Consider the following 69,168-nt stretch of genomic DNA (forward strand, 5'->3'; position numbering starts at 1 on the left):
TTGATGTGATCTATTTCCTCCTACATAGCGTGAAGGTGACAGTGTGCATGCTGTGTTAGTACTTGGTTTAGTCGTGTTGATCTTTCTTGCACTCTAAGGTTATTTAAATATGAATATTGAATTGTGGAGCTTGTTAACTCCGGCATTGAGGGTTCGTGTAATCCTACGCAATGTGTTCATCATCCAACAAGAGTGTAGAGTATGCATTTATCTATTCCGTTATGTGATCAATGTTGAGAGTGTCCACTAGTGAAAGTCTAATCCCTAGGCCTTGTTCCTAAATATCGCTATCGCTGCTTGTTTACTTGTTTTACTCGCATTACTACTGCTCGTGTTACTACTGCTACCATATTACCACCATCAACTACACGCCGTTACTACTCGCTCATATTCATTCATACCACCTGTATTTCACTATCTCTTCGCCGAACTAGTGCACCTATTAGGTGTGTTGGGGACACAAGAGACTTCTTGCTTTGTGGTTGCAGGGTTGCATGAGAGGGATATCTTTGACCTCTTCCTCCCCGAGTTCGATAAACCTTGGGTGATCCACTTAAGGGAAACTTGCTGCTGTTCTACAAACCTCTGCTCTTGGAGGCCCAACACTGTCTACAAGAATAGAAGCTCCCGTAGACATCAAGCACTTTTCTGGCGCCGTTGCCGGGGAGGAAAGGTAAAAAGGCACTCATACTCCGGTCCCGTGTAACGGTACTTTTCTGGCGCCATTGTGTTTGTGCTCGAAGCTATTTCCTTTAGATCCTGCAATTGCATCTTTTTGTTTCTTGTTTACACTAGTTTGGCATAATGGACAACAATGAGCTTCTTATTCTATTTCCTGATTTAAAACATGGATTGTTTGATGCAAAAATTAAAAAACCTATGGAATCTTATTTGCATGCTGGTAGTAATATTAGTATGAACGCTTTGAACACCATTGTTGATAATAATGTAGAAAGTTCTAAGCTTGGGGAAGCTGGTTTTCATGATCTTTTTAATCCCCCAAGCATTGAGGAGAAAATTTTCTTCGATGATACTTTGCCTCCTATTTATGATGATTATAATAGTGGTCTTTTGGAACAACCTACTATGGAGAGTAAATTTTGTTGTGATTATACTATGCCTCCTACACTTGATGAGAATAATAATGATAGCTACTTTGTTGAATTTGCTCCCACTACAACTAATAAAATTGATTATGCTTATGTGGAGAGTAATAATTTTATGCATGAGACTCATGATAAGAATGCTTTATGTGATAGTTATATTGTTGAGTTTGCTCATGATGCTACTGAAAGTTATTATGAGAGAGGAAAATATGGTTGTAGAAATTTTCATGTTACTAAAATGCCTCTCTATGTGCTGAAATTTTTGAAGCTACACTTGTTTTATCTTCCTATGCTTGTTACTTTGCTCTTCATGAACTTGTTTATTTACAAGACTCCTATGCATAGGAAGCATGTTAGACTTAAATTTGTTTTGAGTTTGCCTCTTGATGCTCTCTTTTGCTTCAACTACTATTTCTTGCGAGTGCATCATTAAAACTGCTGAGCCCATCTTAGTGGCTATAAAGAAAGAACTTCTTGGGAGATAACCCATGAGTTATTTTGCTACAGTACTTTGTTTTATATTTGTGTCTTGGAAGTTATTTACTACTGTAGCAACCTCTCCTTATCTTAGTTTTGTGTTTTGTTGTGCCAAGTAAAGTCTTTGATAGTAAAGTGAATACTAGATTTGGATTACTGCGCAGAAACAGATTTCTTTGCTATCACGAATCTGGGTCTAATTCTCTGTAGGTAACTCAGAAAATTATGCCAATTTACGTGAGTGATCCTCAGATATGTGCGCAACTTTCATTCAATTTGGGCATTTTCATCTGAGCAAGTCTGGTGCCCTTTTAAAATTCGTCTTTAAGGACTGTTCTGTTTTGACAGATTCTGCCTTTTATTTCGCATTGCCTCTTTTGCTATGTTGGATGAATTTCTTTGATCCATTAATGTCCAGTAGCTTTATGCAATGTCCAGAAGTGTTAAGAATGATTGTGTCACCTCTGAACATGTGAATTTTTATTGTGCACTAACCCTCTAATGAGTTGTTTCGAGTTTGGTGTGGAGGAAGTTTTCAAGGGTCAAGAGAGGAGGATGATATACTATGATCAAGAAGAGTGAAAGCTCTAAGCTTGGGGTTGCCCCGGTGGTTCACCCCTGCATATTTCAAGAAGACTCAAGCGTCTAAGCTTGGGGATGCCCAAGGCATCCCCTTCTTCATCAACAAATTATCGAGTTCCTTCTCTTGAAACTATATTTTTATTCGGTCACATCTTATGTACTTTACTTGGAGCGTCTGTGTGCTTTTGTTTTTGTTTTTGTTTGAATAAATGCTTGTGTGGGAGAGAGACACGCTCCGCTGGTTCGTATGAACACATGTGTTCTTAGCTTTTAATTTTCATGGCGAAGGATGAAACTGCTTCGTTAAATTGTTATATGGTTGGAATTGGAAAATACTACATGTAGTAATTCTAAAATGTCTTGAATAATTTGATACTTGGCAATTGTTGTGCTCATGTTTAAGCTCTTGCATCATATACTTTGCACCCATTAATGAAGAAACACTTAGAGCTTGCTAATTTGGTTTGCATATTTGGTTTCTCTAGAGTCTAGATAATATCTAGTATCGAGTTTTGAACAACAAGGAAGACGGTGTGGAGTCTTATAATGTTTACAATATGTCTTTTATGTGAGTTTTGCTGCACCGTTCATCCTTGTGTTTGTTTCAAATAACCTTGCTAGCCTAAACCTTGTATCGAGAGGGAATACTTCTCATGCATCCAAAATCCTTGAGCCAACCACTATGCCATTTGTGTCCACCATACCTACCTACTACATGGTATTTTTCCGCCATTTCAAAGTAAATTGCTTGAGTGCTACCTTTAAAATTCCATCATTCACCTTTGCAATATATAGCTCATGGGACAAATAGCTTAAAAACTATTGTGGTATTGAATATGTACTTATGCACTTTATCTCTTATTAAGTTGCCTCGTTGTGCGATAACCATGCTTACGGGGACGCCATCAACTATTCTTTGTTGAATATCATGTGAGTTGCTATGCATGTCCGTCTTGTCTCGAAGTAAGAGAGATCTACCACCTTAATGGTTGGAGCATGCATATTGTTAGAGAAGAACATTGGGCCGCTAACTAAAGCCATGATTCATGGTGGAATTTTCAGTTTTGGACATATATCCTCAATCTCATATGAGAATAATAATTGTTGCCACATGCTTATGCATTAAAGAGGAGTCCATTATCTCGTTGTCCATGTTGTCCCGGTATGGATGTCTAAGTTGAGAATAATCAAAAGCGAGAAATCCAAATGCGAGCTTTCTCCTTAGACCTTTGTACAGGCGGCATGGAGGTACCCCATTGTTACACTTGGTTAAAACATGTGCATTGCAAAGATCCGGTAGTCCAAGCTAATTAGGACAAGGTGCGGGCACTATTAGTATACTATGCATGAGGCTTGCAACTTGTAAGATATAACTTTCATAACTCATATGCTTTATTACTACCGTTGACAAAATTGTTTCATGTTTTCAAAATAAAAGCTCTAGCACAAATATAGCAATCGATGCTTTCCTCTTTGAAGGACCATTCTTTTACTTTTATGTTGAGTCAGTTCACCTATCTCTCTCCACCTCAAGAAGCAAACACTTGTGTGAACTGTGCATTGATTCCTACATACTTGCATATTGCACTTGTTATATTACTCTATGTTGACAATTATCCATGAGATATACATGTTATAAGTTGAAAGCAACCGCTGAAACTTAATCTTCCTTTGGGTTGTTTCAATACCTTTACTTTGATTTATTGCTTTATGAGTTAACTCTTATGCAAGACTTATTGATGCTTGTCTTGAAGTACTATTCATGAAAAGTCTTTGCTTTATGATTCACTTGTTTACTCATGTCATTACCATTGTTTTGATCGCTGCATTCATTACATATGTTTACAAATAGTATGATCAAGGTTATGATGGCATGTCACTTCAGAAATTATCTTTGTTATCGTTTTACTCGCTCGGGACGAGCGAAACTAAGCTTGGGGATGCCGATACGTCTCCGACGTATCGATAATTTCTTATGTTCCATGCCACATTATTGATGATTTCTACATGTTATATGCACACTTTATGTCATATTCGTGCATTTTCCGGAACTAACCTATTAACAAGATGCCGAAGTGCCGGTTCTCGTTTTCTCGCTGTTTTTGGTTTCGAAATCCTAGTAACGAAATATTCTCGGAATCGGACGAAATCAAGACCCAGGTTCCTATTTTTCCACGAAGCTTCCAGAACACCCGGGAAGGACCAGAGGGGGGCCACAGGGCCCCAGATGATAGGCCGGCGCGGCCCAGGCCCTGGCCGCGCCGCCTTATGGTGCCACCGCCTCGTCGCCCCTCCGACTCCGCCTCTTCGAGTATTTAAAGCCTCCGTCGCGAAAACCCTATTACGAAGAACCACGATACGGAAAACCTTCCAGAGCCGCCGCCATCGCGAAGCCAAGATCTGGGGGACAGGAGTCTCTGTTCCGGCACCCTGCCAGAGCGGGGAAGTGCCCCGGAAGGCTTCTCCATCGACGGCGCTGCCATCTCCACCGCCATCTTCATCACCGCCGCTGCTCCCATGAGGAGGGAGTAGTTCTCCATCGAGGCTCGGGGCTGTACCGGTAGCTATGTGGTTCATCTCTCTCCTATGTACTTCAATACAATAATCTCATGAGCTGCCTTACATGATTGAGATTCATATGATGATGCTTGTAATCTAGATGTCACTATGCTAGTCAAGTGAGTTTTACTTATGTGATCTCCGGAGACTCCTTGTCCCACGTGTGTAAAGGTGACAGTGTGTGCACCGTGTGGGTCTCTTAGGCTATATTTCACTGAATACTTACTCACTGTTATGAATGGCGTAGTGAAGTTCTTATTTATATCTCTTTATGATTGCAATGTGTTTTGTATCACAATTTATCTATGTGCTACTCTAGCAATGTTATTAAAGTAGTTTTATTCCTCCTACACGGTGTAATGGTGACAGTGTGTGCATCCGTGTTAGTACTTGGCGTATGCTATGATCATGATCTCTTGTAGATTGTGAAGTTAACTATTGCTATGATTGTATTGATGTGATCTATTTCCTCCTACATAGCGTGAAGGTGACGAAGTGTGCATGCTGTGTTAGTACTTGGTTTAGTCGTGTTGATCTTTCTTGCACTCTAAGGTTATTTAAATATGAACATTGAATTGCGGAGCTTGTTAACTCCGGCATTGAGGGTTCGTGTAATCCTACGCAATGTGTTCATCATCCAACAAGAGTGTAGAGTACGCATTTATCTATTCTCGTTATGTGATCAATGTTGAGAGTGTCCACTAGTGAAAGTCTAATCCCTAGGCCTTGTTCCTAAACATCGCTATCGCTGCTTGTTTACTGTTTTACTGCGTTACTACTGCTGCGTTACTACTGCTACCATATTACCACCATCAACTACACGTCGTTACTACTGCTCATATTCATTCATACCACCTGTATTTCACTATCTCTTCGCCGAACTAGTGCACCTATTAGGTGTGTTGGGGACACAAGAGACTTCTTGCTTTGTGGTTGCAGGGTTGCATGAGAGGGATATCTTTGACCTCTTCCTCCCTGAGTTCGATAAACCTTGGGTGATCCACTTAAGGGAAACTTGCTGCTGTTCTACAAACCTCTGCTCTTGGAGGCCCAACACTGTCTACAAGAATAGAAGCTCCCGTAGACATCACCCAACTGTAATTTGTTCACCCAACACTTGTCACTTGTTATTGGAGAGTTGCCACTAGTCTAGATAGCTGGGAACCCCGGTCCATCTTTCATCATCAAATACTCGCTCGGTCCTATATGCCATTAGAAGTAGTATCAACTATTTTCTGGTGCCATTGCCTCTGTGTTATTGCTACTGCTACTGTGTTACTGTTACTATTGCTCTCATATTACTGCTACTTTCACATCACCCCTGTTACTAGTGCTTTTCCAGGTGCAGCTGAATTGACAACTCAGTTGTTAAGGCTGATAAGTATTCTTTGTCTCCCCTTGTGTCAAATTAATAAATTTGGGTTTTACTTCCCTCGAAGACTGTTGCGATCCCCTATACTTGTGGGTTATCAACATCCCTACCACACTACCACCTCCGTCATTACCAAATGAAGATGAACCTGCTGTGAAGCTCAAGTCCAATGAAGTCAGGATTGGACCTATTACAAGAGCTCATGTGAAGCTACTTAAACAACATGTGAACTTGTTCCTAAACGATACTTTGATTGATCAGAACTTTATACTACCTAAGTCCTATTACTTATGTATCATCAGGTATGAAGAGGAGACAAGCATCACACGAGGAGGAGAGGAGCAGCTGGACGTGAAGATGGACGTGGAGCTGGACAAGGAGCTGGACATGAAGATATCTCATGGACGCGCGAGGGAGAAGCGGGAGGCATGCGCGAGAGGAGAAGACGAAGTCCAGGCCGGCCCAGCACCCGGTCAGACCGGCCGCCATGCCGACGCGCCCGGTCCCTGGCCCGGTCGAACCGGGCGGCAGACCGGATCCACCCCGGCGCCAACCGGGCGCCCAGCTGATGCCAACCGGAGAGGCTACTGCGCGACAATTTCGGTCTCCGGTTGCAACCCGGTCCCTGGCCCGGTTTGAACCGGCCATCCCGGTCCCAGGCCCGGCCGATCGGCCCCCAGACCGGCCGTGTCCGAGTCTGTCTCGACCAGATCTATTCTAGGTCCGTTATTTTTGTATCTTTTCGACCAGAACTCGTCCCGGACACCTATATAAGTGCCCTGGACGCCCCCCTAGCTGCTTTAGACCACGTTTAAGATAAACCCTAGTTCTTAGTTGTTTGCTCTGCAAAACTATTGAATTCCCTACACCATATTGCTTGATATTGTGTAGATCTGAAAGTCTTGTGTGATCTGCTGTTCCATTGGGAATTAGACAGTTGCAACTTACCGCTTCGTGGTCGGCGGCTACGTGCGCAAGTGTGTGGAGATGCGAATATCTTGCAGGGTTGAGAGGTGTTGCATTGGCGACAGGGACCAATCGAGAGATCTCGTTGTGTCATACAAGTTATCATCCACTTCATCACGTTACCTTCGCTGCAATCACCCAGTGATCATCATCACCATCGTTGCTTACTGAGAAGATCGGGCCACCCCTTATCATCTTGGTATCAAATTCTTGGGTTTCCTCGGTAAGCCATCCACAATCCACCCCATAGTTGAGTTGTGAGTGTTTACTACCCAGAAAAAGCCAAAAAAAAATAGGGTTAGGGTTTGCCATAGCTTTAGATTGCACTAATTTCAAGTTTTAGTTGCTTTTCGTAGTTGTTTTTGCGTATGTTTTTCTTCCTTCTAGTATTGTTAGGGTTTGTGTCTCCGCTATCATCTAGTTTTCAGTTTTTGTTACTCCGAGTCCACATAGAGTATAGTGTATTGGTCCAAACCATAGCTACAGCCTTTCGATATAAGTGACTAGGAACTTCCCCAGAAGAGACTAGTTTTACCGCTCGACAGGCTGCTCATTAGGGTTTTGGTGCTTTGCATATCTTGTTGGCCGTGTTATCAAGGAGTTGTGTCATAAAATAAAAAAAAATAGAAAAAATCAAAAAGAGCTACATAGCTGCGTTACAAAAGAAAAATCCAAAAAGAAAAGTGAAGTGCTAGTAGAATCAAGTGAAGGCCTAAGTTTACTTTTCTGCACCTGTAGTTGAGCAATCTTGTGCCTGTTTCGTTGAGCTTTGCTAGTGTCTCTCGAGTGCAATGCAACCTTTCATCCATATAGTTGCATTGCCATATTTATCGCCTTGTGTGAGTATCATGGGTTGTCTACGGTCAGCGCTAGAGCTTGTTATTGGTGCAAATAGGTAGCCTACCTACATCCCCACATATATCCTGCTTGTCGTGTGATTGTTCTTATACCCTTGATATTCGCTTCGCTACATCCGTGCACTAGTTGTTACTACAAGTGGTAAGCAACACTAATTTACTTTGGAACGGTAAGATCTCCTTTTCTTATCAGTTTTTGAGTGATTTGTGAGAGTACCACCATATATTTTTGATTTAGTGCACTAACCTATTAATCATGTCTGCTAGTGATCATAAGCTTGTTAACCAGAAAAACAAGGATTCCGCAGATATCATCACATGGAGGGAGTTTGAAGCTCTTCGTAATGAGATGCGACGTGAATTCCGCACTCAGGATGATGAGCTTACGGGCAAGGTCGAAGAGATCTTCCAGAAGCTGAATACTTCTAATGAGACCGTCACTGCCATGCAAGATCAAATGACGGATATCCAACGCACTCTTCGAACTTTAACAATGTATGTTGAGAATCTTACAAATCAACTGCGACAACAAGCTGAAGACGCTAATGACGCACCTGGTCGTGGTGACCGTCCTCGTGGTTGGGCTCCACTTGGCCGCAATGGTCGTGGACAAGATGAGGAAGATGGATTGGGTAAGCCTAAGTTCTATATACCCAAGTTTGAAGGAGGAGCTGATGTTGAAGAATACCTCACTTGGGAGCTTAAGATTGAGAAGTTATGGAGCTTACATCCGAACTACACTGAAGATAGGAAGATCAAGCTTGCTTCTTCCGAATTTGATGGCTATGCATTGCGTTGGTGGGATGCACTTGTTCGTAATCGACAGGAGGATGGTGAGCTTCCAATTATCACATGGCGTGCTAGGAAGGAGGCGATGAATTCTCGTTTTGTGCCCACTAATTATTTGCGTACAATATATGATAAGTTGACCCTGTTGAGGCAAGGTGTGAAGACTGTGGATGAATACTACATGGAGATGGAGTTGCTTATGCAGCGTGGCCGTGTCCGTGAGTCTCTAGAGATGACAATGCAGCGTTTTCTCAACGGATTGAAGTATGATATCAAAGGCATTGTTCGTCACTATAGTTACACCAATATGAATCAATTGTTACATCATGCAAGAGAAGCTGAATCACAGATGGCTGAAGAAGCAAAGGTTAAAGGTCGTGCTAAGGGAGCTGGGCATTTTACACCCCGCGCGCCCCCATCCACGGCGCCGGCGCCTTCGACGCGCTCCGCCCCTTACTCTACTCCGTGTCGGGGGAAGACCCCGGGTAGGGCAATGGACACGGAGCGGCCGGCTAGAGGTTGGCCGGCTCGCGGCAAAGGCCGGCTGAGGAGAAGCCGGCTGGAGCCGCGGCCGGCTGCTTTTGGAAGCCGGCTGGCTCTAAGTCCTAGTCGGCCTGGCTACGGCCGTCTGCGCTGTAGCTGGGCCGGCTTCTACAAACCATATCCGACTGGGGTCCGAACCTCAGACCGACTCGAGGCTGGCGAGTCTTGCATGAGAAGGAACTGGGTAGGTGGTCCGGGTTCGCAGGTCCACGCTTACCTCATCTTCCGCAAAGCGCGGGGCACTGTAGAGCAACAGTGCCACGCGGCTGACAGGCCATCATGGCGTACGGCGATCCGTACCGGCTACAGGGCATGATGGCGACAGGGACATCTCCTCGCCATGCCGCTGACTCCCTCTGGCGAACAAGACAGGCCACTACGCCTCAACGGCTCCATGACGTCAACGCTTCGGGAAGGAGCGGAAGCCGGAGCCGGCCAAGCCGGCCACTAGACTATAGGGACTTCCTTGTAAAGTGCCAGCGCCTATATAAGCTGCACTACCCCCCTCGTGCGGGGGACGATCGATCAGTCTCACTTCATTCTAGTCTTAGCGCTACCCTGGGAGAGAGACCTTCGTCTACCTTAGCCTCCCCGAGGAGCCGGATACAGCTCAAGGAGCACAATTGTACTGTGTGATTACCATATACACTCATAGCAGGAGTAGGGGTGTTACCTCCATCGGAGGGCCTCGAACCTGGGTACGTCGCCGTGTCGCTCGTGCCCATACCCGCTTCCGGATACCACCGTGAGACCATCTAGGAACCACCTTTGATTAGCCACCCTATGGCATATGCCGTGACGATACCACGACATTTGGCGCCCACCGTGGGGCCTTCAGCGTCCGCGGCCGGTGTCTTCATCCGGACGGGCCTCACCATCATCACCGGCGAGCGGGTCGCTTCAGGCTTGATCTGGAGATTCGGCTCCCTCGACTGCATCAGCGACAACGCTGGTTGCATCGCCGACCGGCCATTCCCGGCCGGCGGCAACATCATTAGCTTCGGCGGCTTCGACGTCTACGTCGCCACTGTCGCACCACCGCGCTATCCGCGCTAGATCATGCGTTGCGCAAGCCCTCCTGGAGCCGGCGCCAGCCTCTCCACCGCCAGCCCCTGCATCATGCACGAGGTCATGGTAACCGGCGACGAGCAGCCCACCAAGTCCGCGCGCATCCGTGGCCCGGAGCTGGAGCGTACCGCCGCGGCCGGCGCGTCCGGCTCGGGCCCAAAGGTACCACCACCACCGTCCCGGCTGGACGAAGTCCGGGCGAAGCTGAGCACCCCGCTCACGCCTGGCGGTGACCCCACCACCATCGAGGCGGATTTGGAGGCACACCGCCAGCTCCTCCTCAAGCAAACCGAAGAACTGGCCGCTGCTAAGCGCCAGATGGAGATCACACAGCGCGAGTACAACCGTGCCCACGGCCTCACTCCAGGCGGCGACGGTCCCAGCAGAGCCGGCCAGATCCGCCGCAGGGGCCGTGATCTTGGCGCCGAGATCGCCCGCGACGGCGCTCCCTCGCCGGCTCCGTCCGCGGAGCAACCCGTCTACAACACCCCCGACAAGAACATGCGCGCGGCACAAGCCGCCGCAGAAGAGCTTAACCGCCTCGAAGGCGAAGAGTTACGCCGCCAGACCAAGCGGGTGAGTGAGCTGCTCAACGTAGCCACCAAGCAGGCGGCCGACCCCAGGTATGTCAATGCCCCCAGAGCTTCTCACGCTCGTGGCGCTGCAGGGAACGAAAGGGAAGGCGCCAGGGACACGGCTGAGTCCTCCTCCCCAGCACCAAGCCGACACCGTGACTCCCGGGCCACGCACACAAGTTCGAGCCGGCCGAGCCACCAGCCGAGCGGCAGCAGCCGCAGCCGGCCTCCACCAAGCCGGAACCAGGAGCAAGACTCCGAGCCTCGACGCCAACACCGGCCGGCTCCAGAAGCCAGCGGCGCTCGCCAGCCGGCACGCTCCCGGCTGGGCCCGCGCATCGAGCCGGCGGACGCCCGAGACCGCCTCGACCGGCTGGTCGAATCCCGCATCGCGGAAGAAGAAGGGCCAGCCGGCCCAAAGTGCTTCGGGCCCCGCATCGCCAACGATCCCATGATTGACGGCTTCCAACTCCCGCGCGACACCCCCAAGTACGACGACACTGCCAAGCCGGAGGACTGGCTGCTGGACTACTCCACCGCAGTCGGCATCGCCCGGGGCAACAAGCGCTGGGCAGTACGCTACTCCCCCTGATGCTGGTCGGCTCCGCCCACACGTGGCTCAACAACCTGCCAGCCGGCAGCATCAACGGCTAGCTGGACTTCGAAGAGGCTTCCATCAGCAACTTCACCGGCACCTACCGCCGGCCGGGTCGCCCTCAGCAGCTTGAGATGTGCAAGCAGGGCCCAGACGAGACGGACCGCGCATACCTGACGCGCTGGTGCGAGATGCGCAACTCCTGCGAGGGTGTGCACAAGATCCAAGCCATCAGCTTCTTCATGGGAGGCTGTCGGCCCAACACCATGCTGTGGCACAAGCTGCGCCACAGCGAACCCAAGACCATGGCGGCCCTGATGGCCATCGCGGACAAGTACGCGCTGGCTGAGGAAGCCGGCAAAGCGCCGGCTGACACATCTCCGGCTCCGCCAAGGCGGGACAACAACAAGCCGGCCGAGCATAAGCCGGCCGAGGGCGCCTCTCATGGCAGCCGGCGGGACAACTACCGCGGCAAGCGGCACAACGACCAGCCGGACCGCCGATACGGTTCAGCCCACGTGGCAGCCGTGTTGGACCATGCGGCTGGCGGCAGCCGGCGCCAGAAGCAAGACCGGCCCTGAAAGCCGAAGTACACCTTCGAGCAAATGCTCGACTCGCCGTGCAAGTACCACAGCGGCAAGAACCCCTCCAACCACACCACCCGTGACTGCCACTTCATGAAGCGGCTGACAAGCGGTGAACCTCTCCCGCCTCCACCAGCCGGCGGGCCGGGTGGCCAAGCCGGCGCAGAGAACGCCAACCTCGAGCACCACGAGGCTAACCAAGTGCACCATGGCCGTTACTTGGCCGAAGATGCTACCTACATCATCTTCACCTCCGAGCCCGAGGACAAGACGAGCCAGCAGCGCCGTTCCCTCGAGGTCAACGCGGTCATACCACCGGTCCCCCAATACCTAAACTGTTCAGAGCAGGCCATCACTTTCGATCGCCGCGACAGACCGGCTATCCTGCCGAAGCCGGGCAGCTACGCCATGGTCCTCGACCCCACCATCGGCACAACCCGGCGTAGTGTGCGCTTCTCGCGCATCCTCATCGACGGGAGCAGCAGCATCAACATCCTCTACCGCGACACCGCCCGCAAGCTAGGCATCCAGGAGGACGAGTTGCGCCCCACCCCCACCGTCTTCCATGGCATCGTGCCGGGCCACTACTGCCAGCCGATTGGCCGGATCACGCTGGAGGTGATGTTCGGGAAGCCGGATCACTTCCGCACCGAAAGGATCGAGTTCGAGGTGGTGGACCTCGTGAGTCCCTACCACGCGCTCCTGGGCAGACCAGCCCTGACCAAATTCATGGCGGTGCCCCACTACGGGTACCTGAAGATGAAGCTGCCTGGCCCTAAAGGGGTCATCACCGTAGCCGGCGACTATCGCCGCTCCATGGACTGCGCCACGCAGAGCTCCAAGATGGCCCAGACGCTGGTCATCGCCACCGAGAAGCAACTCATCCACGACGCCGTCGCCCTGGCTAAGGCCGCGCAGGAGGACATGCCGGCTGTGGGCAACCCGGCTGGGACGACTCAATTCCAGCCGGCCGACAACACCAAGAAGATCCTGCTCGACCCGGCGCAGCCGGACAAGTACGTCACCATCGGTGCCGGCTTGAGCAGCAAATAGGAAAGTGAGCTCACCGGCCTTCCTCCGTGAGAATCGGGACATCTTTGCATGGTCTCCAAGGGACATGCCGGGTGTGCCGAGGGAGTTGGCCGAGCACCACCTCCACGTCGAGCCTCGAAGCCAAGCCGGTGAAGCAGCCCCTCAGGCGCTTCGCCGAAGAGAGAAGGAAGGCCATCGGTGAAGAAATCGCCCGGCTCCTCGCAGCCGGCTTCATCATGGAAGTGCTGCATCCGGACTGGTTGGCGAACCCGGTCCTGGTTTTGAAGAAGAACGGCTCCTGGCGCATGTGTATCGACTACACTAGCCTGAACAAAGCGTGCCCGAAGGACCCCTTCCCCTGTCGCGCATAGATCAAGTCATAGATTCGACTGCCGGCTGTGAACTGTTGTCTTTCCTAGATGCCTATTCGGGCTACCACCGCATTCCTTTGAATCCGGCTGATCAACTAAAGACTTCGTTCATTACCCCGTATGGGGCTTATCGCTACACGACTATGCCATTCGGCTTAAAAAATGCGGCGCCACCTATCAAAGGTGCATGCAAAAGTGTTTGCAGGATCAAATCGGCAGAAATGTTCACGCATATGTGGATGATGTCGTCTGTAAAAACCAAGGAGATGCCTACCCTCCTTGATGACCCGAGAGAAACCTTCACCAATCTGCGAAGATTCCGGATGAAGCTCAACCCGGCCAAGTGCACGTTCGGCGTGCCGGCTGGCCAACTCCTCGGGCTACCTCGTCTCTCGGCGAGGAATCGAAGCCAACCCGGAGAAGATCGGTGCCATTGAGAAAATGGAGCTGCCGCGGTGCCTCAAGGACGTCCGGAAGTTCACCGGATGCTCGGCCTCCTTGAGCCGCTTCGTCGGCCGGCCGGGGAGAAGGCACCGCCCTGTACTCGCTTGCTGAAGAAATTGGACAAATTCGTCTGGTCACCTCAGGCAGATGAAGCCTTCCGTGACTTAAAGCGCGTGCTCTCGACCGCGCCCATCCTCGCATCGCCGGCTTCAATGGAGCCGATGCTGTTATACATCGCTGCCACCAATCGTGTGGTTAGCGTCGTCCTGGTGGTGGAGCGCAAGGAGGCCGGCAAGGAAGCTGGCAAGGAGCAGTCGGTCCAGCGCCCAGTCTACTACCTTAGCGAAGTGTTGTCCCAGTCGAAGCAAAACTACCCCCACTATCAGAAGGTCACCTACGGCGTGTACATGGCGGCCAAGAAGCTCAAGCACTACTTCCAGGAGCACCCCATCAAGGTGGTGGCCACGGCACCCTTGGCGGAAATCATCGGCAGCAAAGACGCCAATGGTCGGGTCGCCAAGTGGGCCCTGGAGCTAGCCGCCTGATACGTCTCCGACGTATCGATAATTTCTTATGTTCCATGCCACATTATTGATGATATCTACATGTTTTATACACATTATATGTCATATTTATGCATTTTCCGGAACTAACCTATTGACGAGATGCCGAAGTGCCAGTTCCTGTTTTCGTTGTTTTTGGTTTCGGAAATCCTAGTAAGGAAATATTCTCGGAATTGGACGAAATCAACGCCCGGGGTCCTATTTTTCCACGAAGCTTCCGGAAGTCCGAAGGGGAAACGAAGTGGGGCCACGAGGTGGGGACACGAGTAGGGCGGCGCGGCCCAAGCCCCGGTCGCGCCGGCCTAGTGTGTGGCCCCACCAGGACTCCACCGACCTTGCCCTTCCGCCTACTTAAAGTCTCCGTCGCGAAAACCCTACCACGTTCGACGAAACCAGAGAAAACCTTCCCGAGCCGCCGCCATCGCGAAGCCAAGATCCGGGGGACAGAGTCTCTCGTTCCGCACGCCGCCGGGACGAGGAAGTGCCCCGGAAGCCTCCTCCATCGACACCACCGCCATCTTCATCAACGCTGCTGTCTCCCATCGGGAGGGAGTAGTTCTCCATCGAGGCTCGGGGCTGTACCGGTAGCTATGTGGTTAATCTCTCTCCTATGTGCTTCAATACAATAATCTCATGAGCTGCCTTATATAATTGAGATTCATATGATGATGCTTGTAATCTAGATGTCATTGTGCTAGTCAAGTGGATTTTACTTATGTGATCTCCGGAGACTCCTTGTCCCACGTGTGTAAAGGTGATAGTGTGTGCACAGTGTGGGTCTCTTAGGCTATATTTCACAGAATACTTATTCACTGTTATGAATGGCATAGTGAAGTGCTTATTTATATCTCTTTATGATTGCAATGTGTTTTGTATCACAATTTATCTCGTGTGCTACTCTAGTGATGTTATTAAAGTAGTTTATTCCTCCCGCACGGTGTAATGGTGACGAGTGTGTGCATCGTGTAGTACTTGGCGTATGCTATGATTGTGATCTCTTGTAGATTATGAAGTTAACTATTGCTATGATAGTATTGATGTGATCTATTCCTCCTTTCGTATCGTGAAGGTGACGAGTGTGCATGCTATGTTAGTACTTGGTTTGGTTATGTTGATCTGTCATGCACTCTAAGGTTATTTAAACATGAACATTGAATATTGTGGAGCTTGTTAACTCCGGCATTGAGGGTTCGTGTAATCCTACACAGTTAGTGGTGTTTATCATCCAACAAGAGGGTGTAGAGTCTAGCATCTATCTATTTATTATGTTATGTGATCAATGTTGAGAGTGTCCACTAGTGTAAGTATGATCCCTAGGCCTTGTTCCTAAATACTGCTATCGCTGCTTGTTTACTGTTTTACTGCATCTTTACTTCCTGCAATATTAATACCATCAACTTCACGCCATCAAGCACTTTTCTGGCGCCGTTACTACTGCTCATATTCACTCATACCACTTGTATTTCACTATCTCTTCGCCGAACTAGTGCACCTATTAGGTGTGTTGGGGACACAAGAGACTTCTTGCTTTGTGGTTGCAGGGTTGCATGAGAGGGATATCTTTGACCTCTTCCTCCCTGAGTTCGATAAACCTTGGGTGATCCACTTAAGGGAAACTTGCTGCTGTTCTAGAAACCTCTGCTCTTGGAGGCCCAACACTATCTACAAGAATAGAAGCACCCGTAGACATCAAGCACTTTTGTGGCGCCGTTGCCGGGGAGGAAAGGTAAAAGGCTCTCATACTCCGGTCCCGGGTAAAGTACTTTTCTGTTGCCGTTGTGTGTGTGCTCGAAGCTATTTTCTTTAGATCCTGCAATTGCATCTTTTTGTTTCTTGTTTACACTAGTTAGGCATAATGGACAACAATGAGCTTCTTATTCTATTTCCTGATTTAAGACATGCATGGTTTGATGCGAAAATTAAAAAACCTATGGAACATATTAGTATGAACGCTTTGAACACCATTGTTGCTAATGATATGGAAATTCTAAGCTTGGGGAGGTCGGTTTTGATGAAAATGATCTCTTTAGCCCTCCGGGTATTGAGGAGAAAGTTTATGTTGATTATGATATGCCTCCCATATATGATGATTATAATGATAGTGGTCTTTTGGTGCCGCGTACTATGGAGGATAAAGTTTATTATGATTATACTATGCCTCCTATATTTGATGATGAGAATAATAATGATAGCTACTTTGTTGAATTTGCTCCCACTACAACTAATAAAATTGATTATGCTTATGTGGAGAGTAATGATACTTTTATGCATGTGAATAAGAATGCTTTATGTGATAGTTATATTGTTGAGTTTGCTCATGTTGCTACTGAAAGTTATTATGAGAGAGGAAAATATGGTTGTAGAAATTTTCATGTTACTAAAATGCCTCTCTACATGCTGAAATTTTTGAAGCTACACTTGTTCTATCTTCCTATGCTTGTTACTTTTTTCTTCATGAACTTGTTTATTTACAAAACTCCTATGCATAGGAAGCATGATAGGCTTAAATTTGTTTTGAATTTGCCATTTGATGCTCTCTTTTGCTTCAACTACTATTTCTTGCGAGTGCATCATTAAAACTGCTGAGCCCATCTTAATGGCTATAAAGAAAGCACTTCTTGAGAGATAACCCATGTGTTTATTTTGTTACAGTCCTTTTATTTTGTATTTGTGTCTTGGAAGTTGTTACTACCACTAGTGGAAAACTGCTCTTTTGCACCGGTTCAAAAGGCCCATATGCACCGGATGGCCAACCGATGCAAACCATCCGGTGCAAAAGGCCCCCCCCCTTTTGCATCGGTTCGGTTACAAACCGGTGCTAAAGGGGGCACCACGTGGCCGTCTGTGGAGAGTCCGGCGGGGGACTTTTTGCACCGGTTCGTAATACGAACCGGAGCAAAAGGGTTGTGCCGCGGCAGGGTTTTGGTGCCATTCCCTGCCGCGGTAGACTCTGCCGCGGCAGAGAATTGCACTAAAACGCTGCCGCGGCAGGAATTTTCACTAAAACGCTGCCGCGGCAGACTCTGCCTCCATTCGAAACACGATATAATATTAATGCAAACAATTAAAATATATATATAGGAAACCATTGTATTACATATATCGATCAAAGTGACACACGTTCATGCATATATATATACATCAACTTTGATATTGGCGGTTGTCCACATAGTGTTCTCCATCTGGAGCTATGACTTGCTCAAGTAAGAACCCCGCCAGTTCTTCTTCAATTGCTCGTACACGCTCTGTTGCTAGAAGACCGTTCCGCAACCGTTGGATCTAATAATTTGAAGAAGCTATGGTGGTCAATATATATATATATGTGTGTGTATGTGAATGAAACACAAGGTGATAAAATAAAACCATGAATGTTGTTTAATTACTTACATCAAGTTGTTCCAAAATGTCCCTCACATGATGGGTATTATGGCGGATGAACTCGCAAACGTAGAACCCGCATAAATTATTCCCGTCATCTTGCCTCAAGCACTTTACGAGAACAAAGTTCAATCAAAATAATATATACATAATCAAGGATGATAATAATTGTATTGAAACTAGAATCAAAGAGATGCGCGGCCTAGCCATTAGTACTTACCGGTACATGTTTTATTCGAAGTTCTTTATTCTTTAAACCCGGAGCTCTTGTTTGCGTCTCGGTGATTTGTTACGACTCAGCTGTGTCGTAGCGGTCCGCCTAATTTTCCTCTTATAGTTGGGCGGCGGAGAAGGCTCACGCGGGGGCGGAGATGGCTCATGTGACAACCCATATTTTTAAGTTAATAAATAATTTGAGTTGAAAAATAATTAGCTTCTAGTAAGTTTGGTTTGCCCAATTTCTAGCATTTAATTTGGGTGATAATCTTTACATGCAATAAAAAAGTAGAGTAGAATCAGATTTGTTTGTGCATTGTTCGATGGTACTAAGAATCCTGGTTTAATTAGAAATAGCTAACTAGCTGTACTAGTATACGTGAGACAAGAATAGAAGTGTAGTTTCTTTCTTTGTCTTTTGGACACGTTGCTTGTCGGTCTGGTTGATGTATGTGAGAGTAGCCTTAGACGTGAGCTGTTTGGCCAGTAAGTGCAAACGTGGCTTTGTATTAGAGGGTTTTGAGAAGCGGTGGTAGGCTTAGTCGACAAGATGACAGCGTGCGCTCTTGCATGTTGGCCAGATCGATTGAATAGTTAGTTTTGCTCACGCTTGGATGTCGGCCTAATTCTTTATCCAGTGTCAGCGTTCCGAAGCGTCTAAGCGGCCAGATATTTTAGCTGGTTAACCGACTTTGTCCCCTATAAATACCTGCTGCTGCTGCTAATTCTGGACCCAACGCATGCACAGAGCAAGCGAGAGAAGTCCAGAGAGAGATTAGGCTAGCGAGAGACTTGCCGATGAATATTCCAGCAAGAAGTATAGAGTGGAGAGATTCTGCCGAGACGAAGATGAGAGCCGAGTTGAGATTACAGTTGCTACTGTTGTTGGTTTATATGGTTGCTGGTTTTTCTATTCGAAGCTATATATAATCCTGGAATCCTATGCATCGTTTATTTGAGGCAAGCTGCTTTATACCCTCTCATATGTTTTGATAGAATAGATTTTGCTGATACATTGTTTGATATGAGATATGTGAGAATTATATGGAGATATCCGTGGGCTAATTCGCCGGTGCCGTTACATGGTGATGGATCCGCTGGAGCCACCGGTACGAATCGGGCATTAGCGCGAATATCGATAGAAATTGATTAACATGAGAGATACATGTTTTTATAAGAGCAAACTTGGTGCTACGAAGGTAAACATATTGTACCGGTCACAGTTCAGGTATGGGACTGTCTGTGTTCTCCGCTGGGAACGGCCTCTGTTCGGGAACGTGTCGGTGATGGATCCGTAGGAGCGACCGGCATCAGTAGGTCAGAGTGTCCGGGTCTTAGTGGGTATAAGAACACTGCTTGACTAGCGCAACCTAGTCAAGACTGTCGATGTCGGAGTACCCCTCTGCAGAGTGTAAAAGTGTGAATTTCACCCCTGTGATTCCCGGGCAGGGAAACTTACTTTCATGTGTGGCACCATGCGTTTTAAATTGACTAATACCTTAACCACATTTTACTTTTCCAAAAGCAATTTCTATTTTACAGTTTATATGATTGTGTATAATCGGTTTGCTGAGTATGACTTGTCGTACTCACCCCAGCTCCCCAATGTTTTTATCAGAGTTGCGCAGCAGAAGACCTCGTCGGCGGAGGTTTAGGCACGACCAGCGGGTGGGAAGCGGATTAGAGAACCTAGTTGTAATTTCTAGTGTAATTGTAAATAAACATGTAAAATATTGTATGTGAGCTTCTCGTGATCCACTGTGCTGGTTTACGCCTGCATTTTTAGCCTTGCGCGAGTATAAGCCTCTCGGTTTATAGGCGCGCGGCGGCTGTCTCGTCCAGGCCCGGTATCGGGGCGTGACAGCTCACGCGGCGGCGGGGAAGGCTCACGCGGCGGCGGAGATGGCTCACGCGCCGGCGGGGAAGGCTCACGCGCCGGCGGGGAAGGCTCACGCACTGGAGACGGCTGCATCGGTGGAGAATGCCGGCTCGGTGGAGACCTTGTTGGCGCCTTCCAACCCGGAATCACAATGAATTCCTTTCGCCATAGAACTGTAGTGTTCTTGGCCTCTCCCAGCTCTAGCAAATCCCCTTCACCGGCAGGGTGGTCAAGCCTCAGCGGCCCATACCCATCCATAACTTGATCCACCCCGGCAACAGCGTATCCAGGTGGAACCGGCTTGAAGTGATATCTTTGATCGAGTACTGGCGGTAAGACATAGCCGATCGCCGCCTTGAGCGTTAAGTAGCCCATCGTTTGGAAATGTAGCTCACAAGGTGTCGACTCCGTGATAAAGTCCACAGGGTAGAGATCGAAGGCATCTGCGGATCCACGGGGAGGGAGGAGCCATCTCGCGGATCCACATCCGCATCATCACCGAGGCAGCTCCGTGGAAGCCACGCTGCTCTTCCGCTGAGATCCCTGGCCGGTAGCATCGAATGCAACTTCTTCTATCCGCGGATTAGGTTGAGGTTGGGTGAGTGTGACTGAGCCTGACATTATCATCCTCACTTGCTCCTCTAGCTTAGCAACGCGTTCTTGAACCACATCCTTTTGCCTCTGACGGCTTCTATCGGGATATTTCTTCGTTTCTGCAGGAAACCCAATACACCACGGCTTGCCACCTGGTATGGTTCGTGTTCGTCCTGGGTGTTCAGGATTCCCAAGGGCGCGTGTGAGCTGGTCCTTCTCTCTTTCGGGACGGAACTTCCCCTCTTCAACTTCCTTTGCAGCATTTCTAAAGGCTTCGATGGGAAGTGGGTTTTCCCGATGTCTTTGTGCATATATGCAGAACCCTTGTGCGTCCAACGTGCCCCCATGCGCGTAAAACCAATCCCTTGACCGCTGGTTCCATTTCCGTACCTCTGGCTGGATCCCGTTCTTAATTAGGTCATTCTCCCATTTCTCCCACTTAGGTCTGCCAGCCTTGTAGCCTCCTCGCCCCATGGTATGGAAGTACATCTTATTAGCAGCATTTTTCTTGTTGGTGTCTGACCTTGTCTTTGCCCTCTCCGATGTCTTGTACTTCACAAATGTCTCCCAGTGGTCTTTTATCTTCTCATAGGGGCCCTTGAAATCTGGAGTCTTCTTTTTCTTGACAAAGGAGTTGTCCAATTTCTTCTTGTAGTCGTTGAACTGCGTTGCCATCCGCTAAGAGCCCACTTCTTGAATCTTCGTTGTATGCTATTCAGCTCGGGATCCTCAGGGTCTGGCCTTTTATTATCACTATCAGAGTCAGCTGGCTCCGGAAATGTGAAATTTACCATGAGTTTCCTAAACATCAGATTTTTGGATCTCGTATCGACGTAAGTAACTCCTTCGTCCGCCTTTGCAGGTTTCTTCCATTCTTGAGTGGTGATCGGGATGGTGTCCCTAACAATAACTCCGCATTGACTTACAAACTTTTTTGTGTGATCCTTGGGAGAAATCGGTTCGCCGTCTATAGCGATTTCCGTGATGATGCACCTTTCATGCTCTTCCATCTTTCTGGCCGCGCCTCGTTTAGTTCTGCCAGTAGAGTGTGTTGATTGGGAGGTCTAAAAGAAGAAACAACGTTAATATATGTATATGCACATATCTGTAGGCTTGGTTAATTAATATATATACCTCGGCGTGGTGAGCTTCTCCCTCGCAGTCGTCACCTTCTCCCTCACCGGAGTCGTCTCCACGGTGGTCTTGCTCATCTTCCTCATCGGAGCCGTCTCCTCGGGTTTGCTCGTCTCCCTCGTCGGATTGGTTTAGGTAAAGAGAGGTGATATCGTCATCATCACGGATAATCTCCTCGACGAGGTATTCTTGTTCTAGGTCTCTTTCCATAGTTTCTGCAAAGACTTAAAAGTTATTCTAATGCTATAAACACAACGAAGCAAGATTCTGCAAAGACTTACAAGTTTCTGCAAAGACTTGCAAGTAATTAAGAATAATGCTCAATACATGATCAAAATATTAGAGTTATACATATATATAGGTACTAATTAAGGATAATGCTCAATACATATATAGTTCTTAACTAAGGATCGATAATAGTGCTGAAAGCAGATAGTGCAGTTACATGCATACATAGATCGATAATACATCAATCACTACTACAAACACTCAACCGCGCAGACCGGGTCCTAGAGGGCGCCGACCGGGTCCTGAGCCGCGCTGGGTGTACCCCCAAAGCCACGGAACAACAACGGGAGCATAGCTAACATGAGATCCCCGCATAACGCTCCATCCGGTCCTATACATGTTGTCTAACGCATACATGTAACGGCGAACGTGCTGGTCCTCCGCTTCAATGCGCTGAGCTACCTCCTCCGGCGGGGCCGGCTCCTCCGAAACGAACGTGGCCCATAAGACCTCCACCGAGAGAATATCCGGGTCGACGACGGGACCCGGATTCCGCACCAAGGTGCGCGCCCCGGAAGATAACACCTCCCAGTGCCACCCCGGCGGAGCCCAGTCCCGGACTTCCCCCATCTGCTGCATCTCCTCTAAAACTGTCCTAGCTCCAGGACGCGGAGGCCGCGGCATCGTATGCAAACTAACAAATATAATATTGAATTTGAATAAAGTGCAAACTAACAAATTTTCTAACACATACTAATATAGTACTGACATATTCCATCTAATTTTTTTCCTAATTTCCTAAAGTAACTCTAAATTTTCTAACTACTTCTAAATTTCTAACTACAAATTTTCTAACTAATTCTAAATTCTAAATTTTCTAACTAATTCTAAATTATAAATTTTCTAACTATTTCTAAATTCTAAATTTTCTAACTAATTCTAAATTCTAAATTTTCTAACTACTTCTAAATTTCTAACTACAATTTTTCTAACTAATTAAAACAAAAAAAACAAAAAAAAAACAAAAAAAAGACAAGGGCCGGGGGCTCACCTGCTTGTTGCCGCGGGCGGTGGTTGGCGGCGCAGCGAGGGCGGCGGCGCAGCGCGGGGGCGGCGGCACGGGCGGTGGCGGCGCGCAGGCCGGTGGGGCGGCGTGGGCTCGCGCGGGCCGGGCGTGGCACGGGCGCGCGGAGGAGAGGACGGCGGCGCGGGCGGGGGTGGCGGCGCAGCCGCGGGGCGGTGGCACGGGCGGTGGCGGCGCACGGAGCCAGCGGGCGGCGCGGGCTAGCACGGGCCGGGCGTGGCGCGGCGCGCGCGGAGGAGAGGCCGGCGGCGCGGGCGCGAGCGCGGAGGAGAGGAAGCGGCGCGGGCGCGGAGGAGAGGTCGGCGGCGGCGCGGGCGCGGAGAGGAGAGGCGGCCAGCGGCGGCGGCACCAAAAATTTGGGCAGCACCTCCCCCTATTCTGTGATCCTCGCGCGAATGAAGAAGAAGGGGCGCGCGCGGGGAATAAATAGGAGGGGCCTTTTGCACCGGTTCGTGGCTGGAACCGGTGCAAAAGAGTCTTTTGCACCGGTTTCAGCCACGAACCGGTGCAAAAGGCCCAAAATTTGACTGAATTTTTTCCTTCTTCCCTCCTTTTTTTCGCGGTTTCCGCCACGACACCGAGCGGGATATGTTCCCGCCACAACGCCGCGCGGGATATTTTCCCGCCACGACGCCGCGCGGGATATGTTCCCGCCACGACGCCGAGCGGGATATTTTCCCGCCACGACGCGCAGCGCGGAGATTTCCCGCCTAAACACCCTTTATAAATAGTATGCCCCCGTCTCTCCCATTTCACTCATCACCAAACCCTAGCCCATTGCACAATGCCCCCAAAGCCGCACCCGCCGCCGGTGGAAGTGGACCCGCAGCTCGCGGAGATAGAGGAGTGGGAGGAGCTGCTGCGGCAAGAGGCAGCAACCAGGAGGGCAGCAGCGGATGAAGTGGACCCGCAACTTGCAGAGATAGAGGAGTGGGAGGAGGCGGCGCTAGCGGCTACCATAGAAGCATTTGAGAGGCAGAGTCTCCAGGAGCTGCATAAGCGGCTGCGTGTGACAGATCTGGATAGTGAGGAGATGCATAAGCGTCGTCGTGAGGAGGAGCTGCGGCAGGAGGCGGCAGCGAGGAGGGCAGCAGCGGATGCGCGGAAGAACTAGTAGAAGTCGTTGTTTTAGTTTAAGTTTAGTTAACGTATCTTGTTAAATTTCAATAAAGTCGTTGTCATTTTATCCCGGTTAATGGCTGGAACCGGTGCTAAAGACGGTTGATTAGTTTATATACCCCTTTTATCCCGGTTATTGGCTGGAACCGGTGATAAAGATGGTGGATTAGTTTCTCGAAGATGTCTTAGATGGACGGCCGTCTTAGACATCTTCGGAAGCTCCGCCCGAGTAACTCTTCCCGCAAGTCCCGCTCGGAAGCTGCTACTATACACCCAACAACCAGTATGTGAGGATAAATTTCCAAACATGTGTATCTAGAAAAATAATAAACTTGGATAATTGCATTTAGTTCAAACGACCAATGTTACTGATACATATCACAACAAACGCTTCACAATATGAGCTCAAGGTACATGATAATAATTAATACATTATGATCGCTTCGACCGTAACCATGGAGTATCTTCAGCATTTAACGCGATGGTTGGATCAATGTTCACCGTGAAGGGCGGAATTTCAGCAAACTTATTATAATCTTCCGACATGTCTGTCTTGTCCTCGACTCCCACGATGGTTCTTTTCCCCGAAAGAACTATGTGACGCTTTGGCTCATCGGATGAGCTCGTTTCCTTATGTTTTCTTTTCTTCGGTCTAGAGGACATGTCCTTCACATAGAAAACCCGAGCCGGATCATTGGCTAGGACGAATGGTTCGTCTCGTAACCAAGATTGTTGAGATCCACTGTTGTCATTCCGTACAGCTGGTCTACCTTTACCCCTTTTCCATCCAGCTTGAACCATTTGCACCGAAATAAAGGGACCTTAAAAGAAGGTCCATAGTCAAGTTCCCATATCTCCTCTATGTAACCATAATATGTGTCCTTTTTGCCACTGCTAGTGTTTGTTGCATCAATGCGGACACCACTGTTTTGGTTGGTGCTCTTTTTATCTTGGGCGAATGTGTAGAAGGTATTTCCATTTATCTCGTACCCCTGGAAAGTCACTATAGTCGAAGATGGTGACCCGGCCAACATGTACAACTGATCTACAATATTGTTGTTATTAATGAGATGTTCTCGGAGCCAACCGCCGAATGTCTGCATATGTTTATGCGTAATCCAGTCTTCAGACTGCCCCAGATGTTCTGAGCGCACAATATTCTTGTGATCAGTGATATACGGGGCCACCAAGGTGGAACTTTGTAGAACTGTGTAGTGTGCTTGAGTGAAAGAAATGCCATCCCTACATATCATTGATTTCCTTCCTAGCGTGCCTTTTCCACTTAGTCGCCCCTCATGTCGCGATTCAGGAACACCAATCGACTTAAGGTCGGGAATGAAGTCAACACGTAACTCGATGACCTCCTCTGTTCCATAGCCCTTGGAGATGCTTCCTTCGGCCTAGCACGGTTATGAACATATTTCTTTAAGACCCCCATGAACCTCTCGAAGGGGAACATATTGTGTAGAAAGACGAGACCGAGGATGGAAATCTCTTCGACAAGGTGAACCAGGAGATGTGTCATAATATTGAAGAAAGATGGTGGAAACACCAACTCAAAGCTAACAAGACATTGCACCACATCCTTCCGTAACCTTGGAAGACTAGCTGGATCGATTACCTTCGAGATATCGCATTAAGGAATGCACATAGCTTCACAATGGGTATTCGAACATTTTCCGACGAAGCCCCTCGGTGCAACCGGAAGCAAGCTGCGTCATAATAATGTGGCGATCATGCGACTTCGAGGTTCTGGAATGTTTTCTTCTCCATATTTATAATTCCCTTTATATTGGAGGAGAAGCCAGACGGGACCTTGATACTGTAAAGGACTTCAAAAAAGATATCCTTCTCTGCTTTGGTAAGAGCGTAGCTGGCGGGACTTAAGCGACTCCTCGTATCCTTGTAATCCTCGTTCTTGCTTATCTTTTGGGACTTTCATACGATACTCGGTCCTCCCGTGCTTCACGGTGTATCTTTTGTCTTCCCATACACGCCTAAGAAACCTAGCAGGTTCACGCAAAGATTCTTCGTCACGTGCATCACGTCGATTGAAGAGCGGACCTCTAGGACTTTCGAATAGGGTAGATGCCAAAATATAGATTTTTTCTTCCACATGGGTGCGTGTCCGGTAACGTCGTCATTCGGAACAGATTGACCGCCGAGACCCTTTCCAAAGATTACTTTTAGGTCCTTGACCATATCAAGTAAAGCATCACCGGTACGAGTTCGGGCTTCACCCGGCGATCCGCCTCACCTCCGAAATGATTGCCTTTCTTTCCGACGGGGTGCCTCTTTGGAAGAAATCGACGATGCCCCGGGTACACAACGTTCTTACATTTATGCAAATAGGCACCTTCGGTCTCATCTAAACAGTGCGTGCATGCATTGTATCCCTTCTTTGTCCGTCCCGAAAGGTTACTAAGAGCGAGGCCAATCATTGATGGTCACGAAAAGCAACGCTCGTAGGTTAAATGACTCCCGTTTGTACTCATCCCATGCATGTACACCTGGTTTGCTCCACAACTGTAAGAGTTCTTCAAATAATGGTTGTAGGTACACATCAATGTCGTTGCCGGGTTGCTTTGGGCCTTGGATGAGCACTGGCATCATAATGAACTTCCGCTTCATGCACAACCAAGGCGGAAGGTTATAGATACATAGAGTTACATGCCAACTGCTATGACTGCAGCTCTGCTCCCCAAAAGGATTCATTCCATCTGTACTTAGGCCAAACCTTAAGTTCCTCGCGTCATCTGCAAAATCCGGGAACTCTCTATCGATTGTCCTCCACTGCGACCCATCGGCGGGGTGTCTCGAGCATCTCGTCTTTCTTACGGTCTTCTTTGTGCCATCGCAACAACCTGGCATGCTCTTTATTTACTGAACAGACGTTTCAACCGTGGTATTATAGGAGCATACCACATAACCTTGGCAGGAACCCTCTTCCTAGGGGCTCGCCCTCAACATCACCGGGGTCATCTCGCCTGATCTTATACCGAAGTGCGAGTGCATACCGGACATTTTTTCAAATTTTCATACTCAACGCGGTAGAGGATGCGATCATTAATGCATGCATGTATCTTCGGCACCTCTAATCCTAGAGGGCAGAGAACCTTCTTTGCTTCGTACGTACTGTCAGGCAATTCGTTATTCTTTGGAAACCTCCTCTTCATTATTTTCAGTAACTTCTCAAATGGCTTGTCACATATACCAGCTTCTGCCTTCCATTGCAGCAACTCCAGGGTGGCACCGAGCTTTGTGTTGCCATCTTCGCAATTTGGGTATAACTTCTTTTTGTGATCATCTAACATGCCCTTTAACTTTCGCTTCTCGTTTTCTATTTCTGCATCTCTGTGTGCATCGGCGATGGCCCGACGAAGATCATCATTAACGGGCTCATCTGATGCCTCTTCATCTTGATCACCTCCTCCTGCATCTTCATCTTCATCATGCCCCGTTGCGGTATCACCGTAGTTAGGGTACATATCATCATCCTCGTTCTTCTTCTTCGTCGTCTTCCATCATAACCCCTCTTTCTCCATGCTTGGTCCAACAATTATAGCTGGGCATGAAACCTTTCCAAAGCGGTGTGAGTGAATGACTTGCCATTCGGGGTATTGCTTCAAGTTATGGCAATCAACACATGGACAACACATAAAACCATCCGCCTGTGGGTTTTCCTGAGCCACACGGATAAATTCTTCCAGTCCCGATCTGAACTCGGGTAGACGTCGGTCAACGTACATTCATTGCTGCCGGTTCATCTACATAAAATAATTAATTAAGTTTATCAATAAACAATTACAAAACATCATAATATTTATATATAGTGGAAATTAGCACCGTACAAATTAAAGGGTTAAGTTGTTGCTTAAACCTTGATCGAGGAGGAAAGAAAGAGGAGAAAGCTTAAGTGTCGCTCCGGCACGTCATCTCATTTTTGTTGGGTGTAAAATCAAGCGGCATCACTCTCTCACACATTTCATCGAGCACCTTATGTGCATGCCAAAGAGAAGCAACTTAGCACTCAACACACACACCTTCTCCTAGCAAAAATGAAGTGAGTGGGCTGTTTGGCCGGGTAGCTGAGCTGAAATAGGGCTGGGGACCTTTAGCACCGGTTCGTGTTACGAACCGGTGCAAATGGTCTATCTTTTGCACCGGTTCGTAACACGAACCGGTGCTAAAGGTTCCTCGGCTGACACGTGCCTGGCGACGAACCATTTGCACCGTTTTGTGTTACGAACCGGTGCAAAAGATAGATCATTTGCACCGGTTCGTAACACAAACCGGTGCAAAAGGTCCCTCGGCCGGCTGCTCCCCACGAACCGGTGCTAATGACCCCTTTTAGCACCGGTTCGTGCCAAATCCGGTGCAAATGACATCTGGGGCAAAAAACCAAAGCCCTTGTTTCTACTAGTGTACTGTAGCAACCTCTCCTTATCTTATTTTATTGCATTTGTTGAGCCAAGTAAAGTCTTTGATAGTAAGGTTGAAACTAGATTTGGATTACTGCGCAGAAACAGATTTCTTCTTCGTCACGAATTTCGATCTGCCTCTCGTAGGTAACTTAGAAAAATCTGCCAATTTACGTGCATGATCCACGGATATGTACGCAACTTTCATTCAATTTGAGCAATTTCATCCGAGCAAGTCCGGTGCCTCTTTAAAATTCGTCTTTACGGATCGTTACGCTTTGACAGATTCTCGCCTTTTATTTCGCATTGCCTCTTTTGCTATGTTGGATGGATTTCTTTGTTTCATTAATGTCCAGTAGCTTTGTGCAATGTCCATAAGTGTTAAGAATGATTGTGTCACCTCCGAACATGTGAATTTTTAATTATGCACTAACCCTCTAATGAGTTTGTTTCGAGTTTGGTGTGGAGGAAGTTTTCAAGGGTCAAGAGAGGAGGATGATATACTATGATCAAGGAGAGTGAAAGCTCTAAGCTTGGGGATGCCCCGGTGGTTCATCCCTGGATATTATAAGAAGACTCAAGCATCTAAGCTTGGGGATGCCCAAGGCATCCCCTTCTTCATCGATAAATTATCAGGTTTCTTCTCTTGAAACTATATTTTTATTCGGTCACATCTTATGTACTTTGCTTGGAGCGTCTGTTTGTTTTTGTTTTTGTTTGAATAAATGCTTGTGTGGAAGAGAGACACGCTCCGCTGGTTCATATGAACACATGTGTTCTTAGCTTTTAATGTTCATGGCGAAGGTTGAAACTGCTTCGTTAATTGTTATATGGTTGGAAACGGAAAATGCCGCATGTGGTAAATGGTTTAATGTCTTGTATAATGTGATACTTGGCAATTGTTGTGCTCATATAGATCATGTTTAAGCTCTTGCATCATGTACCTTGTACTCATTAATGAAGAACTACATAGAGATTGTTAAAATTTGGTTTGCATGATTGATCTCTAGAGTCAAGATATTTTCTGGTTGAGGTGTTTGAACAACAAGGAGACAATGTAAAGTCTTATAATAGTTACAATATGTTCATATGTGAGCTTTACTGCACCTTTTATACTTGAGTTTGCTTCAAACAACCTTGCTAGCCTAGCCTTGTATTGATAGGAATTCTTCTCGTGCATCCAAATCCTTGAACCAAAAACTATGTCATTTGTGTCCACCATACCTACCTACCACATGGTATTTCTCTGCCATTCCAAAGTACATTACTAGAGTGCTACCTTTAAAAAATTATATTTCTTTGTCTTTGCAATATATAGCTCATGGGACAAATAGCCTTAAAAACTATTGTGGTGAAGAATATGTACTTATGTGTCTTATTTCTTAATAAGTTGCTTGTTGAGCGGTAACCATGTTTCTGGGGACGCCATCAACTACTCTTGGTTGAATATCATGTGAGTTGCTATGCATGTTCATCTTCTCTGAAGTAAGGGCGATTTTGATGATCAAATGGTTTGAGTATGCATAATGTTAGAGAAGAACATTGGGCCGCTAACTAAAGCCATGATTCATGGTGGAAGTTTCAGTTTGGACAACTAATCCTCAATCTCTTATGAGAAAATTAATCAGTTGTTGAATGCTTATGCATTAAAGAGGAGTCCATTATTTGTTGTCTATGTTGTCCCGGTATGGATGTCTAAGTTGAGAATAATCAAAAGCGAGAAATCCAATGCGAGCTTTCTCCTTAGACCTTTGTACGAGCGGCATAGAGGTACCCCTTTGTGACACTTGGTTGAAACATATGCTATGCAATGATAATCCGTGTTAATCCAAGCTAATTAGGACAAGGTGCGAGCACTATTTGTATACTATGCATGAGGCTTGCAACTTATAGGACATATTATGCATAACACATATGCTTTATTACTACCGTTGACAAAATTGTTTCTTGTTTTCAAAATGAAAAGCTCTAGCACAAATATAGTAATCCATGCTTCCCTCTGCGAAGGGCCTATCTTTTACTTTATTGTTGAGTCAGTTTACCTATTCTTTCTATCCCAGAAGCAAACACTTGTATCAACTGTGTGCATTGATTCTTACATGTTTACCTATTGCACTTGTTATATTACTTTGTGTTGACAATTATCCATGAGATAAATATGTTGAAGTTGAAAGCAACCGCTGAAACTTATATCTTCCTTTGTGTTGCTTCAATGCCTTACTTTGAATTTATTGCTTTATGAGTAACTCTTATGCAAGTCTTATTGATGCTTGTCTTGAAAGTATTATTAATGAAAAGTCTTTGCTATATGATTCATTTGTTCACTCCTTATCTTCATCATTGCTTCGAATCGCTGCATTCATCTCATATGCTTTACAATAGTATGATCAAGATTATGATAGCATGTCACTTCAGAAATTATCTTTGTTATCGTTTACCTACTCGAGGGCGAGTAGGAACTAAGCTTGGGGATGCTTGATACGTCCCAAACGTATCTATAATTTCTTATGTTCCATGCTACTTTATTGATGATACTCACATCTTTTATACACATTATATGTCATTATTATGCATTTTCCGGCACTAACCTATTGACGAGATGCCGAAGAGCCAGTTGTTGTTTTCTGCTGTTTTTGGTTTCAGAAATCCTAGTAAGGAAATATTCTCGGAATTGGACTAAATCAACGCCCAGGGTCCTATTTTTCCACGAAGCTTCCAGAAGACCGGAGGAGTTACGAAGTGGGGCCACGAGGTGGCTACACAAGAGGGCGGCGCGGCCCAGGTGCTGGCCGTGCGGCCCTAGCGTGTGGGCCCCTCGTGACGCCCCTTGACATGCCCTTCCGCCTACTTAAAGCCTTCATCGCGAAAACCCCAGTACCGAGAGCCACGATACGGAAAACCATCCAGAGACGCCGCCGCCGCCAATCCCATCTCGGGGGATTCAGGAGATCGCCTCCGGCACCCTGCCGGAGAGGGGAATCATCTCCCGGAGGTCTCTTCATCGCCATGATCGCCTCCGGATCGATGTGTGAGTAGTCCACCCCTGGACTATGGGTCCATAGCAGTAGCTAGATGGTTGTCTTCTCCTTATTGTGCTATCATATTAGATCTTGTGAGCTGCCTATCATGATCAAGATCATCTATTTGTAATACTACATGTTGTGTTTGTTGGGATCCGATGAATATTGAATACTATGTCAAGTTGATTATCAATCTATCATATATGTTATTTATGTTCTTGCATGCTCTCCGTTGCTAGTAGAGGCTCGGCCAAGTTGATACTTGTGACTCCAAGAGGGAGTATTTATGCTCGATAGTGGGTTCATGCCTCCATTAAATGCAGGACAGTGACGGAAAGTTCTAAGGTTGTGGATGTCTCGTTGCCACTAGGGATAAAACATCGATGCTTTGTCTAAGGATATTTGTGTTGATTACATTACGCACCATACTTAATGCAATTGTTTGTTGTTTGCAACTTAATACTGGAGGGGGTTCGGATGATAACCTGAAGGTGGACTTTTTAGGCATAGATGCATGCTCGGATAGCGGTCTATGTACTTTGTCGTAATGCCCCGATTAAATCTCATAGTACTCATCATGATATATGTATGTGCATTGTTATGCCTTCTTTATTTGTCAATTGCCCTACTGTAATTTGTTCACCCAACATCTGTTTATCTTATGGGAGAGATACCACTAGTGAACTATGGAACCCGGTCCTATTCTTTACATCTGAAATACAATCTACTGCAATTGTTCTTTACTGTTCTTCGTAAACAATCATCATCATCCACACTATACATCTAATCCTTTGTTTACAGCAAGCCGGTGAGATTGACAACCTCACTGTTACGTTGGGGCAAAGTACTGTGATTGTGTTGTGCAGGTTCCACGTTGGCGCCGGAATCCCTAGTGTTGTGTGATACGTCTCCGACGTATCGATAATTTCTTATGTTCTATGCCATATTATTGATGATACCTACATGTTTTATGCACACTTTATGTCATATTCGTGCATTTTCTGGAACTAACCTTTTAACAAGATGCCGAAGTGCCGATTCTGTTTTCTCGCTGTTTTTGGTTTCGTAAATCCTAGTAACGAAATATTCTCGGAATTGGACGAAATCAAGTCCCAGGGTCCTATTTTGCCACGAACCTTCCAGAAGACCGAAGAGCATACGAAGTGGGGCCACGAGGTGGCCAAACCACAAGGCGGCGCGGCCAAGAGGGGCCCGCGCCGCCCTATGGTGTGGGCCCCTCGTCAGCCCCCCGACTCTGCCCTTCCGCCTACTTAAAGCCTCCGTCGCGAAAACCCTGAGGCGAAAAACCACGATACGGAAAACCTTCCAGAGACGCCGCCGCCGCTGATCCCATCTCGGGGGATTCTGGAGATCTCCTCCGGCACCCTGCCGCAGAGGGGATTCATCTCCCGGAGGACTCTACACCGCCATGGTCGCCTCCGGAGTGATGAGTGAGTAGTTCACCCCTGGACTATGGGTCCATAGCAGTAGCTAGATGGTTGTCTTCTCCTCATTGTGCTTCATTGTTGGATCTTGTGAGCTGCCTAACATGATCAAGATCATCTATCCGTAATACTCTATGTTGTGTTTGTCGGGATCCGATGGATAGAGAATACCATGTTATGTTAATTATCAAGTTATTACATATGTGTTGTTTATGATCTTGCATGCTCTCCGTTACTAGTAGAGGCTCGGCCAAGTTTTTGCTTTTAACTCCAAGAGGGAGTATTTATGCTCGATAGTGGGTTCATGCCCGCATTGACACACGGGACGAGTGACAGAAAGTTCTAAGGTTGTGTTGTGCTTTTGCCACTAGGGATAAAACATTGGCGCTATGTACGAGGATGTAGTTGTTGATTACATTACGCACCATACTTAATGCAATTGTCTGTTGCTTTGCAACTTAATACTGGAAGGGGTTCGGACGATAACCTGAAGGTGGACTTTTTAGGCATAGATGCAGTTGGATGGCGGTCTATGTACTTTTTCGTAATGCCCAATTAAATCTCACTGTACTTATCATGACATGTATGTGCATTGTTATGCCCTCTCTATTTGTCAATTGCCCGACTGTAATTTGTTCACCCAACATGCTTTTATCTTATGGGAGAGACACCTCTAGTGAACTGTGGACCCCGGTCCATTCTTTAATACTGAAATACAAATCTGTTGCAATACTTCTTTTACTGTTTTCTCTGCAAACAATCATCTTCCACACAATACGGTTAATCCTTTGTTACAGCAAGCCGGTGAGATTGACAACCTCACTGTTTCGTTGGGGCAAAGTACTTTGGTTGTGTTGTGCAGGTTCCACGTTGGTGTCGGAATCCCTGGTGTTGCGCCGCACTACATCCCGCCGCCATCAACCTTCAACGTGCTTCTTGGCTCCTCCTGGTTCGATAAACCTTGGTTTCTTTACGAGGGAAAACTTGCTGCTTGTGCGCATCATACCTTCCTCTTGGGGTTGCCCAACGAACATGTGAAATACACGCCATCAAGCTCTTTTTCCGGTGCCGTTGCCGGGGAGATCAAGACACGCTGCAAGGGGAGTCTCCACTTCCCAATCTCTTTACTTTGTTTTTGTCTTGCTTTATTTTATTTACTACTTTGTTTGTTGCATTATATCAAAACACAAAAAAATTAGTTGCTACTTTACTTTATTTACTGTCTTGTTTGCTATATCAAAAATACAAAAAAATTAGTTTACTTGCATTTACTTCATCTAGTTTGCTTTATTTACTACTGCTAAAATGGCCAACCCTGAAAATACTAAGTTGTGTGACTTCACTAGCACAAATAATAATGATTTCTTATGCACACCTATTGCTCCACCTGCTACTACAGCAGAATTCTTTGAAATTAAACCTGCTTTACTGAATCTTGTTATGCGAGAGCAATTTTCTGGTGTTAGTTCTGATGATGCTGCTGCCCATCTCAATAATTTTGTTGAACTATGTGAAATGCAAAAGTATAAAGATGTAGATGGTGACATTATAAAATTAAAATTGTTTCCTTTCTCATTAAGAGGAAGAGCTAAAGATTGGTTGCTATCTCTGCCTAAGAATAGTATTGATTCCTGGACTAAATGCAATGATGCTTTTATTGGTAGATATTATCTCCCTGCTAAAATTATATCTTTGAGGAGTAGCATAATGAATTTTAAACAATTGGATAATGAACATGTTGCTCAAGCTTGGGAAAGAATGAAATCTTTGGTTAAAAATTGCTCAACCCATGGACTGACTACTTGGATGATCATCCAAACCTTCTATGCAGGAATAAATTTTCTTCGCGAAATTTATTGGATTCAGCTGCTGGAGGTACCTTTATGTCCATCACTCTTGGTGAAGCAACAAAGCTTCTTAATAATATGATGGTTAATTACTCTGAATGGCACACGGAAAGAGCTCCACAAGGTAAGAAGGTAAATTCTGTTGAAGAATCCTCTTCCTTGAATGATAAGATTAATGCTATTATGTCTATGCTTGTGAATGATAGGACTAATGTTGATCCTAATAATGTTCCATTAGCTTCATTGGTTGCCCAAGAAGAACATGTTGATGTAAACTTCATTAAAAATAATAATTTCAACAACAATGCTTATCGGAACAATTCTAGTAATAACTATAGGCCATATCCTTATAATAATGGTAACGGTTATGCTAATTCTTATGGGAATTCTTACAACAATAATAGGAATACACCCCCTGGACTTGAAGCCATGCTTAAAGAATTTATTAGTACACAAACTGCTTTTAACAAATCTGTTGAGGAAAAGCTCAATAAAATTGATATTCTTGCTTCTAGAATTGATAGTCTTGCCTCTGATGTTGATCTTTTGAAATCGAAAGTTATGCCTAATAGGGATATTGAAAATAAAATTGTTACTACAGCAAATGCCATCCAAGTTAGAATTAATGAGAATATAAGATTAATGGCTGAACTGCGTGCTAGGTGGGATAGAGAAGAAAATGAAAAACTAGCTAAAAAGAGTAATGTAGCTAAAGTTTGGACTATTACCACCACTAGCAATGCTAATGATTCACATGTTGCTACACCTCCTACTATCAATGGTAAAATAATTGGTGTTGGCAATGCTTCTACCCCTAGTGCAAAGCGCGCAAAATTACCTGAAACTGCCTGTGATAAAACTGCTGAAATTTTTTCCAACCTTGGGGATGATAATCCCATTGCTTTAAATTGTAATGATTTAGATTTTGATGATTGCCACATCTCTGAATTTATAAAGTTCTTGCAAAAACTTGCTAAAAGTCCTAATGCTAGTGCTGTAAATTTGGCTTTCACAAAACATATTACAAATGCTCTCATAAAAGCTAGAGAAGAGAAACTAAAACTTGAAACTTCCATTCCTAAAAAGCTAGAAGATGGTTGGGAGCCCATCATTAAAATGAGGGTCAAAGATTTTGATTGTAATGCTTTATGTGATCTTGGTGCAAGTATTTCTGTTATGCCTAAGAAAGTCTATGATATGCTTGACTTGCCACCATTGAAAAATTGTTATTTGGATGTTAATCTCGCTGATAATGCTAAAAAGAAACCTTTGGGGAGAGTTGATAATGTTCATATTATGATTAACAATAACCTTGTCCCCGTTGATTTTGTTATCTTGGATATTGAATGCAATGCATCTTGCCCCATTATATTGGGAAGACCTTTTTTTCGAACCGTTGGTGCTACTATTGATATGAAGGAAGGTAATATTAAATATCAATTTCCTCTCAAGAAAGGTATGGAACACTTCCCTAGAAAGAGAATGAAGTTACCTTATGATTCTATTATTAGAACAAATTATGATGTTGATGCTTCGTCTCTTGATGTTACTTGATATACACTTTCTGCGCCTAGCTGAAAGGCGTTAAAGAAAAGCGCTTATGGGAGACAACCCATGTTTTTACTACAGTATTTTTGTTTTATATTTGAGTCTTGGAAGTTGTTTACTACTGTAGCAACCTCTCCTTATCTTAGTTTTTGAGTTTTGTTATGCCAAGTAAAGTCTTTGATAGAAAAGTAAGTACTAGATTTGGATTACTGCGCAGTTACAGATTTCTTTGCTGTCACGAATCTGGGTCTATCTCCCTGTAGGTAGCTCAGAAAATTAAGCCAATTTACGTGCGTGATCCTCAGATATGTACGCAACTTTCATTCAATTTGGGCATTTTCGTTTGAGCAAGTATGGTGGCCGAATAAAATCCATCTTTACGGACTGTTCTGTTTTGACAGATTCTGTCTTTTATTTCGCATTGCCTCTTTTGCTATGTTGGATGAATTTCTTTGATCCATTAATGTCCAGTAGATTTATGAAATGTACAGAAGTGTTAAGAATGATTATGTCACCTCTGAACATGTGAATTTTTATTATGCACTAACCCTCTAATGAGTTGTTTCGAGTTTGGTGTGGAGGAAGTTTTCAAGGATCAAGAGAGGAGTATGATGCAATATGATCAAGGAGAGTGAAAACTCTAAGCTTGGGGATGCCCCGGTGGTTCACCCCTGCATATTATAAGAAGACTCAAGCGTCTAAGCTTGGGGATGCCCAAGGCATCCCCTTTTTCATCGATAACATTATCAGGTTCCTCCCCTGAAACTATATTTTTATTCCGTCACATCTTATGCACTTTGCTTGGATCGTCGGTTTGTTTTTGTTTTTGTTTTGTTTGAATAAAATGGATCCTAGCATTCACTTTATGGGAGAGAGACACGCTCCGCTGTAGAATATGGACAAGTATGTCCTTAGGCTCTACTCATAGTATTCATGGCGAAGTTTCTTCTTCGTTAAATTGTTATATGGTTGGAATTGGAAAATGCTACATGTAGTAATTCTAAAATGTCTTGGATAATTTGTTACTTGGCAATTTTTGTGCTCATGTTTAAGCTCTTGCATCATATACTTTGCACCCATTAATGAAGAAACACTTAGAGCTTGCTAATTTGGTTTGCATATTTGGTTTCTCTAGAGTCTAGATAACATCTAGTATTGAGTTTTGAACAACAAGGAAGACGGTGTGGAGTCTTATGATGTTTACAATATGTCTTTTATGTGAGTTTTGCTGCACCGTTCATCCTTGTGTTTGTTTCAAATAACCTTGCTAGCCTAAACCTTGTATCGAGAGGGAATACTTCTCATGCATCCAAAATACTTGAGCCAACCACTATGCCATTTGTGTCCACCATACCTTCCTACTACATGGTATTTTTCTCCGCCATTCCAAAGTAAATTGCTTGAGTGCTACCTTTAAAATTCCATTATTCACCTTTGCAATATATAGCTCATGGGACAAATAGCTTAAAAACTATTGTGGTATTGAATATGTACTTATGCACTTTATCTCTTATTAAGTTGCTTGTTGTGCGATAACCATGTTTCGGGGACGCCATCAACTATTCCTTGTTGAATATCATGTGAGTTGCTATGCATGTCCGTCTTGTCCGAAGTAAGAGAGATCTACCACCTTAATGGTTGGAGCATGCATATTGTTAGAGAAGAACATTGGGCCGCTAACTAAAGCCATGATTCATGGTGGAAGTTTCAGTTTTGGACATATATCCTCAATCTCATATGAGAATAATAATTGTTGTCACATGCTTATGCATTAAAGAGGAGTCCATTATCTCGTTGTCCATGTTGTCCCGGTATGGATGTCTAAGTTGAGAATAATCAAAAGCGAGAAATCCAAAATGTGAGCTTTCTCCTTAGACCTTTGTACAGGCGGCATGGAGGTACCCCATTGTGACACTTGGTTAAAACATGTGCATTGCAAAGATCCAGGTAGTCCAAGCTAATTAGGACAAGGTGCGGGCACTATTAGTATACTATGCATGAGGCTTGCAACTTGTAAGATATAATTTACATAACTCATATGCTTTATTACTACCGTTGAAAAAATTGTTTCATGTTTTCAAAATAAAAGCTCTAGCACAAATATAGCAATCGATGCTTTCCTCATTGAAGGACCATTCTTTTTACTTTTATGTTGAGTCAGTTCACCTATCTCTCTCCACCTCAAGAAGCAAACACTTGTGTGAACTGTGCATTGATTCCTACATACTTGCATATTGCACTTGTTATATTACTCTATGTTGGCAATTATCCATGAGATATACATGTTATAAGTTGAAAGCAACCGCTGAAACTTAATCTTCCTTTGTGTTGCTTCAATACCTTTACTTTGATTTATTGCTTTATGAGTTAACTCTTATGCAAGACTTATTGATGCTTGTCTTGAAGTACTATTCATGAAAAGTCTTTGCTTTATGATTCACTTGTTTACTCATGTCATTACCATTGTTTTGATCGCTGCATTCATTACATATGTTTACAAATAGTATGATCAAGGTTATGATGGCATGTCACTTCGGAAATTATCTTTGTTATCGTTTTACCTGCTCGGGAGGAGCGAGAACTAAGCTTGGGGATGCTTGATATGTCTCCGACGTATCGATAATTTCTTATGTTCTATGCCATATTATTGATGATACCTACATGTTTTATGCACACTTTATGTCATATTCGTGCATTTTACGAAACTAACCTATTAACAAGATGCCGAAGTGCCGGTTCGTTGTTTCTGCTGTTTTTGGTTTCAGAAATCCTAGTAACGAAATATTCTCGGAATTGGACGAAATCAAGTCACAGGGTCCTATTTTGCCACGAACCTTCCAGAAGACCGAAGAGCATACGAAGTGGGGCCACGAGGTGGCCAAACCACAAGGCGGCGCGGCCAAGGGGGGGCCCGCGCCGCCCTGTGGTGTGGGCCCCTCGTCAGCCCCCCGACTCTGCCCTTCCACCTACTTAAAGCCTCCTTCGCGAAAACCCTGAGGCGAAAAACCACGATACGGAAAACCTTCCAGAGACGCCGCCGCCGCCGATCCCATCTCGGGGATTACGGAGATCTCCTCCGGCACCTGCCGGGAGAGGGGATTCATCTCCCGGAGGACTCTACACCGCCATGGTCGCCTCCGGAGTGATGAGTGAGTAGTTCACCCCTGGATTATGGGTCCATAGCGGTAGCTAGATGGTTGTCTTCTCCTCATTGTGCTTCATTGTTGGATCTTGTGAGCTGCCTAACATGATCAAGATCATCTATCTGTAATACTCTATGTTGTGTTTGTCGGGATCCGATGGATAGAGAATACCATGTTATGTTAATTATCAAGTTATTACATATGTGTTGTTTATGATCTTGCATGCTCTCCGTTACTAGTAGAGGCTACGGCCAAGTTTTTGCTTTTAACTCCAAGAGGGAGTATTTATGCTCGATAGTGGGTTCATGCCCGCATTGACACCTGGGATAGTGACGGAAAGTTCTAAGGTTGTGTTGTCTTTGTTGCCACTAGGGATAAAACATTGGCGCTATGTCCGAGGATGTAGTTGTTGATTACATTACGCACCATACTTAATGCAATCGTTTGTTGCTTTGCAACTTAATACTGGAAGGGGTTCAGACGATTACCTGAAGGTGGACTTTTTAGGCATAGATGCAGTTGGATGGCGGTCTATGTACTTTATCGTAATGCCCAATTAAATTTCACTGTACTTATCATGACATGTATGTGCATTGTTATGCCCTCTCTATTTGTCAATTGCCCGACTGTAATTTGTTCACCCAACATGCTTTTATCTTATGGGAGAGACACCTCTAGTGAACTGTGGACCCCGGTCCATTCTTTAATACTTGAAATACAAATCTGTTGCAATACTTGTTTTACTGTTTTCTCTGCAAACAATCATCTTCCACACAATACGGTTAATCCTTTGTTACAGCAAGCCGGTGAGATTGACAACCTCACTCTGTTTCGTTGGGGCAAAGTACTTTGGTTGTGTTGTGCAGGTTCCACGTTGGCGCCGGAATCCACGGTGTTGCGCCGCACTACATCCCGCCGCCATCAACCTTCAACGTGCTTCTTGGCTCCTCCTGGTTCGATAAACCTTGGTTTCTTTCTGAGGGAAAACTTGCTGCTGTGCGCATCATACCTTCCTCTTGGGGTTGCCCAACGAACGTGTGAAATACACGCCATCATTGCGCCGCACTACACTCCGCCACCAACAACCTTCAACGTGCTTCTTGGCTCCTACTGGTTCGATAACCTTGGTTTCTTACTGAGGGAAAACTTAATGTTGTGCGCATCACACCTTCCTCTTGGGGTTCCCAACGGACGTGTCAACTACGCGCATCAATCACTTCAGCTGGCACAACATCTCCAGCCACGACAACGAGAGCTACTGGTGACTGAGTGGGCGCACGCGCATCATTAACCACAGAATCAGGAATCGCTGTAAAGTAAGTCTCCAACAGACCAGCTCCAGTAACATAAGCAGAAGGGCGTGGCGCTCTAAGCACAGCACAACGTAAAGTCGGATGAGCAATCTTATCACAGAAGTAGCAATAGTGTTTGACCCTACAATCTTTGGTGGCATGAGAACGGTCAGAACACTTCGAGCACCATACCGCCTTCTTTACCTTAGCCGCTGCCTTAGCTCCATCTGCGACATCCAAAGGGGCGGTGACCTGCTGGGGCACTGCCGGAGCAACATCCTGTGTCTGCACCTGCAAGGCCACCCCCGCCTGATGTGCCAATAACTGCTGCTGAGGAACCGCAGGCTGCTGTGGGAATCCTTGCGGAACAAAGGGGTACTGATACATATTAGGATGACCCAACCCTTTCTGCACCTGACCCTGGAACTGAATGGCTTGCCCCTGGTTCTGCTGAGGAAGAGCTTGAGAAGGAGCGCCACTAGGCACGGCGCCGACAGCAACCCCGACCTTCTTCTTCTTGTTCTTTCGCTTCGGTGCCACACCCGGCGCATACGGCTGCTGCATCGGAAATGCCTGGGCCGGCTGCTGCTGAAAGCCAGGCACCGCCTGGTGCAAGAACCCCGGCGCTGGCTGCTGCTGCCCTGCGACACCGAACGGAGGACGTGCCGGTGGCACAAACCCCGGCTGCCCCGCCCCGTACGCAAACCCGTAGGCCGGCTGCAGCGGTCGGGAATGACCCTGCATCCCAGGGGGCATGGGTACAGGGGAGGCCGTGGCTGTGGAGCGAATGCAGGACCGGCGGGACGTCCACCCCCCCTACGGCACCAAGGAGGCAGGGCGGCACCACGAGGCGGTTGTTGCACCGCCATGCGATCGGAGGGCGTGCAGCTACCTCCGCAAAGGAGGGGAGCCGCAAGGGCCTCCACCCGCGACGGAAAGGCGACGGTGATGCGGCCGGAGAGAAGACCGCCGGTGCCCGGGAGAAGACACCGGCCGCCCTCGACGATCTTCGTGACGCTGGTGACGAAGTGGGAGTCGGCACCGCCCCCGAGGTTGACGAAGCAGACGACGGCGATGAGGGGCCTAGGGTTGAAGAAGATCTTGGAAGGGAGACCGGCGATGACGACCTAGGTGCAGGCGACGGCAACGAAGACCTTGGCGAATCACTGTAGGCGGCTGAACAAACTTGGGGAGGAGACTCGGGACACGCAGGAGGGTTCACGGACCGATCCCTCCACAGGAATCGCATGGTCTGGCCCAAACCGGCCCACGTCCACCCTGCAGGCGACCCTGGTCCACCTCCATGCAAACGGTTTGAAATCCCCGCTGATGGCGCCTCCGAAGCAGTAACCGTCACCGTCGTCACCGGGGACGGGAAGAAGTCGGCGATGATCGGCGGTGAAAGTCTACGGCGCGGAACCGGCCCACGCCAGACCCCCGCACGCGGTTTCCTCCGCATGGCGAAGCCTAGCACCGATGGAGATCCGGCATTCTTCTCCGTCAAGGTGCCCGCCGTAGCAGCCCTCTTCCCCTCCGACTCCGGCAAGGACTTCTCACCGTCTGACCTGCACGACAAAGGACACATAGATGCCTTACCTTCGGACGCCGGCGACTGTCTTTCCCAGAACCTAGAGGCTGGGGTCGGGTAGCCAATGTCCGCCCAAAAGTCCTGAGCCAGCTCTTCGTCCGTTCGCCGCCCACGGCGCACGACGGTGGACCACTCCGGCGCCTTTGGCGTCCCGACGACCGCCATAGCCGCTTCGTAAGGTACGTCAGAAGCGCCATCGTCTGAGGAGTCCTCGGCCACGTCCTCGATCAACACATCAAACCTGGAACCACCGCCCGAGGAAGAAGACGTAGCCGTTGCCGTCGAACCGCAGCCACCGGCCAGATCTCCCGGCGCGAGAGTTAGCCTCCGGCGCCGTCCCACCATCGCCACCTACTCAGCGTTAACTTCGTAGGCAATCCAAAGATGGAGGGGCCTAAACACGTCCATGACGCGTTTGTCTTGTCTAGCTGCGCCATGGAGGGGTTCTAGGCCTTTAGAATGCTTCCTATGTAATGTTTGGCCATACTATCATTGTTCTCGGTAAAATATGATACTATTAAATTTTCGTGTCCAATTGAGTTTGGTAAGGTGCTGCTTCGCAGAGTAATTTCGTAGGAAAATTGAAAAAAGTTAATTTGAATGTTGGGTAATGTTATTCTAATATAAATATAAAGTATATTAATATAATAATCTACAAAGTTCGTAAATGTGTTTCTGACCTATCAGGGTTCCACTAGGTTAGGCTTGCAGGATAAGAAGAATAAGATGATTGAGAAGATTTAGATTTACTACTTCTTTTCATTACTTTTGTAATCTTCTTTTGTTTATTTATTTTTAAATTGTAACTCTATTTCTCCTCATAAGAGTTGTAAATGATTGCATAATATTAAATGCAATAAATACCTTAATTATTTATCTATTGTGTATGTACATTGTATATTCGATTTGATATTATTACTTGATTTCAATATGCAATTCAAATCCTTATTTAAATTCCACTAGTGCTTATGAAATGAAATTCATATATCCATTTGAATTCAAATCTTCCTTGACAAAATGTAGAGATTCAACAAAGGCCATGTCGAAATTTATTGCACTCACGTCGACGAACTAGGTCAATTTCAACAAGTTAAGAAAACCTTGATCTCTTTGTGTTTTAAACAAACGCGCGCGGAATTTTTTCAGATTTTCTATGCATAAATACAATGTACACATGTGTCGTGGGGTTGATGGTCTCTAATCCTCGGATATTACATGGATGATCCCATATGGGCCTGTCCATGTTTAATTTGAACCCATGGCGAACTAAAATAACTTTAATTTTTACTAATATTTTATACTCATTAGGAATATTTTTTGCATACTAGAATATTAACAATTATATATTTTCTACCATTTACTTGGAATATTTAAACATACCATAATGTTGCTAACTACTATGCCAATCATTATTTTAAATAGCATGCTATATAGGCTTGAGCAGGGTTTAAGTAAATGGAATCCATGTATAGTTGGACAGCTATAGCTTATTTGGAGGACTTTCACTATTTTCTATAGCCCGTAGAACATTTGTTGTAATATTCCGTGTTCATTTGTAATGAATAATTGCAAATAAACTTTCTTGTACTGAAATTGAATCAATTTTGTAACAAATTGTTTATTGAATTATGTTTATATAATTTCATAAATTACACATTATATACATATTGTGTTAAAATCTTTAAAGGGCACGACCAAAGAAATATCTTAGTAATGTTGTGTCTAGTATATAACTAGGTAACCATATTACAGAAATGTCTAGAATAAATTAAAGCATTGGTATGGTTCTTTACTCTTATTTTCCAGTTATAATGTATCTTAGAAGTTACCGTTGGCTCACTATTAAGTTGACATTAATTAACAATATTTTATACAGTGATCATCAATGGAGTAGTGTGGATTCTATTGCATTTGCAATCCTAGAGTTAAGTTAATTATATTATTACATAAAACACGGAACATACAAATCTAATTATCATATAGTATGTCATTTACATACATATAGTTAGTTTTTTTTTGTTTCATAACCATTTTTCTAATGAGTTTTTACTCGTTAGACACGCGGGTACAGTTGCCATCCCTCCCACTCCCATAATCCATGGCTTGCCCTGCCCGGCGAGCGGTATTGGCCGACCCGTGGGTCGGCTGAACTGCGGACCGCAGAACTGTTTTCCGATGCCTTGCCGCACCATATATACCCAATCCTTCCCCTTCTACGAACTCAACTCCCTCTCTTCCTCCCCGCACAAAAGCATCAAACGCACAAGAAAGCTTAGGCTCAGCTCAGCTCGCCTTGTTCGGAAGTCACCCGCATATACCATGGCGGCATCAGTAGCCTGCTCCTCTTTCTTCTTCTTCGACGCCGAGCGGCTCGGCGAGGCCGGCATGCCGGCGCAGGACGCGTGCGCGCTCTGCACCAAGCCGCTGGCCCGCGACAGCGACATCTTCATGTACAGAGGGGACACCCCCTTCTGCAGCGAGGAATGCCGCGACGAGCAGATGCAGCTCGACGCCGTCCGCGACAGGCAAGCCGCCCGGCGGCTGCGGCAGTACGCTTCGGGTACGGAGGCACGGCGCGGGCACCAGGAGTCCCGAAAGGTGTCCGTCGTGAGTTGACCGGCCGGCGAAGCCCGTGGCCGGCCGCGTAGAGGTTAGCTTGAACCAACCACTAGTGGAGAAGAGGCCTTTGGACCCAAGCAAATGTCCCGATCTTCGAACCAAGCCAGGTCCGATGGGGGCATTGGTCCGGTTCGTTTCTGCCGGGACGACCCCGCCGGCGGAAGCTGTCCGGTAGTGACGCTTGGACCGGTTTGTATTACAAACCGGGTCCAAAGATCACCGCGAGCGCGGCGAGCCGTGTCGGTCGTGGGGAACGCTTTAGTCCGGGTTTGTAATACAAGCCGGGTCCAAACGCCCTGCAGGCTACATAACCTTGCCCTACTGCAAGTGTGAGCCACACTTAGCCATTTTTTCACTATCTTCACAAGAGGGTGTATTGCTCTCCTCTCTTCTTCACATGCACAAGAGGTGTTCGATGAAATGCTTAAGAGGATTTGCCACTTGAGTTTACACAAATCAAGCCACACTTAACTTGCTTTTTTCTTCTTCATCGAGGTTAACAACTTTATCCTTTTCATCCGCAATTGATAAAATGCATGTGTATATATACATCGTGATGTTACGTAATGGTTTTGATCGGCTTAATTATATCATGCGGATGAATCGGCAATGGATGTACATTGACCGACGGTTTGACGAGTTCATCTGCGGGCCTGGATAATTTTATGGCCGTGGCGGAGGCAAACAAACATGGTGGCTTCATGTATTGTCCATGTGTGGACTGCAAGAATATCGTAAATTACGCTCGCTCGAGTCTCATTCACGGCCACCTTACGCGATCCGGTTTCATGCCCGAGTTACTATTGTTGGACCAAGCACGGAGAAAGAGGGGTTATGATGGAAGACAATGAAGAAGAGGAAGAGGATGATGACGGTTATCCCAATTTCCACGAATACGATGATACTGCGAGAAGGCAATGAAGACAATGAAGTAGAAGATCAAGAGGCACCGAGATGAGCCTGCGATGATGATCTTGGCCGGGCCATTGCTGATGCAAGGAGAGAATGTGAAGCTGAAAAGGAAAGGTTGGCCTTCGACAAGATGATAGAAGATCACAACAAATTGTTATACCCAACTTGCGAAGATGGCCATAAAAAGCTAGGCGACACTGCTTGGAATTGTTGCAATGGAAGGCGAGAGAACGGTGTCAACGACTCGGGATTTGGAAAGTTGCTTGACAATAATTAAGAGGAAGCTTCCAAGGGGTAACGAATTGCCCGCCAGTACGTACGAAACGAAGAAGATTGTCTGCCCTCTAGGATTAGATGTGCAAAAGATACATGCATGCATTAATGGCTGCATCTCTACCGCGGTGAGTACGAGAATTTGGATGCATGTCCGGTGTGCACTTGCATTGCGGTATAAGATCGAGACGAGATGACCCTGGTGATGTTGAGGGCGAGCGCCCCAAGAAGAGGGTTCCTGCCAAGGTTATGTGGTATGCTCCTATAATACCACGGCTGAAACGCTTGTTCGGGAATAAAGAGCACGCTAGGTTGTTGCGATGGCACAAAGAAGACCGTAAGAAAGACGTGATGTTGAGGCACCCTGTCGATGGATCCCAATGGAGAAAAATCGATAGAGAGTTCCCAAACTTTGCACGGGATGCAAGGAACTTAAGGTTTGGTCTAAGTACGGATGGCATGAATCCTTTTGGAGAGCGGAGCTGCAGCCATAGCACCTGGCTCTGTGACTCTTTGTATATATAACCTTCCTCCTTGGTTGTGCATGAAGCGGAAGTTCATTATGATGCCGAGTGCTCATACAAGGCCCGAAGCAACCCGGGAACGACATTGATGTGTACCTGAAGCCATTAGTCGAAGAACTTCTACAGGCTGTGGTCCCTAGCGGGTGTACGTGTGTGGGACGAGCACAAGCGGGAGGAATTTGACCTAAGAGCGATGCTTTTCGTAACCATCAATGAGCTGGCCTGCTCTTGGTAACATTTCGGGACAGTCAAACAAGGGATACAATGCATGCACACACTTGTTTACATGAGCTCGAAGGTGATTATTTGGAAAAAGGTCGGAAGGTCGTGTACACGGGGCATCGTCGATTTCTTAGGATTACCCATCCCGTAAGAAAGAAAGGAAAGCATTACGACGGTGAGGCTGATCACCGGAGGAAGCCTCCCCATCGTGATGGTGTTGATATATTTGGTATGGTCAAGGATCTAGATGTAATATTTGGAAAGGGTCTGGCGGACGGTGCTGTTCCGAATGACGCTGCCGGACACGCGCCCATGTGGAAGAAGAAATCTATTTTTGGGAGCTAGAATATTGGAAAGTCTTAGAAGTCCGCTCTTCAATCGATGTGATGCACGTGACGAAGAATCTTTGCGTGAACCTGCTAGGCTTTACGGGCGTGTACGGGAAGACAAAAGATACACCGAAGCACGGGAGGACCGGCAACGTTGGAAAGACCCCAAAAATCTGCATGAGAGAGTTAAAGGACGTCATTTATCCAGCTACGCTCTTACAAAAGCGAGAGAAGGAGATATTTTTTGAATGTCTTAGCGAGTATCAAGGTCCCGTCGGCTTCTCCTCCAATATAAAGGGAATAATAAATATGGAGAAGAAAACATTCCGAACACGAAGTCTCATGAGCTGTCACGTGATAATGACACGGTTGCTTCCGATTGCATTGAGGGGGCTTCTACCGGAAAATGTTCGACTTGCCCATTGTGAAGCTATGTGCATTCCTCAATGCAATTTCTCAGAAGGTAATAAACCCAGAAATTCTACCGAGGTTGCGGAATGATGTGGTCCAATGTCTCGTTAGTTTTGAGCTGGTGTTCCCACCATCCTTCTTCAATATTATGACACATCTCCTCGTTCACACTGGTCGATGAGATTTCCATTCTCGGTCCTGTGTTTCTACACAATATGTTCCCCTTCGAGAGGTTCATGGGAGTCTTGAAGAAATATGTTCATAACCGTGCTAGGCCGGAAGGAAGCATCTCCAAGGGCTATGGAACGAGAGGAGGTCATTGAATTCTGTGTTGACTTTATTCACGACCTTAAGCCGATTGGTGTTCCTGAATCGCGGCATGAAGGGAGACTAAGTGGAAAAGGCACGCTAGGAAGGAAATCAATGATATGTAGGGACGGGATTTCTTTGACTCAAGCACACTACACGGTTCTACAAAGTTCCACCATGGTGGCTCCGTATATCGGTGACCACAAGAACTTTCTACGCTCCCGGAACCCGGGCGGTCGAACGATTGGATTAGACGTGAACACATGTCGACTTTCGGCGGTTGGTTGCAAAAACATCTCCTGAATAACGAAGATATTGAAGATCAACTGTACTTGCTGGCCCAGACACCATCTTCGGCTGTAGTGACTTTCCAAGGGTACGAGATAAATGGGAATACATTTTACACGATCGCCCAAGATAAAAAGAGCACCAACCAAAACAGTGGTGTCCGCTTTGATGCAATAATGAATGAAGGCCCAAATGACACATATTATGGTTACATAGAGGATATCCGGGAACTTGAGTATGGACCTTCTTTTAAGGTCCCTTTGTTTAGGTGCAAATGGGTCAACAAAACGGGAGGCGGGGTTCGGGTAGACAAGTTGTATGGAATGACAACGAGTGGATCTCAACAATCTTGGGTATAGAGACGAACCATTCGTCCTAGCCAAGGATGTGGCCCAGGTTTTCTATGTGAAGGATATGTCTAGCAAACCAAGAAAAAGGAAACATAAGGAAACAAATACATCAAACGATGAGCCAAAGCGCCACATAGTTCTTTACGGAAAAAGAAACATCGTGGGAGTGGAGGACAAGACGGACATGTCGAGAAGATTATAATAAGTTTGATGAAATTCCACCCTTCGAGTGAACATTGATCCAAGCATCAAGTTAAATGATGAAGATGCTCCATGGTTAAGGCCGAAGAAGATTAAATGATGAAGATGCTCCATGGCACAAATGAGTATCTCAACATGGCAATCAATTTCCCATTTATTTTTGTGTAATCATTTAAGCTGTATGTAAGATATGAAAAGTGGAGATGTGGTTGGCTTTTTGTACCATATATATAGAGGAGATGTAGTCGTTCACGGGTTTGCGGGGAAAAATTCCAGGCGCGGTTTCCGAAGATGCCGTAGGGCATGTGCACCAACAACATCTTCGAGAAGCTGCGCCACGGGAGATTTCCCAACCCTTTCCCCAACACTATTAGAGGAGATGTAGTCGTTCGGGGGCTTGCGGGAAAAAATTCCGAGGAGCAACTTCCGAAGATGCCGTAAGGCTTGTGCACCAACGACATCTTCGAGAAGTTGCGCCACGGGAGATTTCCCAACCCTTTCCCCAACAACTGTTAGAGGAGATGTAGTGGTTCACGGGCTTGCGGGGAAAAAATTCCGAGCGCGGCTTCCGAAGATGCCGTAGGGCGTGTGCACCAACAACATCTTCGAGAAGCTGCGCCACGGGAGATTTTCCAATCCATGGGAATGAATCTACGCTGGCTTGTTGATCCGCTTGGCAAGCCGTATCGATGCTCCTTTTATAGGCACAGCACCGCTTCTACTCGACGGGGCGTCGTGCGCTACATGCTTTATCTCATCGAGCGGTGCGTCCACCCATGCGTTCTTATCCTGCCGACATCTTTAGTCCCGGTTGTACCCACCAGCCGGGACTAAAGGTTACCCACACGTCCTTATCCCACCGACGGTTTTGTTAGATGACAAAAAAAGGATCTTTAGTCCCGGTTGTACCCACCGGCAGGGACTAAAGGTTACCCACACGTCTTTATCCCACCGACAGTTTTGTTAGATGACAAAAAAAGGATCTTTCGTCCCGGTTGTACCCACCAGCCGGGACTAAAGGTTACCCACACGTCTTTATCCCACCGACACTTTTGTTAGATATGACAAAAAAATGATCTTTACTCCCGGTTGTACCCACCAGCCGGGACTAAAGGTTACCCACACGTCCTTATCCCACAGGCAGTTTTTGGCGCCCTTGCGTTCCCGCCTATTTTTCTTCCCGCGCTTTCCACTTGCTTCCCGCCTCCGTCCTCCCGCCATTTTTTCACTATATATATGTTGGCTTGGCCTCCATTTACATATCACATCTAGACTCATATCCGCAAACCTCATCACCGGGTCACATGGCTTCCATCGTATCTCTAACCCTCCGGGAGGCGGAGGCGCTTTGCGCGTCGAACTACCCCTGCCCGCCGGGCTACCGCGTCCCTACCGGCTGGTTCGCTGAGCGTCGGAGGGGTACCGGTCCCTCCTGTCCCTCTAGGTGTGGCGCGCGAGATGGCCATCACGAACCACTACTACTTCGAGCTCACGCCGGAGCGGCGGAGGAATCCCCGGTGGCATCCCGACTACGGCCCGACTTGGGAGAGCTTCTTCATCAATCGGCGTGAGAGGGCGCTCGCCGAGCACGAGGACGGCGGCCCGCCTCCTTCGAACTTCAACGAGGCCGGCCGTCGGGCTGTGGTGGCGCGACCGAACTCTCCCGGGCGTCATGGCCCACCGTGGCCCCCGCCTGCGCTACCCTCGGTCCCAGCCCACGCGTGCTCTCCCGCCGAGGTTTGACTACCGCGACCCCGATGCCGGCGACGATGATGACGGCGACTACGACGACTACGGTGGCGAGTACTATAGGGCCGAGGCACGAGTATGGCTGAATGACTCGAACGGTCGAATCTGGCCATGTATCTTAATTAATTTTCGGTTGAGCTAGGCACGAGTACTATAGGGCTAGGCACGAGTACTATCCGGCCATGTATCTTAATTAATTTTCAGTTGAGTTATGTACTTTAATTCCACATGTAATCGGCGGGAAACTTTTCTCATCATCGGCGTACGCCACAACGACTTTATTGAAAATACAATAAAATAGATAAACAACTAGTCTAGTCGATCTACTCGTCGTCGGAGGTTGTCTCGGTCCAAATGTCGTCCCACCGAGGGTCGTTGTCGGCCCAAGTTGTATTCGGGTTATCGAGCTCGAACACGGCGACGGCCCGACGATGGCGCTGTTGGACCTGCGTTGTGCCGGAGGTCGGCGAAGAACGCGGCGGTGTTGTCGACGTCGTTGGGGAGCTGCGCCCTCCACGGGCGCATCAACTCCTCGTCGTGCTCGGCGATTGCGATCCGGCGCTGCACCTGGCGGTGGCGGCGACGGTCCTCGTCGTCGACGAGGCACGGCGTCGGCGCGAGGAACTCCGCCTCCTCTAGCGATTCGACGTGCGGGAAGTTCATGTCGCACCGTGGCCGCCGAAATCGCCATGCGGCCGCGTCGTAGCGCGCGCCGCCAGCTCCGGGGTGTTGTACGTGCCGAGGGTGAGCCGGAAGCCACCGGCACGCATCTCGGCGTAGGACCTACCGTTCGGCCGCGCTCGGGCGCCACGGAAGCCGGACGAGCCGCGACGGCGCGGCGGCATCCCGGCGACGAATGAACGGAGGCGACGGCGACGTGTGGTTCCGCGCGCACGCGGCGCTTTATAGCACAGCGACGCGGCAAGTTTGGCGGCAGGTGGCGCGGGGAAGCGGCGGGGCGTGGCACGTGGAAGCGGCGGCGACGGTGGCGCGGGGAAGCGGCGGGGCGTGGCACGTGGAAGCGGGATCTACACGTCGCACGGCGGTGGCGGCGGGGCGAGGCACGTGGAAGCGGCGGCGACACGTGGCACGGGGAAGGGACACGTGTGGCGGTGGCGGTGGTGGGCAGTACACGGCGGTGGCCCGTACATGGCGGTGACGGTGGTGGCCGGGCGGTGGCGGTGGCGGTGGTGGGCAGTACACGGCGGTGCGACGGTGGCGGTACACGGTGGCGGTGGCGGTACACGGCGGTGGCCGTACATGGCGGTGGGCGGGCACGTGGACGGCGGCGACACGTGGCACGGGGAAGGGACACGTGTGGCGGTGGCGGCGGGCGGGCGGGCGGCGGTGGCGGTGGCGGCGGTGGCCACTACACGGCGGTGACGGTGGTGGCGGCGGTGGCGGTGGCTTTTTTTCATTTGAAATAAGGCGGGAATGAAATTTTTAAAAAAATTGGCCTTTAGACCCGGTTTGTAATACAAACCGGGACTAAAACGCCTTTTGCGCGCGCAGCGAAAGCGCAGCAAAAAAGACCTTTAGTCCCGGTTTGTATTACAAACCGGGTCCAAAGGGGTCTTTGGACCCGGTTTGTAAAACGCACCGGGTCCAAAGGGAGGCACTATAACGTCAGCCCCTTCGTCTCCGCGGAGATCAATCCCGCGGAGACGAAGGCAAGCGACGCCGCCGAGGCTGCCGGACTCCTGCCGCGCCGCCGCCGTTCGCCGCCGCCCTCCACGCGCGTGCGCCGCCGCCGCTCGACCACCCGCGCGCGCCGCCGCCCTCCGTTCGCCCGCGCGCGCCACGCGCCGAGCCGTCCGGCCGTGCGCCGCGCCGCCCGCGCGCCTCCTCTCCGCCGGCCGCCTCCTCTCCGCCGGCCGCCACCGCGCCTCGCCCCGCCACCGCGCCTCCTCCTCGGCCGCCACCGCGCCTACGCCCCCGCCGCCGTCGCCTCCACGCCGCGCCGCCCGCCTCCTCTCCGCCGGCCGGCAAGGTGAGCCCGCCGGCCCCCGGCCACACCCCTTTTTTTATATTTTTGTTTCTAATTATCAAATTTGACATATAGTTAGTATAGTTGTTAGTATTAGTTGTTAGTATATTGTTAGTATAGTTGTTAGTATAGTTAGTATATAGAGTTGTTAGTATATATAGTTGTTAGTATAGTTAGTATATAGAGTTAGTATATAGTTGTTAGTATAGTTAGTATAGTTAGTATAGTTAGTATAGTTAATTAGTATAGTCGGCGCCCCTCAAACGGGTAGTGCCGGCGCTCTCAAATGGTAGTGCCGGCGCTCTCAAACGGTAGTGCCGGCGCTCGATCCTCAAACGGTAGTGCCGGCGCCCCTCAAACGGTAGTGCCGGCGCTCTCAAACGGTAGTGCCGGCGCCCCTCAAACGGTAGTGCCGGCGCCCTCAAACGGTAGTGCCGGCGCCCCTCAACGGTAGTGCCGGCGCCCCTCAAACGGTAGTGCCGGCGCCCCTCAAACGGTAGTACCGGCGCTGACTAAATAGAGTAGTGCCGGCGCCGACTAAATAGTGCCGACGCCCACTAACATAAAAGTAGTAAAGTTATTTTTTAATTTATGTTAACATTGGTACATATATATATGATTTGTTTTCGTAGCTACGATGCCGCGACAGCGACAGCCGGCGGGCCGTGGTCCGACTCTCACCGAGGAGATGGAGCGGATGGGGGAGGTCCGGGGCCTGGGCTCCGCCGGGGTGGCCTTGGGAGGTCTTAGCTTCCGGGTCGCGCACCTTGGTGCGGAATCCGGGTCCCGTTGTCGACCCGGATATTCTTTGGTGGAGGTCTTATGGGCCACGGTCGTTTCGAGAGGAGCCGGCCCCGCCGGAGGAGGTAGCTCAGCGCATTGCGGCGGAGGACGAGCACGTTCGCCGTTACATGTACGCGTTAGACAACATGTATAGGACCGGATGGAGCGTTATGCGGGGATCTCATGTTAGCTATGCTCCCGTTGTTGTTCCGTGGCTTTGGGGGCACACCCGGCGCGGCTCGGGACCCGGTCGGCGCCCTCTAGGACCCGGTCTGCGCGGTTGAGTGGTTGTAGTAGTGATTGATATGTATTAGGGTTAAATAAACATGAACCCGATCTATGTATGCATGTAACTGCACTATACTGCTTTTAGCACTATATTATCGATCCTTAGTTAAGAACTACACATATGTAACTCCATTTTCAGTTTTACGCATTATCCTTAATTTGATCATATGATGGTTCCTATGTATAGCTTGCAGGTCGTTGTAGAAAGCATGGAGAGAGATGAAATTCAAGAAAATTTCATGGAGGAACTCATAGCAAACGGTACTACTGGATGATCGCGACGACGACGTTATTCCGGATGATGGCGGTGACGATGTCACCGCAACTTATTTGAATGACTCCGGTGAGGGAGCGGAGGATATTGAGGAAGAAGATCCTATCGGCGCCGGTGAGGAACAAGATCATCATAATGGCTCCCGAACTGTAGTTATCACCGAGGTATATAAATTAATTAAGCCGCTGTTGATCGACTAGATGCATTAACTAATTAAATTATGCCGACTATGAACTATTTCTTTTTTAGCCCTCCGGATCGAGCACTTCTTACGTAAAGTCGAGGAAGCGAGGCCCGGCCAAAAAGTTGGATGACGGTGTTAGGCACGACATCACCCACATCGAAAATGATGGTAAACCGATTGCTCCGAGAGAAAGGTGCAAAGGCATTTATAGCTCAATGCGGAGTGCTTGTTCGGGACCACGTCCCGATCACCGTTCGAGAATGGCACAAGCCGAAGGGACTAGTGCTTGTCTGCGAGAGGAAGAAGGTCAAGGTCTTTATATCGATGATGTAGCCAAAAACAGCATTATGGACAAGCTCATGTCACATTTCAACATAGTACCCGAAGAGGGGGTGACGGCGAAAAGGCCAAGATGGAGCGAGGCCCTCCGCGAGTTTGGCAAGAAGAAGATGGCCGAACTATTCAAGAGCCACAAGAAAAGATTGCGCCGCCTTATCAAGATAAAGAAGACTCCGGACAATGAGAAGGTAAAAACTCATCGGGAAGAATTCGTGAAGTACGGCACGGAGTCGGAAGAATTTAAGAGAAGGTCGGAAATAAATAAGGCAAATGCTGCGTTGAAGCTATATCACCAAATTACGGGTCCGGGTGGATACGGGGCTAACCGTCCTAAGTGGCGGGCGGCTGAGGCGGAGCCCGACCGATAAAGGGATCAGATTAGGGACACACGGTTGGATCGAACGGTGCAAGGAGTGGTTCTACGGGATTGGGGGAACGTTGGATCCGAGAAACGGGGAAGTGCATCTATAAGAAAGCTCATCCGAAGGTTCCCATTGATGCCCTGGAAAAAGCACATAGGGACGTGGAGGCGGGGTTGTTCCAGCCCGAAAGAGAGAACGATGAGCGACACGCGCCCTTGGGAACAAAGAACACGGCGGACGAACACGAGGCACGGCGAGGCTCCGTTCGGTGGAAGTATGGCTTTCTGCGGAAAGGAAGAGATTTCACGATAAAAGCCATGAGAGGAGGAAGGCAAGGGAAACAGACCGCTGGCTAACTTAGAGGAGGGTATGAGCACCATGCAAGCCCAATTAACCATGGTAACCCAAGTACTTACATCTCGGATGGCTCGGGGGCAGGCTGTAGATCTGCACTTGCTCAATGCCATCGCCCGCTCGCAATCTCAACCACACCGGAAAAGCAGCGTGGCTTCCTCTCGGCGGGTGGATAATGATGATGATGATGATGACCAGGTGGTCGAGCCTCCTCGCTACCCCCCGTGGATGATCTCACTGAGAGCCGTCCTTGTGAGCTGCATGTTAAAGTTTTCAACCTATCCTTCAAGGCGGCGGTCGGCATCCTCTTACCTACAAGGTCTTACCATTGCCGTTCGGTCCAAGACGACTTTGTTGTTGTGATGGTGGATGAAGTGATGACAGCTTATGAGGGGTTGGTGCTTGAGCACCCTGCAGGTGAAGATGGGGAAATCAAAGAAGCTGGGAGAAGCCCGTAGAACCACCGTGCAATGGCGGAAGGAGAACATTGTGTTTCCGGGTGAGAAGCCAACAAGCATGCCACCTCCGCCTCCTCCGCCACCCGAGTCTCCTCCGCGTGATGATTCTCCTGTGCGCGATGATGATTCCCCTATCCATGACCGGTCTGCTCCGCGTGAAAATACTCCGCCGCCTCCTCCTCCTCCTCGTCGGGAGACTCCGCCGCCTCCACTTAAGCAAAAGAGGAAGCTGTCCGCGGCACCTCCTACGGCTCCGAAGAGATCATCAACTCCAATGAGGGCACGAGACTCCGGAGTTGTTACCACATGAAGCGGAGCGAAGAGCAAAAGGCGTTTCTTGCGCCGAAGAAGGTGTTTATTCGACCGCGGACGGTGAAGCACTTTGCCGAGACGAGAATGAAGAGACCTGAGCTGAGAGCTGATTATGACCGCTCTCTTGGACAGTCCTCTAGAGCGAGCAAAGAAGCAAAAAAAGTCGCCCGGCTTGGACAGCGGGACATTCGAGGCCGCACCCCACTTCATCGTGGAGCCATATCATGATCCGGAGACGGCATCGATGATCGAACGGGCGGCTAGAGCTCGGGGAGCATCGGTTGAGTACGAAGATTACTATCCAACGGCTCAAGTGGTAAACACGTATAGATACGGAAAAGATCTCGTCAAACCTGGCGAGCTCGCGCGTCTAGGGACTCAGATGCGAAGGTTGCATGCCTGGTACCTGAAAGCCTGTCGAAGAAGTGAAACCTACATCACGGTGTATCTTAGAGATGAGCATTACTTCCGGGGGAAGACGAGATAAACATTGAGTTATGCGAAGCTGTTTCGGTTATTCAATCAAGACGCCCTCGACAAAGGCTGTCATCGGTTACTACTGCACTGTAAGTGATTTATTTGTGTAATTAAGTTTGTAGCTCATTCATTTGCACTAACAATTATCCTCATTATATTCTTTGTGTACGCTATACATTTAATTATGCGAGAATGAAGAAGGCTGGAATACAAAAGAGGCAAGCTCCTACCGCTGGGGTTCATAGACCCAAACACGAGTTCATGAAGTTACGGTTCGAGACTTCGCCAAGGACACGAGAGGACAACATCGTAATGTTTTTAGAGAAGCAAGCGAGACAAAGAGGATATATTCTTTCCCTACAACTTCAAGTGAGTGTTATATATAACATACATTATGCTTGTGCACCTTCCACTTTATTCTCGTAATCATTGAGCTATGCTTGTGCGGTTTCCATTTTATTCTCCTAATCATTGATCTTCACCTTGGAGTCGTAAACGTCATGGACTCGAAACGTACGAGAATATGCGGAATGGGCGGACATGGCTGCCATCCTCCGGAGGTAGTTTCAATCAATTTCGTATTGGCATCTTCATCTGCTCTAATTCGAAGATATCATCAACTAATCAATTACTCATTTACTCATTATTTTTTGCCGGGCGGGGCTTGGAAACGGTTCATCAATACTGTTCAGGGTGAATGGTGGAAACCGGAGCTTACATTTAGAGATTACCACTGTAAGTAGTACTATATATATAGCTATGTCCGTGAAACTTTATATATGATATTTACTTTCAATACGATGCTTGATTATTAGTTTGATCGAACTATTTTTTCGTAAAGTGTATGAGGCGGGAACAAGGGAATAACTTATGTGGATACTACGTACTGCACCTTCATGCGTGACATGGCCTGTCCCAAGGGTGGGGATCCCCAAATACACCACACTCGTGTACGATAACAAATTTTCACAATTAATCTTAATTAGTACCATCTATTGTATTGAGTTCCATTCATATATTGATCTCCTTTTTTAAATATAGATGACACGCCTGCGGGACACTCTCATAACGGCGGATCAAATAAAAGCAATTCAAGAGGAAATCGCGGGATTCTTTATTACCGAGGTCCTTACCCCAGGTGGAGAGCACTATCGGAAGATCGTGACGGCGGAGGATATTCGTTCGGGAAAAGTTGTATTGTAAATATGCATGCATTACGTGTCTTGTGTTGACTATGTCGTGTACTGTTGACGATGTCTATATATATTCATGACGATTTTTTGTGGTTTCTTGAATGATATATATATGCATTGCTGAAACTCTGCCGCGGCAAGGGAAACAGACTGTTTCTCGCCGCGGCGAGAAACGCTGGTACAGCCCAAATCTGTGCCGCGGCGGAGAAATAGCAATTCTCGCCGCGGCGGAGAAACTATAGGCCCGGTTCGTACCACGAACCGGGACCAAAGCCCTTCCAGCGCGAGCTCCCTGGTCGCACCACGTGTTGAGGCCTTTAGGCCCGGTTTATCTTTGAACCGGGACTAAAGGGTACCCCCTTTAGTCCCGCCTAGTTGGTCCCGGTTCGGGAACCGGGTCTAAAGGCCCAAATGGACCGGGCCTATTGCCCCGTTTTCCACTAGTGAACGGGGTCTAAAGAATCACCGATGTGACGAGATGACAGATGAGGGAGCTTGACTGATCTCTCCGGTAATCTCTTCCGAGCCCTAGATTCAGTGAAGGATCTCGGAAGTTCTTGTGCTGAGGCTCTGGCCATCTGGGTCGCCCACTAGACTCCGATCCTTCTCTTGGCTCTCCTTTGGACCCCTTTTCGCCTCTTTGTGTGTGCGCTTGCTTGAGGCTCATATGTAAATTGAAACCATTTGGAAAGCTTTATGTCTACACTTTTTTTTGCGAAAGATGATGACTTGTCAGAGATTTATGTTTCCCGATCAGCGCTGATCTATCGATCACTGAATCTAGGCGCTGTGGCCCGGAATCTCGCAAACAATCATACAAACTTGAACGAGAGTTCAAAAAAGAATGGTTTTTTTTTTTTGAACAGGAAGGGTCCCGAAGGACCTAGGGCTTCGATTCATCAGCGGTGGAGATACATATTACAGATAAAGCCAAGAGAAAACAGGAAATTACAAGCAAGCCCTTGCAAATTACAGTGAGGACCTCAAGAAGAAATTGAAAAAAGCGATCAGGTCCAGCTCCAGCTTCACCACTGCAGAGCTCGTCGGAGTCAACCTCTGTGCCGCCGGGGCACAGCGGTGGGAGCCAACTCCGTCGAGCTTGAAGAGCCTCCGAGTCGGCAAAAAAGCTTTACGGAGGAAGTTGCTGCTCTGAGGACGGCTTATAGCCGTCGCACGAGGAAGGAGGGGCCGCCCTTCGGCCATGGGATACGGCAGCAGTGGCGCCGTAGAGATCCTCCGAGGGTCTTGCAGGCGGCCTGTCGCCACCATACAAGGAAGGAGGGGCTGCCTTTCAGCCATAAGATCCGGCAACAGAGGCGCCGTGTGGATCCTCCGAGAAGAAGCCAATCTTCTCTGCTGCACATGCAACGACCATCTGAAAACTGTTAGATGTATATATTTGTCTATTGTAGTTTCCCCATATGTTAGGGGGCTTTCTGCATATGTGCACATGTACATGTACTATATATTGTGGCCTTTGGCCCCTGATAATACAACAAGCATATTGCCCTAACATGGTATCAGAGCCCATATTGATCCTCTAGTTTGCTTCGGCCGACGTTGCTGTTCCGTCGCCCGATTTCTCGCAATCCCGGCCGATTCCGCCCGGCCGCCCCATAGACTACTCGATCTCTCCTCTGCTCCGCGCGTGGCCGCCCCGATCTCCCCTGCGCGTGATCTCCTCCGGCCCCGCTCCCCCGCGCGTGGACAATCTCCTGGCCGAAGTCGATCTTCAGGTGCTTGTCCCTGCCGCGATCTCCTCTGCGCCGATCTCCCCTGCGCGTGGCTTCCGCGCCTATCTCCCCTGCGCGTGGCTGCCGCGATCTCCGACGCGCGCCTTCCCCCAAGTCTCCAGGCGCCCGTCCCCTGCCGATTCCCGTTCGCCGATCTCCCCTGCGCGTGGCTGTCGCGCCGATCTCCCCTGCCCGTGGCTGCCTTCCCCCAAGCCGAAGTTCCCTGGTGCCCAAGTTCCCTGGCACCCGTCCCTGCCCCTGGAGATTCTCGTCGTTCTCTCTGGCTGTGCTGCCGATTTTCCGATTTTCCAGGCTACCGATCCTAGTCGGTTGACTTCCTTCTGAGAAAAAAAAAAGCAAAAAAAAAAGAAAAAAAAAAGAAAAAAAAAACTATGTCTTCCTCGGGCTATGTTGCGATCCCTCGCTGCCCGGTGATCTTTGATGGCGCGAATTACCCTGATTTCGCTGCCTTCATGCGCGTCCACATGCGCGGTCTTCGTCTTTGGGGTGTTCTTTCTGGCGAGGTCTCCTGTCCGCCGCGCCCGGTTGCTCCTACGGTGCCTCGTTGCACCGCCACCGTTGCCCTTGCCCCCGATGCTACTCGGGCGGATAAGGATGCGGCCAAGAGTGCTGATGACACTCGCTTCGGCTGATTATGACCGGAAGGTCCAAGACCACTCTACCGCCGTTGCGACTTACCGGCTGGATCCGACCGAGTACACTCGGTGGATAGATGAGGATGCTCGTGCTGCTTCGCTGTTCTCACCTCCGGTGTTCCGCCTCGGTATGCTCGCTGAGTTTATGGGTCTTCCCACCGCTCGCTGCTCGGTGGGCTTTTCTTCGTCGGCGCTATCGGCCGTCCGGGGATGCTCTCTACCTGTCCGTGGTCCGCCGAGAGCATGCCCTTCAGCAGGGTGATTCTACTATTGATGAGTTCTACACTCGCAGTGCTGCTATTTGGCGCCGGCTTGATTCTCTCCGTACAGCTGTGTGTGCCACCTGTCCCTGTTGTCTGATTGTGCGCGCGGATCTGGAGTTTCAGCGTGTTTTTGAGTTCTTGTCGCGGCTCCGTAAGGAGTTTGAGCCGCGCCGGGCCCAGCTACTTGCCCGTGGTCGTGTTCCGCTCTCTGAGGTCCTTGCTGAGCTTCGTGCTGAGGAGACTCGTCTTCGTGGTGCTGGTCTTCTTGAGGTTCCCTCTGTTCTTGCTCGCTCGTGGCCCTCCTGTGCCGTCTCGCTCGTGGACCTCCTATGCCGCCGACTTCGTTGCGGCCTCCGGCACGGCCGATACCGCCTACTCCTCCATCCCGGGGTCGGCGTCGGCCCCAGACAGCCTCGTGGTTCGACGTCACCTCCTTGCACCTACCGTGGCAGGCACCGGCCACACTATCTCTACTTGCCGCGCGAGGGATCCCGGCTTACGCCCGCCGCACCTTACTCGTCGTCGGGTTGGCTCTTCGGGTTCTTCTCGCTGTTGCGCTATCCGATTAGGACATTATCCGTGGTCTTCGTGGTCCGCTCGGCTGGTACGGGCTCTTCCTCGACGAGTACTCGCTGGTTCCGTGCTCGGCTCTTCGGCACCGCGCGACCACCTTCTTCCACACGATCGGGTACGTCATCCCCGTGGTATCCGGATTCCGGAGCTTCTTTTCATATGACCTCTGCGTCTTCTATTCTTTCCGCTCTTCGCTCTCTTGTTTCGCATGTTCATGTTATCACGGCTGATGGTACCTCTCTCCCTGTTTCCGGTCGAGGCACTCTTTCTACTACCTCTTTCTCTCGTTCCCGATGTTTCCCATGTTCCTAGTCTTAAGATGAACCTCGTTTTCCGCTAGTCGGCTTATCGATTCCGGTTGTTGCGTCATTCTTGACGCTGATTCTTGTGCTGTTCGGGACCGCCGTACACGAGGCCCCGGTTGGAGCTGGCCCTCGCAGCCTTGAGTCCCCGGGGCTCGGGAGTTAGACCGGCTTCGCGTTCCTTCTGCCGCCACTTCATCTGCGGTTCTCCGCGGTTCGTCGCTTCAGTCACTTGGATCTTTTCAGCAGTGGCATCATCGGGCTGGGTCACCTCTCGTGGCTCCCGTTTATCGTCATTAGTTCGTCGTGGTCTTCCGGGGTCCGTCTCGGGAGATGTGTCTTTGCATTCGAGTCGGGGTTGTAGGCTAGGCAAACGGATTCAGCTTCCCTATCCTACTAGTGCGTCTGTATCTCAGCGACCTTTTGATTTAGTGCATTCAGATGTTTGGGGTCCGGCTCCCTTCCCTTCGAAAGGGGGTCATCGATACTATATTTTGTTTATTGATGATTTTTCGCGATACACCTGGTTGTTTCTTATGCACTCTCGCAGCGAGGTGCTTTCTATTTATCAGCGTTTTGCAGCCATGGTTCGTACTCGGTATTCCACGCCTATTCGTGTGTTTCGTGTCGACTCGCCGGAGAGTATATCTCCCGAGACCTGCGTGGTGTTCTTGCCGAGCGGGGCACCCTTGCCCACTTCTCGTGTCCCGGCGCCCATGCTCAAAATGGTGTCGCCGAGCGTAAGCATCGTCATATTCTTGAGACTACCCGTGCTATGATGATTGCTTCCTCTCTTCCGCCGCATTTCGGGCCGAGGCCGTCGCTACGTCGACTTACCTCATTAACATTCAGCCTTCGCTGCCCTTCAAGGTGGCATTCCTCTCGAGCGTCTTTCTCGGTTGCTCTCCAGTATTACTCGACACTTCGTTTATTTGGTTGCGTTTGCTATGTTCTTCTCCCTCCTCGCGATCGCACCAAGCCGACCGCTCGGTCCGTTGAGTGTGTTTTTCTCGGATACAGTGATGAGCATAAGGGCTATCGCTGTTGGGACCCTGTTGGTCGTCGGATGCGCATCTCTCGTGATGTCACGTTTGATGAGACGCGTCCCTTCTATCCTCGTCCCACCTCGGGTACTTACCCGGTGGATGATATCTCTTTTCTTCTTTTTCCGGATGCACCCCCGCTATCCCGTCTCCTCCCCCTCCTAGTCCTCGATGTGTCCCCTTCGGCGCCATCCTCTCCTCCGTCTAGTCCACCTAGTACTCCTCGTTCTCCGGTTTCGGATCCTTCGATGTTGTCCCTTCTTCCTCTTCTTCGATGAGTTGTCCTCCGCCGATGACCTTCCCCCTTCACGGCACTGTTCGTCGGCGTCGTGCTCCAGCTCGTTACTCTCCTAGTCAGTATGGTCTTTCTATCGTTTCCGAGCCGACTTCTTATCGGGATGCCGAGCGTCATCCTGAATGGCAGCTTGCCATGGCTGAGGAGATTGCTGCGTTTGAGCGCACTGGCACTTGGGATCTTGTTTCTCCCCCTTCTGGTGTTCGTCCTATCACGTGTAAGTGGGTCTATAAAATTAAGACTCGCTCTGATGGATCTCTTGAGCGCTATAAAGCGCGTCTTGTGGCTCGTGGCTTTCGGCGGGAGCACGGCCATGATTATGATGAGACTTTTGCCCCCGTGGCTCATATGACTACCGTGCGTACCCTTCTTGCTGTTGCTTACGTTCGCCGCCGGTCCGTCTCCCGGCTTGATGTTCGAATGCTTTTCTTAATGGTGAGTTGAGTGAGGAGGTTTACATGCAGCCTCCTCCCGGGTATTCTCGTTCCCGATGGGATGGTTTGTCGTCTTCGACGTTCTCTCTATGGTCTCAAACAGGCCCCTCGTGCCTGGTTTGAGCGCTTCGCCTCTGTGGTGACTGCTGCTGGTTTCTCTCCTAGTCTTCATGATCCCGCACTTTTCGTTCACACTTCTCCTCGTGGACGTACTCTTCTTCTTCTCTATGTTGATGATATGATCATTACCGGTGATGATCCCGAGTATATTGCCTTCGTCAAGGCTCGTCTTCGCGATCGGTTTCTTATGACCGATCTTGGTCCTCTTCGCTATTTTCTTGGCATTGAGGTTTCCTCCAATTCTGATGGCTTTTCTATCTCTCGAGAAAAGTACATTCAGGATCTTCTTGCTCGTGTCTGCTCTTGGGGATGAGCGCACGGTCGATACTCCTATGGAGCTTAATGTTAAGCTTCGTCCTACTCGATGGTGATCCTCTTCCCGATCCCACCCGTTATCGCCATCTTGTTGGGAGTCTTGTTTATCTTGTTGTCACTCGTCCCGATATTTCTTATCCTCGTTCATATTCCGAGTCGGCTTGTCTCAGCTCCTACCACTGTTCACTATAGTCATCTCCTCCGTGTTCTTCGTTATCTTCGTGGCACGATCACTCGTCGCCTTTTCTTTCCCCGTTCCAGCTCTCTCCGGCTCCGGTGCTATTCGGATGCTACGTGGGCGAGTGATCCTACGGATCGTCGTTCGCTTCTGCGCTACTCGTGTGTTTCTAGGTGGTTCGCTTGTTGCTTGGAAGACGAAGAAACAGGTCGCAGCTTTCCCGTTCGAGTGTTGAGGCTGAGTTGCGGGCTATGGCTTTGTTGATTGCTTGAGGTGACTTGGTTACGGTGGTTGCTTGCAGATTTTGGGGTTTCGTTACGACACCCACTCCACTTTTGTCCGACAATGACAGGTGCTATCAGTATTGCACGTGATCCGGTCAAGCATGAGCTGACCAAGCATATCGGTGTTGATGCTTTTTACACACGTGCACGAGGTCCGGGATGATGTTGTTACGGTTTATTATGTGCCTTCAGATTTGCGGTTGGCGGATTTCTTTACGAAGGCACGGACTCGAGCGCAGCATGATTTCTTACTCTCCAAACTCGGTGTTGTGGATCCACCATGAGTTTGAGGGGGTGTTAGATGTATATATTTGTCTATTGTAGTTTCCCCATATGTTAGGGGGCTTTCTGCATATGTGCACCTGTACATGTACTATATATTGTGGCCTTTGGCCCCCTGATAATACAACAAGCATATTGCCCTAACAAAAACAACAAGCAGCAACTTCTTCTTCTCGTCACCACGACGAGGAAGAAGAAGGGGCCTGCCGCTACACATAAGGCCACCAGATCCGCCCGGGACGGCCTTATTTATGGAGATCTTCGCCTCCCTCCACCGCCTCATCTCCAGCTCCGACCTCCGAAGCTCGACGAGGAAAAGAAGGAGAGCAAGGCAGTGCCAGATCTGGCCGATGAGATCTGCCACTTCCCTCCCGGCATGAGCGCCATACGCCATAGAGGACCAAAAACTAAACCTAGAACTAACCCTATCTACTCCGGCGCCATCTCCTCTCCATCTCCGGCCGGCTACCCCGGCGGAGAGGAGGAGGGAGAGGCCCGGCGAGAGAGAAGGAGGCCGCAGGAACTGTAGATGGAGGAGAGCGAGTTGGGGGGAGAATGGTTGTGTGTCAACGGCTCAAAAGAATGGTACAAGTCCGCTTGGATAAGTGTAGATCATACGACCGAGAAAAGAAAAACCCTGATGACGTTTCGCTATGAATCATACAGCCGAGCGATCTTGTAGATCTCGACAGGCAGAGACAACAGACAAGGAATGGACTTGCGCAAGATTTCATAGTTTTGGAACTTGGTTATGCTTGTAATCAAAGGTGAAAGAAAAGGCTGAAACGATCGATTAGCTAAGAATTCGGTTAAAATTCCTCTGTGTTATTTGTTGATAAGATCATGTAGCATGACAATTTCCTTCTTCTCCGTTAGATTAGATCAGCATGAGTGGGACATAACTCCACTTCTGGTATTTTGGCCCACGCATGCACGAATAGTTCTCTACTTTCTGAGGACCGATTCCATTCCTTGATTAGCAGTAGGCGAGAATTCTTTCGGTTTGCTTAGTTGTAACTCTAAATCAGCAGAAATCACGATGTCAATTAACAGCCATGAAAACTTTTCTTCCTTTACAAAACAACTTGTAGCTGTAAAAACTGAGTTGTAACCTACCCCGCAACTCACGGAACACACGAACCATCATGCAAATCTAGATCTCCGGTATTTACAGAACTAGCGAAGCAAAACCGAATATATATGCAGACCGGAAACAAATGTTAATGAACTTTTTTCGTTGCACTGGTTTCGATTGTAGTATATAGTACCCTGGAGGGCTAGGATTGAGGCAGAACAAACGGTCCAGGAGACACACACGTCACGGCCTGGCTGGATCCGACTAACGCATGAGCCTGGCATGTGTCAGATAACCGGCCGGCAATGGACGGTCGGCCACCGTCCACGTCCACACCTTACTCGTGCATCCGTGTTCCGGCCGGCCACACTCGTGCGTGTCGCCGGACATGCACGTCGAGTTAACCGCATGCTTCCAAGCCGTCGTCGATTGTGCTGCGGACTCCTCAATTGTGAAAACGTTAGCATTTGTTTATCCCATTGGAGTAATATAGCCAGTAACCTTGCAACAAGGCGACAGTGCTTCAGCGTGAAGCTTCATCTATAAAAACCAGGGCACGAATCTCAGCAAAGCTAGCTTCCCGGAAAGAGGCCACGCCGGCCGAGGGAGATGCCATCGGCTCTCCAATTCTCTCCGTCTAGGTAGTAAATTAATCAATGGCCAAGTTACTGTAGTTAACCAGGAGACGATTGGACGAGAAGCTAGCTTAGGAAAGCTAACCTTGATTCCTGAACCATGCAAAGGTTTGTTGCGTCTCCCCCAAGCCAAAAGCGCATCGCATCCACGAGCCATGATCGTAAAGCACAAGCCTGTGGCCGGTGATCGCATGCAACGTGTTGCAACCCGGAAGACGGGAATCCGCCAAGGCGTCAGACGTGTCATCGGCTGTATCACGGTTCCCAATGCGGTATGTACATGGCGGGCACGGTGCGCCAATACGACCCATGATTCCCGTCCGGCCACAGAAAAGAGCAAAGCTACCGGCTAGTTTATTCGATCCTGGTCCATCATGTTATGGCCACTGTTTCTGGTCTACGCCTAACCATGCATGTGGCGTGTGTTGCGACCTCATACGTACGTGGACCGAAAGGCGCCTATGATTAGTGTCAGTACTGTGGCAGCGCAGCTCTAGTTTAACCCAAAGTTGTAGAGAGGCTGTCTGGTGTAGGTGCATTCAAGCACTAGTACAAGCAAGATGCATGCATGTGAGCTCATGGTTCCTCGTCAGCCATGACATGTACGTACAAATGCGTTCGTGTCTTTGTCTCGGCTGTACTACGTCGCTGGACGCAATGTGCAACAGCTCTTGTTTGTTTTCTTCGCGCTAGACTCTCTAGGTTAATCAGAGTATCAGACTCATATATAATGGGCAAAGTCAACACTACCGAGAACCCTATCTTACCATAATTTAAATCTCAGGTTTAATATTTCGATGTTTTATACAAATAAAATATTTTTTCAGTGACATGTGGCGTTAATTTCCATCGATAACAAGACAGGTGTGATTACTCCGATAGCCCCTGGCTTGGTTGAACAATTTGTTTGTTCCTTCCCGTGCCCTGCTGGCCAACCTAGGCATGTCCATTGCGTTACTTGAACAATTGATTCATTCATTTCTTCGCCTTGTTCACTAACCACCATGCTTCCAATAATGCTACATCTACGAAATTAGAGTTTTACAGTAGAGGTGGAGAAACTCAGCTGGTGCAGATCTTTTTTCTCTAGTGATTTTCGGGACCGTAATTAATACTTGATCTCCACATTATCTAGTCAATCAAACTCCGTAACATTTTTTTTAGAAGTGTAGCATTATTGTCGTGCTTCCGTGCCCAAACTTATTTGGAACTGGATGTTTAGTTTATAAGGCATGCATGTAGTTTAAAGAAAAAACTGACAGCTAATTTTGTCGATAAAATAAAATTATATAATGAAAAACTTTTTTAAAAAATAAATTTATTGAAATATCTATTATGCAATATATCTCATATTTATTGACCAAACTAGAAGTCTAGATTTTCCTTAAACTACGCGTATGTCTTATAGCCAGAGAAAGTAGTCTCCTTGCCTAAACAACTTTTTTTAACAATAAAATATATATTTATAGTAACAAATAGTACATAGTAGAGACATACTACCTCCATCCCAAGGCTTAAGGCCTATATTTTTTCAGAAAGTCAAACTATGTTAAGTTTGACTAAGTTTTTGTCAAAAATCATTAACTTGAAAAGTACAAAATCAATATCATTAGATAGATAATGAAATATATTTTCATATGGTACCTACAAAATATCATATTTGTTCATAAATTCTTCTATAAATTTGGTCAAACTTTACTTCATTTGACTTTATGAAAAATATGCCTTAAGTCTTGGGATGGAGGTAGTATTAGTTGTCTCCAACTATTACAATGTAAAATTTAAAAGAAGCGACCAAATCTTCGAGTTTTTTTCTTCTTCTATGACATAATCTTGTACATGGTACAACTAAAAAAATATAACACAATTTTGTATTTTTCTCAAGGTAGCTCGAGAGAGAACCAAACCATAGACATGCAAATACAAACGAACATACTCATAGAATTTTATTTGAGACGCAATTTCAAGGCTATGTGCACACGCACATCCATTAAAGTAGTTAATTTATATCAGCAAGAATATCAACACTAGTATGCCAGGAAAAATAACAGAACAATCCGGTCGACATCACTAGGGGAAGCGAGGGTTTGAATCACCGAGGGCGTAGCAGTCGCGACAATTCTCCTCGCGGCAACAATGTGAAAAGATCCAAAATCGATCTGGAGAAGCAAGATTTAGACCTATACCTAGAGAATTGTAATCTTGCAACACCACCATTATCGTCTGAAAGGAGATCGAATGATCGATGATAAGTTATTGTAGACGATGCTTGAAGTGGAGGGCAAAAAGAAGACGTCTACCATTACCTTTATCTAATCTATTCAAAACATTGCTTTTATTAAAACTTCATGCATAAATCGGGTTCTCCAACCTCCCGATGATCAGAGGAGGGAGAACCGATCTATGAAGGAGGAGAACGAGATGGAGAGGACTGAGGTTCGAGGCTGCGCTATGTTTCACGATGGGGATATTTTGGCCCCTTGTGTTGTTATACTAAGTTCCATTACCTTGTCTAAACACATATTCCCTCTTTGTCAATGCTAAGTTGGTAACAACTGCATAAACCTAGTATGGCAACATTGACTATGTCAGCAAACGGAATTCCTTCATGTTCGTGCCGGGTGGTTGAGAGTCTAGGCACCGAATCCACTGTTTCAGAACTAGAAATCTTCTCGCAGTTGTTAACGCAAAAATCTTAGAGATGGCCGGGCAGCCGGGTGGACTTTCGTTCCTTATTGCAGGTGCTACCCAAAACTCTGGATCACCCATTCCAATTTGTTTTCCCTGCACGAATCTTTATCGACGCGCGACACTTGGATTCTTTCGAGTATAGTTCATTTTTTACGTGTATGATAAGAAGAGACGACATATACTTAATTATGTACTTGTCCCATTTCCCTATGCTCGTATACAATGTTGAATCGGTGCTAATACGTCGTGTCATGCTTAATTATGTGGCTGATATTCGTATGAAATGTTCTTATTCCTTTTCCTCTTCGTTTCTAGAGAATACATTTAGATTCGTTTCTGCCCAATCTAAGAATCTCTCCTGGTCATCCATGACTCAGGCAAACCTGCATTGTTCTCTGTGTTTCTTCTATATATTGTACTTTTTTTTTAATTCCTGGAGAGGAATCTAGTTATTCTAGTGATGTGCAATCAAATAATCGATGCAACTGTTGAGTCGAATAGTCATCGATGTTAAATTATTTGTCTGACCAGGCTAAGTCAAGCGTGCTGTATGCAGCCAGCAATTATTTTCATCACACCACGGTTCTATATTTGACCCAAGAAAGCAGCCGCTTTCTACGTCTTTGAACCTGTGATCTCTGATATTTTCACCGATCGAGCTAGGATGAAATA

The 69,168-nt window shown here is 47.8% G+C and overlaps 1 protein-coding gene across 1 annotated transcript; it reads left to right on the top strand.

The window, feature by feature from the left end:
* The first annotated feature begins 44,658 nt into the window (after positions 1-44,658).
* On the top strand, positions 44,659-45,035 carry LOC124669369 (FCS-Like Zinc finger 1-like). Its single transcript, XM_047205992.1, has one exon. It carries the CDS (start codon positions 44,739-44,741, stop codon positions 45,033-45,035), a length of 297 nt encoding a protein of 98 aa, XP_047061948.1. The 5' UTR covers positions 44,659-44,738.
* The last annotated feature ends 24,133 nt before the right edge of the window (positions 45,036-69,168 follow it).

This window comes from Lolium rigidum, chromosome 7 (assembly GCF_022539505.1).
Source record: "Lolium rigidum isolate FL_2022 chromosome 7, APGP_CSIRO_Lrig_0.1, whole genome shotgun sequence".
In the NCBI taxonomy this organism is placed as follows: domain Eukaryota; kingdom Viridiplantae; phylum Streptophyta; class Magnoliopsida; order Poales; family Poaceae; genus Lolium; species Lolium rigidum.

What these genes read in the sequence shown, in the direction of transcription:
- LOC124669369 (XM_047205992.1), top strand. Translation starts at nt 44,739, where the DNA reads ATGGCGGCATCAGTAGCCTGCTCCTCTTTCTTCTTCTTCGACGCCGAG.